The sequence below is a fragment of the Lissotriton helveticus genome, chromosome 5_1, assembly GCF_964261635.1.
Source record: "Lissotriton helveticus chromosome 5_1, aLisHel1.1, whole genome shotgun sequence".
Taxonomy (NCBI): domain Eukaryota; kingdom Metazoa; phylum Chordata; class Amphibia; order Caudata; family Salamandridae; genus Lissotriton; species Lissotriton helveticus.
The window spans coordinates 1,046,618,255-1,046,690,343 of record NC_136065.1 but is presented as its reverse complement, the minus strand read 5'-3'; the positions used below and the strand labels follow the sequence as shown (position 1 = coordinate 1,046,690,343).

The 72,089-nt window shown below is 47.9% G+C and overlaps 1 protein-coding gene across 1 annotated transcript; it reads left to right on the top strand.

The window, feature by feature from the left end:
- The first annotated feature begins 38,135 nt into the window (after positions 1–38,135).
- PGAM1 (phosphoglycerate mutase 1) lies at positions 38,136–59,794 on the top strand. Its single transcript, XM_078643582.1, has 4 exons — positions 38,136–38,390; positions 51,601–51,875; positions 55,510–55,690; positions 58,330–59,794. The coding sequence occupies exons 1-4, from the start codon at positions 38,252–38,254 to the stop codon at positions 58,497–58,499; spliced, it is 765 nt and encodes a 254-aa protein (XP_078499708.1). The 5' UTR covers positions 38,136–38,251; the 3' UTR covers positions 58,500–59,794.
- Positions 59,795–72,089: the final 12,295 nt, after the last annotated feature.

Sequence of the window (72,089 nt, the reverse complement as noted above, 5' to 3'; positions counted from 1 at the left end):
CTAGTTTCCATAGGAAATCTGCAACATTCTATTGGGAATAACTTTAGCGTTGATTGACGGAATTGGCTGAATTTCTCCAAGAGAATGGCCAGCTCCGCTCCGCTCCTTTCCTGAAAAGTTTGGGGGGGATTCGTCAAGCGGGGGCCGAGATAAAAGGGGGGTCCCAAAACGTGTTTTCCCCATGTTAATTTCCATAGGGCGGTTGGACTCACTTTTAGCCCGAACGGCTGAATGGATTCCCACGAAACTTGGCAAAATTGTAGGGACTGGTAGCCCGATGTGCCTTTGCTATGTCTCAAGATATGTGCTCCAGAGGATTTTGAGTAATTTAGGTTAAAAAAAAAGATATATCTATAAGCACGCCCCGGTACAGGCACCGGGGCGCGTACCAGCGCGCTACGCAAGTTCGCTCGTGGAAAGCTGATTGGCTCTCGGGTGTCTGTCAATATTCCAAACAGTCCGGAGCGGCTGCCATCTTGTGTCTCGGTAGGATCGAGACACAAGAGGTGGCAAAAACAAAGGGGGAAATGACCAAAAGTGGGCAGGGTAGACCCCCCTGACCCCATAGGTTTCATGTGGGGGCCATAAAAGGGCTTCGCGGGGCAAAAAAATGAATATTTTTTTTTCGATTTTCGCGGGGGGATAGCCCGGTACGCGCACCGGGGAGCGTACCGGGGAGCATACCATGGGGAAAAAAGAATGACAGATTTTTTTTAAAATGTAGCCTTTTTTTATAAATTGGAGGTAGTTCTAAAAAGAACTTTTTTTTCTTCTTTTTGTTGTTTTATATTTTTTTAAATGTTTATTGAACATCCATTTATTTGCATATACAGCTATACACACACTACCACTTTACTTCTAAGGAAACTTACATATACTTACTCTCTTAAACAATCACTTATAGAAACACATACTAATTTAAACAGGAACTCTTACAATTCCTCACTCTCACATATACTCACTTATATACATCAATCTTCACATATACTAGATTAAAACATATGTAGTTACTGATAAACACACCAGTGAGACAGTCATTCACTCACTAACACACCCATACAGTCCTGCACATATGCTGTCTTCAAAACACATACAAACAGAGAGTCAGTCATTCATGCATCTATGTGCTAAGTAATACCCCCACCAAACCATACAAACACTCATACTGATACTAAGAAAAACATCTAATAACCCATATACATACATATGTAGCAACTCACCAACCCATGCAGGCACTTATACACAAAGTGAAACACTAATACATATATTTGAATATTTAAACATTACTCTCTAATATATGTATTCACTAAGATACACTTAATAAACCAGTTAACCAATCAATTTTTTTTTTTAAAACATCCATGTAAACACTTATTTAAACATTTATTCTTCCATCAACTTTTACATATACATATATAACACATATTTATTTTTTAAAAAGACACACATTCACTGGATGGTGTCATCAGTGATGTCATGAGTGATGTCACTGACCATGTCATGAGTGATGTAATAAGTGACGTCATCAGCAGTGCATTGCACGCGCAAGTTATAGTGAGTCCAACTAACTATAACGTGGGAATTTCAATGGTTTTATGCGAGTAACATTTCCAGCTGACTATAACTGGTGTGAAACCTATAGTTTTTTCAGTGAATTTAATAGGTTTTTTAAATGCTAATTCCTAACTATAACTGGTGTGAAACCTATGGTTTTTTCAGTGAATATATATATGTATATACACCTTTCAAAATGCCAATAAAGATATATATTTATTTTTTTTTTTTTTTTTTTTTTATTTATTTATTTTTTTTTTGTTCCAAAACCTTTATTGCACATTGGCATAGTACACAGCGGAATGCCTACAACCCTGCGGGCCGGCCGCCATCATATAATCGTCACTCACAGCTAAAAGAGAAGCAAAAGGAGCATGTACACAAGCATCAGAATAGTGTTCACCAAAAGCGGCTGTGCAAAGAAGACAAAATGTGCAGTAGTAGCAAATAATACATTCGGAAGATGCGGTTTTGACGACCATTTTCACGTTTTCTTCTGTAAAACAACAAACTAGAAACATTAACCCGTTAGGAACGACAGTACGGTCTGCTATAACACAGTACAGATCAAGCTCTAAGTGTAATATTGGAGGGCCAGAAGTCGGACCACAATTCCCAGTGCCCAAAGTTGTTCATCATGCAATACATTCTCCCTCGATGCCCGGCCCCTCATTACCCCCCCCACCCAATATCCTCACTCGCCCCAAGCCCACCACCCCTCCCATGTTCAACCCCCTTCACTTTCGTCATCAGAATCTATCTGGTCATCCTCGAGCAAAGGCTCACAAATATCTCCCCTGAATACATTCCATTTCAACCAGATCTTGTTCCATTTCCCCGGGCAGGCACGGCTGGAATATATTGCTCTTTCGGTCAGCATTACTCTGTCCATGGTCTGACACCACTGAGACCTAGTCGGCAGGTCTGCCGCCCCCCATCGTTGTGCTATGTCGCGTTTCGCCACCATGACCCCTGCCGTGACCCACAGCCGTTCATACCTGGACAGGTCAGTAGGTTCCCATATGTTCAGTAAACACCTTCTCGGGTCAGGCAGCAGGGAGTGTTCTAGTGTTTGGGAGAGAGTGCGGTGTATTTGTTTCCAATACTCCTGGATTTTGGGACAGTCCCATATGGTGTGAAAGAAAGTGCCTTCCTCTCCGCAGCCGCGCAAGCAATAAGGATGGGGCGCGCGCTGTATGCGGTGCAATACTGTCCTCGTGTAATAAACCCTGTGGAGGATCTTAAATTGAACTAGTCTCATGCGTGCCGAGATGCCCACCTCCCTGGGTGAACCCAGCGCCGCATTCCACTCATGTTCGTCCATATCCTGAACGTCTCCCTCCCATTTCTCCTTCAGGAGGAGCGTCGGGTCAGGGGAATTATTAAGCAGTTTGCGATAGGTAAAGGATGTTGCTTTCTCCAACATGTAATCTGTGAGGAGGCGATCTTCCAGGGGAGAAGACTCCGGCAGCGGTGTGCCGGGCGGTAGGACTGCGAGCAGTGCATGGCGAACTTGAACATACCTGTAAAGTTCCCTGTCACCAAAACCATACAGCTCTTTCAGCCGGGTAAAGGGAATTACGTCCTCCCTCTCCCACAAGTCCCCTATTGTGGAGATGCCAATCGTGTCCCATTGAGCGAACCCCTTGGTGTTCCTAAGATTGCCCAACGCTCGGGAGTCCCACAGTGGAGTCATTTCGGTTATCCTCCCTTTCCAACCCAGGGCCTCCGTCGCTGCGTGCCATATTTGAACTGTAAGTTTCGTGGGGCCCAGTAGCACCCGCATCTTGCGGCGGTCGTACAAAGGCCCCAACAGGCTATTGACACCCAGTTGAGACCTGTCTGAATGAAACGCCGGGTCAGTATGTGGCGCGTGGATCCACTGATTAATCGGCTTGAGGTGTGCAGCCCAGTAATACAATTTTAGATTCGGTAACGCGATACCTCCGCTGTACCAGTCTCTGTGTAGCTTGGACTGCGCCACTCGTGCTGGGAGGTTACCCCACAGAAGATTGGAAACCAGTGCCGCCGCTTTCTGAAAGAACTTAGGGGGCACAGGATATGGTGAGTTTTCAAGGACATACAAAAACCGCGGTAATGCCATCATCTTGTAAAGTGCCGCCCTGCCCAATAGTGTTAACGGCAGGCTCGACCAGAATTCTACATCCCGTTTAAGCCGAACCAGGTGCGGAGTCAGATTCATATCCATGAATTCCGCTGGATCCCTAGTGACATGTATTCCCAGGTATTTAAAGGACGTCCCCGCCAGCTTCAGTGGGCACGCACTGTCGAGAGTCAGGGCTGGACCCTGCAAAACGTAAACTTCAGACTTGGCCCAGTTTAGCGTATAGCCTGAGACACTGCCGTGGGTGTCGCAGATGCGCAGTAACGCTGGTATGCCTACATTGGGGTCGGTTAGGTAAACTAACATATCATCGGCGTACAAGGAAAGCCGGTCCTCCCAACCCCCAGGCCACGTTATGCCTTTAATGAGGGGTGAAGCTCGTATGAGGGTTGCGAGGGGTTCAAGCGAGATAGCAAACAGCAAGGGCGACAGAGGGCACCCCTGCCGCGTGCCTCTTCCCAAGGGGAATGCATGCGAAATATGACCATTAGCCACCACGTGCGCCAGTGGGTCCGTGTAGAGCAGCTTGACCCATGCCAGAAAGCGAGGGCCAAAGCCCATACGCGTCAGTGTCTCGAACAAGTATTCCCACTCCACCATATCAAATGCCATCTTGGCGTCAAGCGCCAGAATCACTGCTGGTGATTTAATGGCGTCAGTTCTAGCCAGCACCCCGTGAAGTCGCCGCAGGTTCAACGCCGTGTTCCGGTGTGGCATAAATCCGGACTGATCCGGATGTATGATCGAAGGCAAATGTGGCAGAATCCTTAGTGCCAGGAGTTTAGCCAGGATTTTCACTTCCGCGTTTAACAGGGATATGGGCCGATAGGAGGAACAATCCTCCGGCGGTTTCCCCGGCTTGGGGATTGTTACGATAGTCGCCACTCGTTGGTCAAGCGGAAGTGAGCCCTTCTCGAGACTATCCCTGAACATCCCCAACAGATGTTTACTGAGTGTCTCCGGCATCGCCTGGTACCATTCTATGGGTATACCATTCGGTCCCATCGCCTTACCTGGGTTAAGTGCATGAATGGCCAGTTGGATTTCCTCCACAGTAATATCTGCCTCCAAGTCGTTGGACGCCTCCGGTGACAAGGATTGTACCTCAATCGGAGCCAGGAGAGCTCTCGCGGTTTCGGATGTGACTATCCGTTCCGGGGTGTACACTTGTTGGAAATAGGCCGCCAGTATCTCTGTGATGCGCCTTGGGTCTGAATGTGGCACTCCATGCATGTCCTTGAGCTTCTGTATCCCCCTGGAACTGGTCTCACGCTTATCAAGCCACGCCAGCATTTTCCCTGCTTTGTCCCCCACCTCATAAATTCTATTCTGAGTATCTGTTATGTAGCCTTTAACAACCACGCGGAGGTGATCGTTGTACAACTGCTGTTGGAGAGTGAGTGCGTGGAGGGTGGAGGGAGAGGGGTGTATCTCATGGGCCGTGGTCCGATCTTTCAGTGCCACCTCCAAAGCGGCCAGCGCCTGGGATTGCTGCCTCCTATATCCAGTGATAGTGTTAATTGCTTGCCCTCTCAGGACCGCCTTGTAGGCTTCCCAGAGTGTCGCTGAGGAGCGCACTGAGTGTACATTTTCCAGAAAGTATTGTTCCGTGGCACGCGTAAGGGTCTTACGGACCTGTGGAATTTTAAAGTAGGATGCATGAATGGGGTAGATGCGCTTACGTGTTCTCGCTCGCATGGTGAGGGTCAGTGTGAGAGGTGAATGGTCTGAAACCCCCCGAGGGTGTATCACTAGGTTGTCAACGTGACGAAGGCCATCGCCCATCGACAAAAAGTAGTCGATGCGGGAGAGGCTACCATGTACTGCGGAGAGAAAGGTGTATTGTTGTGCGCCCGGGTGTAAGTGTCTCCAGACGTCAGTCATTCCCATGGCCATTGCAAACCGCCGCAGGTACGTATCCCCCCCCGCCAGGGCCGGTGCGGGACGCCTGTCCAGCCGTGTGTCCATGACTGCATTGAAGTCTCCCCCCAAGATATTCTCCCCCACCGGTAGAGTCAGCAGGAAGTCCCCTAATCTAGGGAGGTGTACGGAATGCAGTGCCGGTGGAATGTATACAGATATAAGGTTGAAAAGGGAGCCCTCCCATTGCCCATGCACAGCCGCGAAGCAGCCTTGATCATCCGTGTGAGACGATAGAGGCAGGAAGCGTGAATTCTTTTTAATTAAGACTCCGGTCCCTCTAGAACCAGACGTGAAGTCAGAATGAGCCCACATTTTGTAACCCCGTCTATCTAGAGCTCTTCTAGCCCCCCCCATTAGGTGAGTCTCCTGCAGCAAGGCCACGGTAGGTCGCAGACGCTTAATAGCAGTCAACACCAACCCCCGTTTAACCTTGTCACCCAACCCTCGAACATTCCAGGACAGTAAGGACAGAGTAGGGCTTTGTGTATCGATGGAATCTAGTCCCTCTAACGGTGTTACGTCGTCAGCCATCGGGAACCAAGGGATATGAAATGGAGCATCTCGTAACAGTGGGAACAACTTTCATGCCCATACGGGTACAACCTTAGCATAAATATTACAAAGCAATTCCATTTCTCTGATACCGTGCTTAACTGGGTCAGGTGGTTCGATACGCCCCCCGAGTGGTATGGTGTGGTGCTTGGCCGTACACTTGTGGTCCCAACAAACAAATTCGCAACTGTAAAAGAACAACCCGTCCCCCTTTCCCCCCTCCCTGCTTCCCTGCCTAACGGACTTTCAACTGCCCGCCTCCCCAACTGAGCAGAGCGCTTAACCCAACCCATAACCAAAGTACTTGCGTGTAGGGGGGAGAGTGTCTCCCCGAGCAGGCGGCATCCCTGCGTGCCTCAGGTGAGGTCATGCCAGTGTCCACGTGCAGCAACTGAAACATGAAAGTGGTGGTCAGCAGTTGTGGTCAGCGTAGATCCTGGGGGGAGAGGGTCATCCCTCTCCATCCGCCCCTCCTGTTCCACGGGAGGGAGAGTCCTCTGCCCCCTCATCACGACCGGATGCTTGCGAACCATGTCTGCTGTCGTCTCTGCGGTTGTGATCTGGTCCGCGGTTCCTGCGGTGCCGGCCCACCGTGTGCCAACCTTCCAGCCAATCCCGGGCAGCCTCGGGGGAGTCAAAAAACCACACTTTTTTGTCCGCAACAACTCTCAAACGCGCTGGGAAGATCATCGAGTACGGTAAGTCTTTCTCCCTCAATGTTCTCTTAACCTCCAGGAACGTTTTCCTTTTTCTAGCCACCTCAGACGTGTAGTCAGGGAAAAACGCAAGTCTTGAATTTTGAATTTGAATGGCGGGCGCTACCCTGGCGGCCTGCAGAATGGCATCGTGGTCCCTGAAATTAAATAGTCGTGCAAGTATAGGCCGCGGAGGGCCCCCTGTCTTCGGTTTTCCCCCCGGAACGCGGTGGGCCCTTTCCACCGAAAAGAAGTTTGAGAGTCCCTTAGGCTGAAGACGGGTTTTTATCAAGTCCTCCACATAGAGGTCCATCGCCCCTGTGTCCTCGGATTCCGGCACGCCTAGGATTCGGACGTTGTTACGTCTGGAGCGACCTTCCTGGTCATCCAGTTTGTCTCTCAGTAGTTTGTTGTCAGCTTGAAGGCGCTCCACTGATGTTTGCAGTTCAGACACGTCCTCCACCAACGATTTGGTGACGACCTCCACTTGCTTGACCCTCTCGTTTATTTTTTGGAGGTCCGCCCGGATCAGGGTGACTTCAGTGGCGGTCGCCCCGACTGTCGCCTGTACCTGGGCCAACGCCGCCAGGACATCCTCAAGCGTGGCTTTCTTAGCCCCCTCCGCGTCCGCCGCTTTCCCGGTGTTCTTGCGTTGTTCCTGGGGCGGTGAGTGCTTCTCATATGCGAATTTATCCAATTTCGCTTGGGTGGAGGTGTTTTTGGGGCCTCTATTCGACATGGTAGTGCGCGAGGTCAGCAGCGCTCGGACTCACAGCTCACCAGTGTTCGTGCTGACCGCGTCCGCACCAGCAAGGTGCTCCCGCCGCAGACACAGCCCGCAGACCACAGCGAGGGGGTGAAGAGTTCTCCCCACTGACCTACAGCCGTCAGGGGGCCCCCAGGGTATGCCACTCGGAGTACTGGCAAGGGGCGCGCCAATCCGCACAGGGGCACCGCCCGCGGCTCCAGGAGCAAGGCGGTCGCTCGATCTCCGATCCCTATGAAGACTTCGTGGTGGTGTGTTGGAGAGCCTCCTCTCCCTTCCGGTGGCACTCCCACGGATCTCGTGTGGGGGTCGGGCACAGTAACGAAGGGGGCCCCGCAGGGACCCGCCGTCCCCACTTGACAGGTCCGGGAGCTGGAGCCAGTACAGTCCCAACAAGGGAGACTCCGTCAGGTGCCTGGGCGTTGCTCGTGTAAGGCGCAGAGAAAATGGCGGCTGCGCCGCCGCTGCCAACTGTCCAGAATGCGCCCAGGACCAGAGCAACCTGCGACTTACGGCTGTACCAGGCGCCGCGGGGGGCAACGCTCACCTCGGGCCCTCGGAGGCTCAGTCGCGGACTCTCCGGACCGCGCGTCCGGCGACCGACGCTTCCTGCCGCACTCCTGCCGCTCCAAGGCAATTTCCGGCCGGTCACTCCCTCACCGCGACCCCGCTGCTTCCAGGCTGGCAGTAGGCCTTCCGCATCGTCGGCGTCTGCTCTGCTTACCGGAGCTCGTCTGTGCTGCCACCGTTCTTAATTCCGCAGCGCTGGGTGCCGCACGGACTCCGGGTCCGAACCCCTCCCACCAGCACTTAAAAAGTCAGGATTAATGTGTCGGATTTTCGTGGGAAGCCGCCGTACCTCGGGAGCCTCTCTAAGCTGCGGCCGCCATCGTCGGCTGCTAGCCACGCCCCGATATATATTTTTTTTAAAGCCAACATAAAACGTCAAAGGGCCAGACCTTAAATCACATGTGGTGTCCCGAAAAGGACTATAAGAAGGGGAGTCTGAGATTCCATACTTCGTCATCTGTTGAGCAGCCAGCAGGGCTACACAAGGAGGGGGCCAGGCTTGAGGCCCACTCTGCTAGTCTCCCTGCTGGGTGAGGGGACATCACCCAGGGAAACCAAGATCATCTGCCCTGGAATCTGAAACACCAGAACCTGCCTGCTTGCCAAGACCGGTGTGCCCTTGACAGAGAGGAGCGTGTTGGAGGGAGCGAGATCCAGAGATGTGGGACTCCGGAGCGAGGTGTGAAGCACTGCGCCACACTGATCTGGCCGTTGCCCGTGTGCTGCTTTGTGAACTTAGGCGACCCCGTATGCCAGGAGGGGCCACCGTGATTCAAGAACTGTGCAGCACCGATCAGGCCATCGCACAAAGGACAGTGCTGCACTGTTTGGGCCGTCGCTCATGTGCTGTGCTGTTGAAATCGTGATACTGTGTGCCAGGAGGGGCCACAGTGGAGGTAACCTGAGGTCAGCATGACTAGACAGTGAGGTTTGTTGGAGTAACCCTATATGCCAATGGGGGCCACTCAAAATGCTGTGGCTGGAGGTGCGATTTCCATGGCTCCAATTTGCTGCTACAACCAGGACAAACGGAGGCTTTGCTTTCTAGGATGCCTGAGGACTGAGAAGACACTGCTGGATTCCCGCTGGACCAAGGAGGCTACCTCCATCCCCAAGTAAGGAAGAATAAGACTTACTACGTGTGACTGGAGCCAGAGTAACTCTGATCATCAGAATGCTGGTGTGCATGGCTAAGGAGAGAGAGCTGGCGCCTGCCAGGAACTGCGCATGTGAACACGTGCAGCCCAACTTTGCTGATCTGGGCCAGGAATGCACTGTACTTCTGCCAGGGTTCGTATGGCCAGAGCGGGTAAACAAAGAACTGGGCCTGCCAGGCCCCGGGGGATATACCACCTCTGGTTTTGCAACCCCACTTGACTCATCTTATTGATTGAGTCCAAGAGAGGGAAGCCCAGCGAACAGAGCCCAGTAGTGTACATTCCTTGGATGTTCCTGAATGTGAGTGGGACGTAACAGCACACCAATTACATGGGAACTTATTAACCCGGGGGATCGGCTAACAGCTACTAGGGTGCCTACCTCAAGGGGGACTGTTCTATTGCATATTAAATGTAGTTTGAATTGGCATATGTAGAATTAGAATTAAAAAACTTCTTTTATACAAAATAAGTCTTTGACTGGACATTGATTTATTGTTAGTGCTACCTGCAAGTTGGGTTATGTGTCATGTTCACTAAACTGTATCTACACTTCCCTCAATGGGAGCCTTAACTGCTCTCGCTGCGTTACCAATTGAGAGTCAGGTGCAGAGGGAGGCTCTTGACCCAATTGAGCAGGATCCATAGTAGGGTGGGCCCCGGAACATCAGGAGTAAAGGGCACCAACCACGTCAGTTTGGCCCAGTAAACTCTGCTGGCCATATAGCCCTCTGAATGTGGTTCTGCCAGCCATGCTTCATGAAAAAAATAACTGCAGGACAGCAAGCTTGAGGAATAAAAGGACAGAGAGAGGTTGCTACAGTCAAAGCAAAAGTAGCATGTGCGCTTTTGTACGTGTCTGTGCTCGCATGTGTAAGTACATTAAAACCAGACCTAATGCCTGTTCACATTTGCTTTAGAAAATTTATTATTTTAGTAATTTAACTTGTAATAAAACTATTTTTCAGAACTGCTATGTTTGCATTCTGCTGATAATAAATCTGGACACAAACTCTTTTGTCTATAGAGTGTTGTGGAAAAAATGCTAATGGAATGAGGCACCTGGGCACAACAATTTTTTTTAATATGTTTTATTTGATTGAAGTAAGCATATATCTTATTCGTATTCTATCAACAAAAACGGACGCACATATAATTGCATCACCCTTTTGCATGGGACCGGATACATAAAAAGGCGCCCGCTCCTTATTACTGAGAATGTTCAAATTCTAATTACAAGTAACAAAAGCAGAACACATTTGCAGCCCACAACGACTAGTGCAATAGTTATTTAAAGTTGCACACTCACCATTAGCAGTTTACCAAACACATCAAGCATATACATTCACAGTTTACAGATAAAATCAGGTGGTCATTTATTAGCCATGAATGATGGGAAATTAGACTGTATTGGGAGTATCAGAAACATGGATCTTCACTGCACATATGGTGTGGGGTATCACCGGGGTATCCAGTTGTCAGCATCCGTGAAAGCTGTAAAAACATATGTCCACACGACTACAATAGGTTTACGGCGGCCCCCCTCAATTCCTGAGCCCATATTACCTTCGCCGCGGGGCTAATTCCCCCTCGGCGCAGGGCGGCGGGGGGCGCACGCAGCACCACAGTGCTCGTGACGAGCTCGGTGGCGCTGAGCTTGACATGACCACGCCCGTTTAATGGAACACTCAGCACAGCGGGGGAATTAGCCCTGCGTGTGAGCGCCACGCGTGTCATGGCGAGCAGAGCTCGTCATGACCACACCCATTTAATGGAACGCTCAGCACAGCGGGGAGATTAGCCCCGCGTGTGAGCGCCATGCGTGTCATGACGAGCTGAGCTCGTCATCAGCACACAGGCACCGTGCCTCATGACGAGCTCAGCTCGTCATGAGCACGGAAGGGGATATAGTGGTCCCTTCAGCCATAGACCAACTCTCCACTGGCCATTCCATTTTTAGGATGAGGTGGCCCTTCTGGGGATCGCAAATGTGGTGCTATGCCTCTGCGGTCAATAGCTAGGGCCAGGTCAAGGAATCTATTTCCCACTTTCTTATCCTTCTGTTGTGAGTTAAGGGCCAGTATACAAATCTCTAGTGATGTAGGTCCCACCTGTTCAATGAGCGCCCATGTCCACCACCACCTTGGTCGAAAAATTTGCATCATGGAGAACCTAAATATCATGTGTGTAAAGTCAGCATCTACTAGGTTGCCGCATGGTATCTGTCTTCAGTAAGATGTTTAGCCTGTGTGGAGTGAGGTATGTACTATGTAAGTAATTGAATTGAGTATATTTGTATCAGGTATTATTTGAAACCTTATGCACCTCTCTACAGAACCTGCTTCCATTTCTTCCCTCTGTGGTAGCCTCTCATCTGGTCTGTAGTGTGGGTAGTTTGTCCATCAACTAAATTGTTTAGGGTTTGGGCCATTCCCTCTGAGTAGCAGTCTCCCACAGTTTCAAGCCCTGCTGCAGTCCACACTCGCAACCTACGTTCTGTAAAGAATTATCCACCTTGTATGGGCAGGCCCACTAGAGGCAGAGCAGTCATGTACAATGGGCTGTGTAGAATCTTCCCAACCTTCAGCTTCATGCAGTGGAGCGCGATGGAGAGCAAATCAGGTCACTGCACTGCCCTCAACTGCACGTCCAACAGCAGTGTGGCTAAGGAATCCCTGCAGAATGGGTCTCCCACGTCCTCTATATTTGTCATATAAAGTCAGCCAACCACCTAGCTAACCACTGCAGCTGAGCTGATAAAACACAAGAAACATTCCACACCAATTTAGAAAAATAGAGCCATTTAAAAAAAAAGTTTACACCGAAACGACAAAAATCTAATCAATAATACTGGAGTTAAGAATTTTTATAACTTAAAGTGAAAACCAGCATCTAAATGATCAAAGCACCAACCATGGATATATAGTCGCTTGAGATCAGTGCAAAGTTGAAAGTCATGGCCGACCACGATGGAGCGTGGTTCAGATACACAATATTGAGTGGGCCTGGTCTCAACTTACCTTTCGATTTAGAAGAATTTTTGATTAAAAATATTTTCGACGGTATAGTTCAGTGTGGCAAGGCAGCAAGTGTTGACCGAGGAGGAGGCGTCGTTGTCAGAAGGAGGAGAGGGAAGGTCTCTAAACAAAGTTGCAGTGAAGATTTCTATGTTTGGACGTAGTCTCTTTATTGGAAATCGAAAATCTTCAGCGAGACAAAACTGCAGGCTGTAGCCAAGTAGGACTCACGAGGCTGGATTCCCCATCTGCAAGGAGCCACTGATCAGGATTTGCTGCTGCGGAGAAGAACGTAGCTGGAAAAGCCGTGAAGTCAGGTGACTGGTGATGCACATTGGACAGATGGGCAAGCAGGTAGATGCTGGTCTCTTCTCGGTTCTCAGGACACTTTTTGGCAGACATTTTCAAGTTGTAAATTTTGCCTTTGGGCTATCTGTGCACCCTTAGCACCTCTTCCAAGGGTCCATGACTGTACAGGCACCACTTGGAGTGTCAATATTATCTCAGGCTGGTTACAAGTGCAGATTCAAGATGGCTGCAGCCTTTCTGTCCCTGAAGCTCTAGGTTCCAACTAGCCCTTGGAGTCACTCTGGTATTCCTGTGTTCAAGCCAAAAAACAGGTCTCAAGCAGAAGGCAGTCCTCTGTGGGCACAAGGGAGGCTTTAATCAGCAGAACAGTCCTCCTGATGCAGCAGGGTATTCCTTTGAAGTGCAACAGGCCACAGGCAGCAGGGCAGTCCTAGTTTTATACCTGATGTCAGAGTTGAAGTGGAAGGAACTTCTGGAGGTTTCTCTGCACAGACGTGTCTTGAATTTCCGCCTCCCTGCCCTGGTCACAGTGTGTCTGGAGACACAAAAGGCGAGTGTGAAAAGAGGGCGTGAGTGTGCGTGTGTGTGAGTGTGTGTGCATGTGTGTGTGTCTTAATTTGTAGTGCAAGTGGGGCTTTGCACAATCTTGCTAGGATGGTCCATCCTGCTAACACCCAGTCCCCCTATTGTGTGGCTCTCTGGAAGGAATAAATAATGGCCAACTGCCAACTACACCTAGTCATGTGACCCAGGAAAGAGGCTACAGGCACTAAGCGGTTAGGACAAGAAAATGGCAACTTTCTAAAAGGGGCATTTTCAGAACTGTAACTTAAAATCCGACTTTACTTTTAAAGAAGATTTTTAATTAAAATTCCTTAGAAACCAAGCAAGACATTTCTACCTGCTCTCAAACAAACTTTATCACATATTAAATTTAATAAGATAACCCAATGATATCCTATGGGAGCAGTAGGACATATAGCAGTGAAAAACAAAGTTTTTCTCTACCAGGACATGTAAAACTTTAAAGTACATGTCCACATTTTTAAATACAATGCACCCTGCCCTATGGGCTGATTAGGGACTTAAGGGTGACATTATTATTAAAAAATGAGTTTTAGGCCTGGAAGGGGGTTTATTTGAAAGGTCGAATTGGCAGTTTAAAACTGCACACCAGCTGCAATGGCAGGCCTGAGGCATGTTTTAAAGGGCTTCTTACGTGGGTGACATAATAAGTGCTGCAGAGGCCACTAGCAGCATTTAATTTAGCAGGCCTAGGTATATAGTATACCACTCTACTAGGAATTTATTAGAACATTAAATACGCCATTCAGGTGTAAGTCAATTTTTCCATGGTTTAGGGAGTGAGTACAAGCACTTTAGCACTAGTTAAGTAAAGTGCACAAAGTGTTAAGGCTATCAAAAACGAATTCAGTGAAACAAGAATAGAGAAGGCAAAACGTTTCAGGTAAGACCACTCTAAGTCTGACAGGTCTAACAGAACTCAAGACCCTTAGCTCTTACTTCAACCCCTTCTGAACCCCTTTTGCCTGTCCAATAGAAAATACCTGCACCACCAAATAAAATGCTTCCCATTCCGTATTGGTATTTCAGATTGCGCCTTCATTGGTCAAAAATAATCTCTGATGGCGTCCCCCAAAAGAAATCTTAAATGTTGGTTTGTCTAAATCCACAAGGGGATGGTTCCCAACATGCGCCTCATTTCGTCTTCGTAAGCAGGAGGTTGTGATCTGACACAGTGCGGGTTATGTATTCTATATGTGTGACGTTCACTAGTCCATTCATACACATAAACTTGTCCAGCCGGACGTACAGGTCAAGGACCAGAAAATAGAAGGAATATTACTGGTTGTCCCCATTCCATAATCTCCAGACATCCACTAGACTCCAGTTCCCCACCCATTCCTGAGAGTCTAATGCCAGTTTCATCATGGGGACATCAGACTATGGGGTACCGACTGTTGAGATGAATGCCCACCACACGATTATAATCCCACTCTCAGATTGTAAGTAGACCCACCTCAGTTGGCAGAAATGGTGTTAGGGATTCAAGGAACTGCATTTGCCCTACATTTGTGGTTTATACGCTATCAAGTAATATCAAGATGCCACTAAGGAACACCCTGTGCAGGACATATCTCCCCTCTTTATCAATGAATATTGTGATGGGCTCGATCGGGGTGCCCAGCTTGACCCATATTAACCATCCCTTGCGCATACGAGGAGAAGCTGCTAGCATGCCCCTGGTCCTGCCACCTACTGTGCAGTCTGGGTATCTTTCCCCCCACCAAGTGTGTCTCGTAAAAGAAACGCAATGCCTGCTCCCTGGCATTTTAAGTATTGCAATAATTTGTACTACTTACTCATGGAGCCCATTCCACGCAAGTTCCATGTGACAAAGGATTAGTTAATTAGTTAACCGTAGGCAACATCTGCCTCCATCTCCCCACTAACAGGGAGTCCCAAAGCTCTGGAGTATGTGGAAGGTCATTGTGGGTTAGGTTCAGCAATATAGTGAAAGTGGGCATGTGTTCTGCAGTAAACTACAACTCTCTCACCATAGGTTGGCAGTGCAAAGGCATTCTGTCCAAAACAATCAAATAATATAAACATAAGGTCAAGGAAGTCTCAAACCAACCAGTAAAAAATAATCTCAGGGCTAGTAGCCAAGAGAGAGATGCTTGAGGGTGCATGGCCAAAAAGAGCAGCTGGCTCTCCCATCCAAAATCCCCTCGTCCAGCCATATATCTGAGCAACACATGGAGCTGTAAGGCCTCCTGTGGTGTCATCAGGTACATTGCATAGTTGGTTTTTAAAATTCTTATTATTGGCATTTTAGGATATCACAAATACATGATACATTCATCAGATTATGACATATAAAGTGTATTTCTCATTGTCAGCATAGAGCGATAGAACGATAAACAGGTAGAGAAGAACAAGGGAACACGACAGTTATTCAACACAGAGTTTGAGTCAGAAGGTCGACATAGTATAAGTTAACACATGAAACAAGACTCAACATAGCACGGCATCATAAGTGAAGTGCCAACTTGTACGGGCATTGGGGGCAATCCAGGTGTGTCTATGGAATCAGACAGAAGGTCCTCTGTAATATGGGCATAGTTTGTTATTGTCAAGGTGGCAGAGATAGGATGGAATGGTCTGATTTGCGAATGTGCAGGTATGTTACGAATGGGTCCCAGATGTCCTTGGGTCTGAATGAGACTGGCATCAAGTCCCAGAACGCGGACAGTTGCTATTGGCAATAGGTAATGTCATGTATCTAAGTGTCGATTGTGGGGGCATTCTGATTCCCCCAGTGATTTGCCACTTTGCGATTTGCATCATGGCCAGTAGGCATCGGGATGCTATTGGGCTAAGAATTTCTTGGATAGCACTAGAAATCTCCCTCCAAAATTGCGCTATAGGGGGACAGTCCCACCCATGTGTAGGAACGAAGCTAGTGGGGGTGTGGCATCTCCAGCAGTTGGCATCTGGTCTGAGCCCCAGACGGCAGTGTTGCAAAGGGGTTCTGTAGAATCAATGGAGAAATGTAAAATGAATTAGCCTTAGTTTGTAGTTGGGGGAGAGGAGTTCTAATTGGCTGCAGCAATAGCACCATTGCTCGTCGGTCACAGGTGGGCAGCTCTGAGTGCCAACCCTTGAGTGCCTTTGAATGCGCCACCAGGGAGGAGCGTTGCATGGTGTTGTAGAGACATGTAATAAGTATGCATGGGGATGGGTAGGTCAGCATGTGTTCAAGGGCCGAGAACGTAAGGGGACGGCTCGGGAATGTACTGTGTATTTGGCAGCATGTTGCACGAATTTTATAATAGAGTAGCAAATCCGAGAGGGTAGGCAGAGTTCTCCCAGCAAAAGCTAGGGAATCCAGAAATGTGCCCCAGGATATAAATCTGCGAAGGTTTTGAGGCCTGCTGTGGCGCTTTGGTCGCATTGCCGTTATCGACCAATGGAGGTAATTGAGGGTTATTAGCCAGCGGGATTGACACAGCATATAGTTCCATTTAGCCAGCTCTTTTGGGCAATCCCTCCCAGGACCAGTACAATGTTTCAATTATATTAATGTAGTTTCTGAGGCATTTATGAGCCTGGTATATTGCGACTTGCAAGGGGGTAGGGTCAGCTCTGCCTTTGTCAACCGCTACATGAGTTTGAAATGGGGTCGTATATAGCCAGTGATGAAGGAACTGAGCCTGTGCACAGTATGCATGTAAAGGAATATCTGGCGCACCCATATCCCCTTGCTGGAGTGGGAGTGTGAGGAGCTCCCAGAAGACATGAGCTTGTTTGCAAGCCTGGACTAAGGAGATCATGACTGAGCAGAGCCTTCTGAACAGAGCCTGATTCAGCGGGAGGGGATGGTTGACAAAAAAATATAGTAATTTAGGGAGGACAATAATTTTCGCAATCGCTATCCTGCCCGCTACTGATAATGGATGTTTTGACCAGGTGGCTTTCTTCTCCTCAAGTCAGGCTATTGTGGCGTCCGTAGTTCATATTCCACAGTTCTTGCTCATTGCGGCTTAGCCAGATCCCCAGGTATTTAACAGGGCTTTAGGCCCATGCTAGGGGATATTCCAGTGCAAGTGGATGGATGTGATCAGTCAGAGGAAATAATGTTGATTTGGACCAATTAATTTGGATACCAGACAATCCCCCAAATTTAGTGATTTCAGGTAGTACAGGGTTTTAGTTCCACTTAGGGTCATGTGTGTAGAGTGTGATGTTGTCAGCATATGATGAGATATCAGTCCTCTAGAAGTAAATCCTATATCTCTGGCCGCATGGTGTTTTCTTAAGCGTGCCTCTAGCAGATCCATAGCAATAGCAAAGAGAATGGGTGATAAGGGGCATCCCTGTCTCAGGCCACGGGTAATGGGGATGGAGCCAAAAGTAAGCCATTTACATGTAGCCGGGTCGTGGGTATAGAGAAAAGGAGCTGAATCTGTTGTATATATAATGAGATTAAGAGCTTAAGTCAAGTCTAGATAGAATAGTGAAAAGGTAAGACCATTCCAGGGAGTCAAATGCCTTTGTGGCATCCAGTAGGGCAGCAAGAGCAAGCATATGGGGGGGCAGATGGCGTTAAACAGTGAATAGTGTGTTCAGGTTGTGTGCTGTAGACCGACCAGGAATTAAGCCAGACTGGTCAGGCCTGGCAATGAGGGGGAGCAGTGGTTGCAGTCGGGTCGCGAGTAGTTTTGCATACATTTTGTTATCTATATTATTATTTTTTTACTCTTTTTATTGAACTAAGTAACAAAATCACAGCAGTACAGTTAGCCACTTGATAACGTCTAGTCACAATGTGAGTGCATTCCTTATGCAGAACAGCCCTCTTGACCATAGTTTCATTGTCGTATCCCTAACCCTCCTCATGTTCCCAGTACTGCGGCCCCTCCCGCGTAGTTCAAACGTGGGGGACAGACATATCCTGCCTCTGTGTTTATTCCATGCCGCCCACTTTCAATCCCTTTTTTTGGGGCACACTATTCTTGAACACGTCCTTCTCTGCTATTATAGCTCTATCCATATTACTTACCCATCCCAGTAGCAGCTGTGGTTCCCCAATTATCCATTTTTGTGCTTTATTACGTATCGCTAGTGCCCATCCCAGTGAAATCCATAATTGTTCTGTTTGAGTTTTCCGTGGCTTCCCATATATTTAATAGGCTGAGAATCAGGGTAAGCTTCAGCTTTCCCCCCCCCCTGCGTTCTCCATTTGCATTGTGACTGCCATCCAGTATGTTTGAATAATTGTGCATTCCCATATTGTGTGGAAGAAGGTACCCTCCAGGGCGCATTGCCTGAGACAGTGAGTACCCTCCCTCATTACCATCTTTACTAGAACACTCATAGTCAGATAGACTCATTGTAGGTTCTTGAGCTGGAGCAGCCTCAATCTCATGGGGATGGCTATCACCATCTTCTAAATCACCCAAATCTGCCTTCCATAGCTGCCGTAATCGTGTCAATTGATCCGGTTAATTGTTAATCAGTTTTTTATATGTTAGGGAAATGGCTTTCTTGGGCATGGGATCTGCTATCAACCTGTCTTCAAGAGGAGAAGCCTCAGGCAGTGGGCCTCCCTCAGGTATTGCTGGTTTTAAGGCATGGCTGATTTGCAGGTATCTAAAGGTTTTGGACTGTGCAAGCTGATATTCCTTCTGGAGGTCTGTGATATTTCTTCTGGAGGTAATGTAACCAATCCTTTTTTACTCCACATATTTCCTACTGATGAGATGCATATTAAGTCTCATTTATCGAACCCGGAGCAGGTTCTAAATCTGCCCAACTGCTCGGGCTTCCAGAAGGGGGCAGCTAAAGTGATATTTTTTATCCCAGCCGAGTTTTTTATTGACTGTATGCCAAATTTCTACTGTTCGGGGTGTGGGTCACATTAGGCCTAGCCACTGGGATTTGTGTATAATGCTCTTTGGTATCCTCCTAGTCCCATCAGCCACCTATCCGCGCTGAGGCTCGGCTCGTTGTGGGAGCCGTACACTCAACAATTAATAACTTTCAATTGCGATGCCCAGTAATAAAGTTTAAGATCTGGCAATGCAATCCCGCCATCATACCATCCTGTTGTTAGTTTCTGCAATGCAATACGCGATGCTCGTCTGTCCCATAATAATGTACGCACTTCGCTATCAATGTTAGAAAAATAGGACTCTGGGACTCTATAGGGGGTATTCTGCAGTACGTACAGGAAACGTGGCAACTCTAGCATTTTAAAGAGAACTGCCTTACCCAGCAGAGTCAGCAGGAGGCCACACCAGTGCCCAACATCGGTTCATAGGCATTTCAGGGGGCCCAGCAAGTTGGTTTCGTACAATTTTGCTGGGTCCATCGTTATGAATATCCCTAAATAACGAAATCCGCTTGTTGCAACAGGTATGGCGTTGCCTGTTGGCAATCTGGGCCTTGTGCCATGTATTGGAAATAATTGAGACTTAGACAAATTTATTGTGTATCCCGAGTGGTTACTAAAGATGCGGAAAATATGAAGGATATGGTGGATTGAAGATGCAGGGGACTCCATGTATAATAAAATGTCACCTGTGTATAGAGATATCCTGTCTTTGTGCTGCTCAGTCCATTTCAATCCCTGTATCAAGGGGTCACCCCGGACCCATACCGCCAAGGGTTCCTATACTAAGGTAAATATCAACAGCGAGAGTGGGCACCCCTGTCTGGTTCCCCTGCCCAGACGAATTGCTGTGATGTGTGACCATTTACCACGACTTGTGCTATTGGGTCCGTATATAAGAGCTCGATCCATTTTATAAATCTGGGTCCAATACTCATTTGCCCCAACACGGCAAAAAGGTATGGCCATTCGATGATATCAAAGGTCATTTGGCCATCTCAGGACAATAGAGCTACATCCTCTCTTAGTGTGTATTCCCTTCCTAGGACTCCGTGTAGTCGATATAAGTTGAAGGCAGTGTTTCGGCCGGGCATAAAGCCTGATTGATCCGGGTGTATTAATTTACTGATTAGTGGAATGAGTCTGTTCTCAAGTACTTTTGCAGGTATTTTGGCCTCAGCCATGAGGAGGGAAATGGGTCTGTATGCCCCACAATCATTTACTGGTTTGCCCTGCTTATATATTACCACTATCGTGGCTAACCGGATGTCTACTGGAAGAAGACCTATTTCGTAGCTCTCCAGGTACATTTGGTGAAGGTGGGGTGTCAACTTGGTTGCTGCCGAATTGAAAAATTTGATTGGGAGCCCATTGGGCCTCAAAGCCCTACCCAAGTTGATGTCTCAGATCGCCAGTTGTATTTCTTCTATTGTGAGGTCCCTTTCAATGGAAGCCCACTCCTCTGAAGAAGGGCTCGCGACCTGGATGGTAGCCAGGAGATTTTGGTTATCGGCGAATGTTGCTCCCACTGCAGAAGTGTAAATTGTTTCAAAGTGAGCAAATGCCTCAGCTATCTCTTGTGGATGAACTATGTCCTCCCCGTCGAGCCCTCTAGCTGATGAACCCACCTTCTCGTCTGCTCCCTCCTCTCAAGCCATGCCAACAGTTTACCTATTCTTTCGCCTCGTATATCCTATGGTATATGTTCTTTTGTATGGCTCTAGCTGAGTAGTGAGTAGTTGTCTGTGATCTAGTCTCTTGGCCGCTAGCACCTGTTGGGTTATTTCGTCAGTAGCTTGGGCCAGGTTATTCTCACCTAGTAAAATCTCTTCCTCCAATTGTTCAATATGCTTTACTAGTTCTCTCTTTCGAGCAAATTTACAAAGCACCCGCCCACGGAGCACTCAGTACGAGGAGGCTGGATTTCTTGGGTGGAAATAATGCTCGGGTCAGGACTACACAGAGTCCAATGTACAAGCTCGGGCATCGCCAACAAGCATATGCACTTGCAAATGTACGCGGTGCACAGGGGTTCGGGTCACACAGTCCCCACAAGGGATACTGGTCTCAGAATCGCTGAGAGGTCAGATCAACCTCAGGGACCTTCAGAAACCCACATCCTGTGTTGCTGAAACCTTCCGAGTCCTCAGGAGCTCTGGAGAAGCAAGCCGGTCAGATGCGCTTAGGTGCCTGCCACTGCAGAGGAGTAAGTCCTTTACTCCAAGTGAGATTATTCAGTTGTGTAATTGTCGTGCATGCACTCAAAGTACTTGGTTTCTTCTTAGTAGAATCTTGTCCAGGTAAAATCTAAAGTCCTGTAGCCAGGTAACACACTGTATACCCATGGGAAGGGGTTGGAAAGATTCTAGCGACCCTCCTAGGGGAGGGGCAGGACACAGAGGAGTGGCTACACACATGTCCTTTGTCCAGTTTTGCGCCAGAGCAGGAGCCAATGGCTCCCAGAACTGGTTTGAGTTGGACTATGCACAGGGACACCAAATATGCCCCCAGTGCAGACTTTCTGACACTCTCAGAGTGCACCCACCCAACCCCAATACACTACATCCTGTCTGGGAGGTGGTTACACCTCCCTATGACAGGATGCCTATCGTCATGCCTTCCGCTGCGCAAGCTTGGCTCAGCAGCAGAAGAGCAGAATCGTGTCTGTGGCTGGCAGCGTCCATTTTGTGCTGCCTGGGTCGAGAAGCCTGGTACCGGGTAGACAGGTGACCCACAGTAGTGGTTTCAGGAGGGTGGAATCATTCCTCCCACACCAGTTACTGGTGTGGAGGTATGATTGCAAGGTGTTTAACACCAAACACAACATGTTTCTAACCAGCCATTTTAAAGTTAGCATTTACCGCAAGGTTATAATGCACTTAGACCTATATGTCTGGCTGCATCACAGACAACCCAAGAGAATGGTCTCCGAAGGCTGCAGAGGGGCCCTACTCATGCAGGGGCACCCTCTCACCTAAAAACCCAGCACACTTCAGGATTGATAAGGCCAGCTATAGGGGTGACTGGTAGGTTTTTAAGTGTAGTGATATAGATAGATATAGTGAACCTATACCTAAGTAAGTGGTGCAAGCACCAGCTTACACAGGTTCCTGTAGCAGACCTGGTGTGCCATTTTGAATGGCCTCTCATGGGTGGCATAATACATGCTTCAGCCCATGGGAGGCCTCTGGGGTACTTATGCCCTGGGTACATGGTGTACCATATACTAGGGACTTATAAGGGTACCCACGTATCCAATCTGGAGTGTACCTAAAGTACATACATAGCAATTTAAGAGAGAAAGCAGATAGGCTGATGTCCTGGATAGCAGGATCCCAGTCAGACTAGTCCAAAAACAGTGGGACATCAGCAAAAAGAGGGGGTAACCATAAGAAGCAGATCCTACTTTCCTACAGTGCGTTTGGGCTGAAGACCCACAGTCATTCTGGTCAGTACTAGGGAGTGGTCCAGGATGCCCCTTGCCAAACACCGGGCTCTGTAAAATTGGGAATATCGACCACGTGAGTGAGCATATAATTGATGCAGGATTTACTATTGTGGGCTCCCGAGTAGAAGGTAAACTGGCTGGACGCCGGGTTGAGTTGTCGCCATACATCAACCAGGCCAAGCGCTGAGAGATAGTCTGCCAACTTAGACCCGGTGACTGGGTCTCTGCGGGGGTTGCCGGTCATATAGTCCATTAAGAGCCAGGTTACCCCCAATAACCAAGGTGCCCACTGGCAGTCCTAATATGAACTTGCTTAGGTCCTGCAGTGTTGAGTGTTGCAGTGTTGGGGGAACATATACTGATAGTACAGTTAAAGGTCTCCCTTCCTGTAGGAAGGTGGATACCTGACTATGGTTACCCCAGATGTTTTGCCTTGTGTTTAACTGGTTTTCGACTTAGTTGGCCTGGGATCCTGCTAATCAGGGCCCCATGCTATCTGATCTCCCTATAATATGGACTCCATGTACCTTAGGTACATACCTAATTGGATATTGGGTCATTCTTGTGAGTCCCTGTATAGTGTACCATAAGTACCAAGGGCATAGGTGCACCCAAGGCCTATCAGGGGCTGCAGCATATTTTATGCCACCCCTGGCTGGCCATCCAAACTGACACAACTGGCTGATCACTCAGCTGGGGCAAGGTCGTGTAATCACCCCTTGCTTAGGTATAGTATTCCTATACCTACCATTATATATAGACACATATGCACCTATAAGTCACTCCTATGGCAGGCCTTAACAATCCTGAAGGCAGAGTGCTTGGTTTTATGTGAGATGAGGCTCTAGCATGAGCTGAGCCTGTCTGCAGCTTTCGGAACCATGTCCTTATAGCTGTTCTATGATATAGCCATACCATATACTCTTAAGTGCATTATAATTCTCGCGGTTGAATACTAACTTTGGGTTGGCTTTATCAAAACATGTCGTGTAAGGTGTCATACATTTTGGAATACTACCCCCTCGCCAGTTCTGGTGACGGGGGTAGAATTCCACCCTTCTAGAGGGAGAAGACATGTTGTTCCTACTAATCCCGGTTAAAGTTAATCAGAGCCTCAGCATCACAAAATGGATGCTGCTGCCACAGACACAAGTCTGACCTCCTGCTGCTGGGAGTCCTTCCAGAGAGAGAGGCTTGGACAATAGGTTTCCTGTCTGGGGAGGTGCTAGCACCCCCCCAGACAGGCCATAGTGTGTTCGGGCAGAGAGGGTTGAATGAAATGAGACACTGCCTGGGGCACACAAGATGTCCCATGCATAGTCCGGTTCAAACCGGTGCTGGGGCACTCCAGCCCCAGCTCTGGCACGAAACTGGAAAAAGGGAAAGGGGTGTAACCACCCCCTTCCCTGGTCCCACCCATAGGAGGGACCTAGCAGGTAATCCAGCCCCTAAATTTGGTATATAGGTAGGAGCTGAGTCCCAAGACTTTAGATTTATCCTGACTGAAACTTGAAACGAAACTCTGGACCTTCGACATTCTACTGCAACTAGAAGACTGAAGAATCTCCCTTGTGGTCAAGGAGTGACCACCCTGTGCAAGCAGGCACCATCAAGCGATTAACGGTTTGCTTTGTCGACGCTCCCACCGGAGCCTGAGCACAGAGCCTGACAAGACCCGGACTTCCAGACTTCCAACAGCCCGATCCACAGTCACAGCAGAGCTGAGACCCGTGAAGGCGACGAGAGACGTGGGACCGGCCATCTTGGAAAGCCAGCGAATTGCTTTCCATGCAACTTCTGAGGCACCCTCGAAGTTGTGCATTGGGGATTGAGAAGCCCCAGCCCCGAGCACCAACTGCACCAAAGATCAGCCCTCCACACTCCACAAGTTCTGCGTGGGGCCCTTCTGCATTTTCCTGCTCGGCGCGTCTGTCCGGTCACTTGCCCGTTGGCTAGTGGCCTCTGTGACGACGAACCTTATGATTTACACCGCTGGTCTGGTTGCTCCAGACTGGCCCTTGCTTCCCTGAAAAGGAGAAGTCCATTGGACCTTGCTGGTCTTATCCGTAGCCATCTTCGATTCCTGCGTGGGTTGCCTTTGCCAAGGCTTGTTGACTCCAATCCGGAAGCCGACACCACCGACAGCGAGAGCCTTCGTGCGACAGTCCGTATCCAGCTCCTGGTCATCGTCAACACCTCCTGGTCCACGTGGCAGCAGAGACAAGCTTCGCGACATCACCTGATTGCTTCGCGACATCGCCTGGTTCCTTCCTGGTCACTGGCTAGTGACCCAGACTCTGTCCCCTCTGCTTTCCGGTACTCTTCATCCTCGATCCGCCCTTGGATCCACCCGGACACTTCCCTCCTGGTCCCCTGCAGCATCTTTCTTCAAGGCTCCATAGGATTCAGCGACGAAACCCGACACACTTTGACACCTATGCACCCGCTTCCTGTGGGTGAGGTAACGCGAGTACTTCGGTGCTCCTGTGGGTATTTACTATCCTAGTGTCTAAATTTCAAGTAGCTTTCTCCTTGTCCATCCGGAAGTGACCTAAAAGAACTAGTTTCCAATTCTTTCGTTCCCATTCTAACTCTATGGTAACTTGCGTGTGTGTAAAGACACTGCACGCGCATCCCGTGGGTCTCCTGCTCCCTATCCTTTGGTAGTACAGCGTAGCCCCAGTGATTCTCCAGGCCCTAGGCCTATCCTTTGTTTGTGACTTGGCCCCTAGGGCATTACTGTATTTTGTGCAACTTATTGAATTATAATTGAGTATCTTGTTAAGTGCTTGTGCCTCTGACCTCATAAAGAGTTCAAGGGATTGTGTTAGAAATAAATACATATATATTTGATATACAACCTGTGTGGTGTCCTTTCACTTGGTATTAAAGGGGTTACATATGGTAAATCAGCTGGCTTCACATGCCCTCTTGAGTTTAGCCTAAGACTGCTTTGTCCATGCTACCACTAGGATAGCTGGTCTATAAGGTTGACTTTACAACCATCACCATAACAGTTGTTTGGACTGGTGCAAGGTGCTCACTAGAATAGTGAACATCATATACCAGGCCAACTTCTCACATTGGTGTGAAGCGGTTGGGATTTGAGCTTCCTGTTGTTTTACCAATTGTAATCTTTGAGATATCATTTGAAAGATCACATTAGGTACCGTAGGTACATATAACAAGACTTATAATACTTAAGTTCTACTGAACTTAGTTGTTGTAGACCAAAGGGCCTAGCACACCCTGACTACAACTCCTAGAGAGGTTTAGTAGGAAACATTTAGTGTAGGTAGGTGCACACACCACACCTCACTAGATCATGTCAACCACAGGTGAACCTAGTGTGTCTCTACCCGTGGGAGGTGACCCACCAAAAGCACCCTCCAAATTTGACATTCTCAGCTTCAGACACTTGTGTACCACAAGGAAGTTGAAACAGGGTTCCAACCCTACCCTTCAGCACCTGATAGAACTCCTAGAAGAATCGGAGGTTCTTAAGGCCTCTAACACATGCCCTACAGGTAATGCAGAGGAGGTACTACCCTCAACAGAAGATGCCCCTGACCCTACTGTCATAGATGATGATGAGATAGTGGAGGAGGAAGATTCTGAGGAAGAGGTAGGCAGCCAGGTTGAAGTTAGGAGACTTAGCCAGGCTAATCTAAGCCTACATGGGGCTGGAGAGGGGCTAGCCCCATACAGACCTATCAGTAGACTTAACCAGAGGTATGGGAGGGAAAGGTCCCACTCAGGGGAATCTCTCCACTCCAATGCCTCAAGTGGTTCTCAGAGGGGAATGACTTCCCCTCAGAGGAGAGAACACCAGGCTAGGATGAGGGAAGTCCAAATCAGAATAGAGAGGGAAGAACTTGCCCTAGCCCAAGCAAAACTTGCTCTGGCAAGGGAACAAAAGCTAAGTGGACTAGAGTCCACTGGTGGCAGCAATATCCCTAATGATAAAGATAGGTCTTATGATCATAAAAACCTAAGTAAGATTGTGCCCCCTATATAGATGGGGATGACATCCACAAATGGATAACTGATTTGGAGAGGGCTTGCAAAGTACAGCAGGTACCCCAAAGTCAGTGGGCAGCAATCTTGTAGCTCCCCTTTTCAGAAAAAGGTAGAGATAAGCTCCTCACGGTTAGTGATGAGGATGCTAAAAAATACTCAGCCCTGAAGAGTGCTCTGATTGATGGGTTTGGCTTAACCACTGAGCAATATAGATTGTTGTTCAGGGATACCCAGAAGACACAGACTCAGAACTGGACTGATTTTGTAGATTGTGCTGCTAAGGCTATGGAGGGCTGGTTATTGGGGAGCAAAGTACAGGACTTTACAGGATTGTATAATTTGATTATGAGGGAGCAGATCCTTAGTAATTGTCAAAACCAGCTTCTACACCAGCACCTAGTGGGCTCTGAAAGCCAGCGAATTGCTTTCCATGCAACTTCTGAGGCACCCTCGAAGTTGTGCATTGGGGATTGAGAAGCCCCAGCCCCGAGCACCAACTGCACCGAAGATCAGCCCTCCACACTCCACGAGTTCTGCATGGGGCCCTTCTGCATTTTCCTGCTCGACGCGTCTGTCCGGTCACTTGCCCGTTGGCTAGTGGCCTCTGTGACGACGAACCTCTTGATTTACACCACTGGTCTGGTTGCTCCAGACTGGCCCTTGCTTCCCTGAAAAGGAGAAGTCCATCAGACCTTGCTGGTCTGATCCGTAAGCCATCTTCGATTCCTGCGTGGGTTGCCTTTGCCAAGGCTTGTTGACTCCAATCCGGAAGTCGACACCGCCGACTGCGAGAGCCTTTGTAGAACAGTCCGTATCCAGCTCCTGGTCGTCATCAACACCTCCTGGTCCACGTGGCAGCAGAGACAAGCTTCACGACATCACCTGATTGCTTCGAGACATCGCCTGGTTCCTTCCTGGTCACTGGCTAGTGACCCAGACTCTGTCCCCTCTGCTTTCAGGTACTCTTCATCCTCGATCCGCCCTTGGATCCACCCAGACACTTCCCTCCTGGTCGCCTGCAGCATCTTCAAGGCTCCATAGGATTCAGCGACGAAATCCGACACACTTTGACACCTATGCACCCGCTTCCTGTGGGGAGGTAACGCGAGTACTTCGGTGCTCCTGTGGGTATTTACTATCCTAGTGTCTAACTTTCAAGTAGCTTTCTCCTTGTGAATCCGGAAGTGACCTAAAAGAACTAGTTTCCAATTCTTTCGTTCACATTCTAACACTATGGTAACTTGCGTGTGTGTAAAGACATTGCACGCGCATCCCGTGGGCCTCCTGCTCCCTATCCTTTGGTAGTACAGCTTAGCCCCAGCGATTCTCCAGGCCCTAGGCCTATCCTTTGTTCATGACGTGGTTCTTATACCACTATTTTAGTTTATGGTTTGAAGTGCCCCTAGGGCATTACTGTATTTTGTGCAACTTATTGTATTATAATTGCGTATCTTGTTATGTGCTTGTGCCTCTGACCTCATAAAGAGTTCAGAGGATTGTGTTAGAAATAAATACATATATATATTGATATACAACCTGAGTGGTGTCCTTTCGCTTGGTATTAAAGGGGTTACATATGGTAAAACAGCTGGCTTCACATGCCCTCTTGAGTTTAGCCTAAGACTACTTTTCCATGCTACCACTAGGATAGCTGGTCTATAAGGTTGACTTTACAACCATCACCATAAGGGTTGTTTGGACTGGTGCAAGGTGCTCACTAGAATAGTGAACATCATATACCAGGCCAACTTCTCACACTTCCCATCTACCAGTGGCTGCAGCGAACCGGCCCAGGTCATTCCCCCCTTTTTGTACTGATCAGATCATAGATGGGTAATTTTTAGGGCAAAGTGCACCGTTCCCCCAGGAGCTGCGAGTGATGCCCGCGTGTGTGACCAGTCGGTAGCTCACCTGTTTAATGCTGTACATGTATTACCTATTAGATGCATTTCTTGCACTGGAGCTTGTCAATTTATATATTACAGAACCATTCCTCTCTTCAATTTATCCCGAGTCTATTCACGTTCCATGTGAGGATCTTCAGGTCCCTACCCAAGTTTCCTGCCATAGCTGCGGGTGTGTACTCTTCATGGGTGCGTAGTGTGGTATTTGTCTGCTCCTTGGCCCCGGTCCGACGCGGCTTGTGCCGTTTGCTCGAAGGCCCCCCCCTGGAGTCAGAAGCGCGGTTAGCGCTCTAGCGTCCTGGCACTTCACGCTATTTAGGGCAAGGCTATGTGTACGCGCAGCGGACGCACACAGCGGGCGCGCCGGCGGCACGCCAAAGGCAAACCCTTCTGCGCCCGTCCGCGCCTGTCGCGGGCTGAGGGCCAGAATCCCTGCCTCTTTAACTTCAGGACCTATTTCCTACTCCCGTGAAGAGCTATGGGGGTGGAAACCTGATTCTGAGCATCCGTGCTGTCCTAGGATCGATCCTTTGATAGAGCCCAGTAAGTGTCCATACTGTGATCTTGGTTTCGCTTTCTCGCAGTCGTCTTCCTTGATTTTACAAACACAGCAAGAGTCTAGCAAACCGTTCAGGGCCATGTTACTTAACACCCGCTCCTTAGTTAAACATAACTTGGAGATGGCTGAGCTGATTGACAGTCTCAAACTAGACTTAGCTTTTGTCACAGAAACGTGGGCCAATGAATCCTCAGACCCGGACTTAATAGCAGCTCTTCCCCCAAATTTTCAAATTACTAGAGCTGACAGGACACATAAACGAGGGGGGGACTGGCAATTATTGCAAAAAATGATATCTCAGTGAAAGCTTCCTCACTGGGTACCTCATCGGATTGTGAATTGCTTGAGTTTCAGTTTCTATTGCACCATAATGATTCTCTCAATAGCCTCCTAATCTATCGCCCTCCTAAAGCTCAGCGCCCGCTGCTTGACATCCTCACCCCTTTTTTAGAATCCAGCATAAATTATGCCAGTTATACTTTTTGGGGGGATTTTAATCACCATCTCGAGAGCCCCTATGTACTAGTAGTGGTGACCTTGTTGAGGCACTGGCTGGGTTGAGCTTGGAACTGTTGGTTAAAGAATATACCCACGATGCGGGACACATCTTGGATGGTATTTTCACGTCCAATCCTTTGATTAGTATCGACAAAATTCTTCCGGTGGTATGGTCTGACCACAGAGCAATCATATTTTCAATTAAAACCTCTGCCCAATCACATAGTGAATCTGTGTTGTCTCCATCTTTTTCTTATCGGAACTGGGATAAAATGGATCAGGAACTCTTCTACACTGCCCTCCAAAAGAATGCACCTAATCCGGGGCTAGACATTGACCTTGCGGTCAACAAACTTAGCGACTGGATTACCCAGGCGGCTAACAAAGCTGCACCTCTTCTCACCTCTTCGACAAAAAGGAAAATACCATCTGAACCTTGGTTTTCAGAGACTCCAAAAACAATTGGGTCGAAGGACAGAAAAACAACGGAGATCGAACCATAGTATAGAATCAAAAAAGAAATATGCACAGTCTTTGTCTTCTAATAAAAGATTAATCAAGGAGTAAAAAAGTAGATACTACTCGGACAAGATCGCAGTAGCCAACAACTCGAGTAAAGAACTCTTTAAGACGGTCAAAAAATTAGCTAAAATCCCCGAGAAAGGGATTCCAAGTAATAATGCTGATTTCTGTAATATTTTAGGCCAGCTTTTGTTGATAAAGTGCAAGTAATTTATGACACTTTCTGCAACACTCCTATTGAGCTCAATGCTAACGCCTCCCCCATAATGGAAACTCAGAATTTCTCTTTCACCCCACCCAGTAGGGACCAAATCTTTCAAACCATTAAAGAAATTAAATCAGGAGCTCCCTCGATCCTTGTCCCCCCAAGATCTATCAACTGTGTCCCGAAGAGCTTAGTACTCATCTAATAGATATATTTTGGGGAATTATACAGCTCGGAAAGTTTCCAATGGCATGGAAAGGAGCATCGGTGCTTCCTCTGTTAAAAAACCTAACTTGAGCACTGACGATGCTAACAACTATCGTCCAATCTCTAAAATTCCATTCTGTGCAAAGGTCCTGGAGAAAATACTTAATATCCAACTTTCCACCTTCATCTCCTCAAACAATCTGCTGGACCATTCTCAGAATGGATTCAGAGAAGGGCACGGGACTGAATTGGCCCTGGTGACTGCTAGTGAGGAGCTCAGGCAGTCTTTGGATGGAGGTAGGAAGGCCACCTTGACATTGTTAGACCTATCGGCGGCCTTCAATACGTTCAATCACAATATCCTTATCTCTAGACTGTCTGAGTTGGGTGTGCACAGCTTGTCACTAGAGCTACTTCTATCCTATTTGACTGAACGATCGTTCAGAGTAGAAGTAGGAGGTACCAGCTCACAAATTTTTTATTTACATTGTGGTGTCCCTCAGGGATCTTCCTTGAGCCCTACGCTCTTCAATGTATATGTGGCCCCTCTAGCGGCCTTAATCAGACAGTATGGTTTTTCAGTAATCAGCTATGCCGACGACACAAATTGTGGTGTCAATCACTGACAACGAAAACGAGGTGGCAGACCGTTTTAACACTTGTATGTCAAAGGTGAATAGCTGGATGCAAGCCAACTGTCTGAAATTAAATGGTAGCAAGACAGAGGTCTTACTTTGGGAACTAATCCTCCGGGTTGGTCGCCTACATGGTGGCCCTCTGAGCTGGGTGAATGTCCCCAACCAGTCTCCAAAGTTAGAAATCTTGGGGTGATTTTTGACGATCGGCTAACATTTAATAGTCATATCAATGCTCTTACAGCCAGGTTCTGGGCCACTCTTAAGTTGATCAGAAAGATCCGAGCTTTTATTCCCCCAGAGTCATTGAAAACAGTGGTAATTGCCCTCGCAATATCCAAATTGGACTATGGCAATGCACTGTATCTTGGAATCCAAAAGCAATATCTAAGCAAGCTTCAACGACTGCAGAATGCAGCAGCCAGACTAATCTTAAATATTCCCAGGCATGAACCAGTGGCTCAGCGACTGGTGGCACTCCACTGGCGGCCTGTTCGGAAAAGAATAGCTTTCAAGGCATTATGCATCACATTTAATGCACTTCACGCTAGAGGTCCACTCTATTTGACCTCCAGAATAAAATACTATGCTCCTGCTAGGAATCTTAGATCGGTCAGTCACAAGTTGCTGCAAGCACCCAGATTCAAACAAGTTTGTTGGGATGGCAGATGTTTCTTGGTAAGACTGACTAAACTCTGGAACAGCCTACCCATCACGATCAAAAGTAGTCCGAACCTCATTATGTTCAGAAAATCTTTAAAAACCTGTTTTTTTCAAACAGATATTTAACACACATGCATCTGCTCTGACGCCGATTTTTTTTAGTGTCAGCGCCAAGACGCCCCTGGGCATTCGTTGCGCTTTACACATTTTTAAATCAAATCAAATCAAATCTTGTCAGCCGTGGTTTATCCACCCTCTCAAGGCCTCTTGACTGTGTAGTGTGCCTATGTAATTATGTTTCTGTTCTAGGTTGTCACTCCCTAAGGGAATGTGGTTATATGCTTGGTCTTTACATTACTTTATGTGGCGTACCTCGGTGCTGTGTGACCATAGGACAATTAACTGTTCTATTCCACCTCCCGAAACTCCCTCTACCACCCCTGCCTCCCTGCATAACGGTATCAAAATGCCCGCTTCCCCTACTGCGCAGAGTGCCTGCCGCCCTCCCCACCCTGTATGGAGGAAACGTGGCTCAACATTGCACCCCCCCACCTCACCCAGCAATCGGACTTTCTGCTACCTAAGTCATTATATACAGTTAGTTTTATACTAATTTCTTTCCTTGATAATCGTTACAGTGTGGTTTCCTCGAGTGTTCATATCTTTTATTTCTATTAGTTCTTCGAGGTCTATGAAGTTGCGGTTGGCTTTCTAGTTGCATTCTTAGTCCCTGATGTCTTTCCCTAGTTGTGATTATCTTTATCTTTTCCAGCAGGTAGATGCATCACCATAATTTTAAATCAGAGCCCTTCAAATGAGTTCAGGATCTCCCCTGCAGCATATTGGTCCCCATTCTCTTGTGTAGGTTCTTGCCTTTTATGCTGCTGCCCAACTCGTCGCTCATGTCAGTCTGGGTTCCCTTCGACTCCCACTCTCCACCATCCCTCCAGCCAATCCGTGCCTCTTCTGGCTCCACAAAGCACCAGGCTTTGCCATCCGCTTCCACTCGCAGCCTCGCTGGGAACAGAATGGCATATTTGATGTCTTGTGCCCTGAGAGCTTTTCTGACTTCCAGAAGGGAGCATCTTTGCTTCTGCACGGTGGCCATGAAGTCAGGGAAAAATTATATTGTGCTATTCTCCTATTTGAGTGGGGGAGCGCTACGAGCCATTTGGAGGATGACATCTTGATCTCTAAAATTAAACACCCTAGCCAGGATAGGTCGGGGTGCCATAGACTTAGGCCTACCCCCCGGTATGCGGTGGGCCTGTTCAATAGAGAGGTAGTTCTTGGGCCGCAAGTATTTGGTCACTAGTTCCTCAACAAATAGATCTGTTGCTGACCCCTTTGCCATTTCCAGTACTCCCAGAATGCGGACGTTGTTACTTCTGGATCTTCCTTCATAATCCTCGAGCTGCGTGGCTAGCGATTTGGTATGACTTTGCAACTCAGCAAATTGCCTCATTTAACATTGACGTGTTTGTGATGAGTCCTTGGATGCTGTCCTCCACTTCCTTGACTCTAGTGTCCATTTTCATTAGATCTGCTCTCAGCAGAGATATATCGGTGGAGACAGAGTCTATACGCGCTTCTAATGATGTGCGAACACCGTGAATCGCCTTCATGATGTCCGGGGTGTAGGGGAATCCTGATCGGCTGGCTTTTGTTGGTTTTCTTGGCCCACCCCGGAGCACGCGGGCGACCTCTTGTGACTTCTGCCAGGCATATTTATCAATTTTCGGCTGTTGCGAGCCACAACCACCTTTAGTGTCGCCATTTCTTGATTAAAGCCAGTGATTCAATGCGGATGGGTACTCACCGCCGCCTACCATGTTAACTCTCACATGGCCTGTCAGTTTTACCCCCACTGCCAAGCTACGGTCTCAGGGTAGGGGTTTATCTGTGCCGACCACAGTCGCACCGGGCCCACCCTCCTTGGAAGCTGTGGTTGGTTTATAGGATCCTGTTCCAGGGGTGCAGTACGCCAGCGATATGGGTCAGGTCCTTAGCTTTTCCCATGGTTAAGATCTGGTACAACTTCTTCTGCTTGATGTTAGTACCTTGTTGTTGTGGCCACCCCCCTCTACTCCAATTCCTGCCGAGTGTGTGGCGCTGTTTGAACTTTGGTGCTCCGTGGAGCAGTTCTTAAATTCAGGTCCTTTATGCTGTATGCACTGTCAGATTAAGGTAAGGTACCTATGCATCCGGCCGCTCCAATGGTTTACTGGGTTGGCTTTCGGCCTTAGAGATATGCTCACCGCGTGGCAGCTGTGAAAGTTGATCCCTGTGAGGACGCTGTGAAGCGGCTCCGGCCGTGAATCTGCAACTGTCCCACACCGCCTGTCACTAATTGAGTACAGGTGACAACGGAATCGAGGCTCACCTCAGCGGCGGAGAAGTCCAGTAATAAACTTCACCCCGGGCCGCGGATGTTTCTCTGGCCAGCCAACTATGTTGTAGCGACGAGCCGGCTTCGGTTCCTAATGTCTGACCCTTCACTTGTGATAGCTAATGCTGGATTGCATTAAAGATGAGGCGGGCGGTCCCGATATTCACTTTAAGATTGTCAAGCGTGCCCTACCTCAAGTGGTTAAGTGCGTCACGGCGCCAGCCTGTTTCTGCATCTTGCACTCCTCGCCGAAGAGTCGCTGTTTTTTTAAGCATCAGGCAGGTATGTTCTTCGCCGGAACTCCGTCCGCTGCCACGTCGAACCTCCACTGCCACCCAAACCCCCAGGCAGTCACAGAGGAGAGTTCTATTAAAGTCGTTGTGAGAGCGGGCTCGCCTACTTTGCTTGGTGGGTGTTGTCTCCATTCACCAGACTCCGTGGCGGCTCACTGGTGGCAGGCCGCCACCTTCCTGTCTCTCTTTCTCTGCACGGCGCCCCTTCACTGCTACCGGAACTGGTCTCCGGACTCTGTGTCCCTTCTCCGTTAGATATGTGCCTTAGACAGCTGGATTATTGACAGGATAGACACTGGAAAAGGACGAACGAGGCCGGAGCCACGCTTGTGTGCAGCACTCATTCACGGCTGCTGGCCACGCCCCCCCCTTTATCTATATTTATAAGCAATAGTGGACGGTAAGAATCACAAAGGTTCAGGGACTTCCCCGGTTTGAGCAATGTTAATATTACTGCTTCTGGCATAGTTCGTGGGAGGGTCCTGGTCGTAATGGATTTCTTATAGACCGCAAGAAGTCATGGCATTAAAATTGGTGCATAGAATGTATAAAAGGAAGCGGTCAGTCCATCTAGTCCGGGGGCCTTATCGCTCGGTAGACTGTTAATGACACGAAGGATATCTTCTGTAGTGAAGGGTTCATCTAGGTACGCACGATGTGCTCTGCCTAGCCATAGTAGCTCAATAGAGTCTAGATAGATAGTAAATTCCTCTGACATGTCTGGGGAGGTGGAGGTATATAATGCGGAATAGAAGTTTGTTAGGTGCCTTAGTATCTCCTGTGGTCCTCTCATCAAATTAGAATCCTCGTCCATTATCTCAGTAATATAGGATGCATTGTGACCTAAGGATAGTGGCTAGGGTTTTGCCCGGGCAATCCCCTTCTCCGTATCGTCTAGCAGTAGCATATTTCCCCAGGAACTGCGATTCACGCCCAGGTTCATCCTTGAATTCAGAGATTTTTTCTGGTAGGGCCGCCAGTGTGTCTGTTTATTGGTGCTGTAAAATAATAATTCAGTGTCGCAGATAGAATTTTCAAGCTTCCCAAGAGTCTGCCTAATAGCTTTCAATACGCCCACCTGTCTAGCAATACATGCTCCGCAAATTACCACCTTGAAGGCCTACTAGAGCGTGTAGGGGGAAGAAACTGATCCCTCATTAAGTGTGAAGTATTCGACCATATGCTTGCGAATTTCTTCTCTGAAGGCAGAGTCCGATGTAGCATGAGGAGGGAGCCGCCAACTAAATTTGCGACGTGGAGACATGGGGATTGTGAGATGGAGAGCACTGGGGGCATGGGCAGATAGTGTGTGTGGTAAGTGTCTAATGTTGGTCGTCCAGGTCACTATGTCTTTAAAGACCAGCCAAAAATCGAGTCTAGACCAGGCATTATGTTGGGCGGATATGCATGTGACCTCCCTCCCCCTGGGGTGCCAATGACGCCAAATATCTATCAGGTCATTCTCACATATAATTGAATTTAGGGTCAGCCTTGCCTTGGGGTGAAGCATGCAAGTGGAGCCCTTCCTAAGGTAAGCTGTATAGTTACCAATACAGCTTTATGCAAACCAGTTAAAGCCATAGGCACGACAATAGGCACTAGACAAATTTGTCCTGATGTAGGAAGAATGCCTCACAGTTTGTCTGCAATCTGTGGCGTTACACATGCAGGCGCTCGTGTATCTCCCAGTTTCTCCTCTGAGTCTGAGCTATAGCGTGCATCTCTGAATCCCGACCACTGAAAGTCATCCATGATACAGCTCGGAACGAGTTTGATGTATCTAGCGCCTCCTCTCCCTGCTTACAATCTGGTCCCTGGGCAGCCTTTGTGGGCCGGCTCTGCCTCGGTGGTGTCGCTGTTGGGATTATCAAAAAACAAGGCCTGGCTCACCACAATGATTTTGAGCCAGCAGCAAACAACAACGCATATCGCAGGTATGCTTCCCTTAGTACATTGTTTTAACCTCTAAGAAAGAGGCTTGTCTACTCTGCACCTCCAGGGTATAGTCCGGGAAGATCACCATGTTCATGTTTCCTACTTGGAAGCAGCCCACCATGAGGGAACATTGCAGTATAAAGTCTCTTTCCCTATAGTACAGCAAACATGCCACCACAAGCCAGGGCAGTACCCCCAGGATTTCAGGGTCTAGCGGGCACTCTGTGAGCTCTCTCTAGAGCAAACAAAAATTGGGACCTTGTGGTGTCACTTCCTTCATCAGCCAGACTTTGAGAAAAGCCACCATATAAGTACCTTTTATCTTTTTGGGCAATCCCATGACTCTGAAGTTGTTCCTGCGACTGCGTCCATCTGCAACCTCGGCAAGGAACTTTTAACGATTCAGGTAAGGCTCTATTAGGCTTCTCAGCCCCTGGGGGGCGTGGTGGGCCAATGTAACTGCGGCATTCCAGTTCGCCATGATCCCCAGCATCCCACAAGTCTTAGTGAGGCTCTGTGTGGGAGAGGGGGGCACACCAAGACAGTTTTCCACTGTGATCATCACGCAGCAAAAAACACAATGCAGGGCAGCTACTGCTGCAATCCCCTATTGCATATGTGGGGTTCCGCCACTGTCCCAGCTTCAAGACCAGCTCAGGAAACTTGGCCCAAGAACGTGACGCCAGTGCTTAACTTAAAAGATAGTAAGTGCTGGGGCTCATATTTTTGCTAAGAAGCTTGTTCGGGTGCCGAATTTCAATCCTAGTATACCCGATAATGCCTCACGCTTTTTAATCTTCCGCTGCACACTCCCTGCTTCTTAGTCTCATTCTTGTGCGTTCTGTTTCATTCGTGTTTTCTTCTTCACTGTTTTTCCGTCTACTTCTTTCTCCTTTTCCTCGTTTGAGTTTTTCTCTCTCTTGTGCTGGATCAGAGGACAAATAAGCGACGGTGGGCCCCATCATCAAGCACCATCTCAAATTAAACACCGCTTTTAGGGTAAAAGGTTAAAAATAACATTTGCTTGCATTTAAATATAACATTTGCTTGCATTTAAATCTACCACCATGACTGCTAGCTTGAATATTAGTTTGAATAATATGAGTTTGTCACTGGAAATGAACTCAAAACACGCACACACAAACGAGTTTATCACTGGAAATGAACTCAAAACGTGTGTGTGTGTTAGTTAAACCCAGTCGGCATTCAAGCTCAAAACTGCCTAAAAACGACCTGCGGAACTCAAGGTCAGCTTGCCCTTACTACGTGCATGATCGTCTCGTCCGCTATGGCGCCTCTAACATAACTGTGTGTCATCCTTGGAGTGCGCGTGCGCAGTACGTTGTCCGGTCGATACAGAGATAGATGCTTAAGTTAAGTGAGGAAAGGACAAGAAGAGCATTCGTATTGGTTTATGCGCTTACACTACAGCAAATACGTGAGCCATTTTGAAATGATCGCGTTTCTTCTCCATCATAAACGGACAATCTCCGGCGATTTCACATTAAGTGTTAAGGGCAAGAAATTATAACTTAAATGAAAAAAATACAAATATTGGTAAATATTAACTAACTGTATGGTTGTTAATGCACTATAAAACTTATTTTAGAGTTAGAGCCATACTACCCAGCATTGAGAATAATCTGTGTACATAAAACAGCTGTTTGTATGAATTAGCCTTTTCCTTCGTCCTGTAACGTTTCCTGGTGTCGCATTGTAGATATCGTATTCGCATACCAATTATTCAGGGCGTGACTACCTGAGCGCGCGTGCGCTCTCTCACTATAGGCGTGGGTGCCAGTCTGCCCATGCGCGTGCTGAATCGAAGGGTACCCTGGAAGCAAGTGACAGCCGCAGTCCTCCAGGCAACAGCAGCAGCGAGTAGCTATGGCCGCTTACAAGCTAGTACTGGTTCGACATGGAGAGAGTTCTTGGAATCAAGAGAACCGTTTCTGCGGCTGGTTCGATGCCGACCTGAGCCCTTGTGGGCAGCAGGAGGCGGAGAGAGGAGCGCAGGCATTGAAAGGTATCGAGAGATACGTGTATGTTGGGGCTGTGGAGGGGGCGGATAGGTTAGTGCGGGTTTTGAGGCTGAAATATGGGTTTATCAGCTAGCAGAGTGTGTTGGACTCTTTAGGGTGATCTCTGAGGGACAGTGCCCAGGTAAGGTGTTTCGGGGCCCTGAGGGGGTAGGAAGATACGGAGCATTGGGGAGGAGGGCGGGCGTTGGTCTATATGGTGCAGCTGAGAAGGTTGAGGTCGGCGTGCATCGAGGAGTGGTTCATTGAGGAGGCTGTTGGGTTACAGATGAACACACAGGGGTTCTTTGGGATGAAAATGTGCCACGGGTAGTCTTTGTTCTGAGTGCTCACCCTAGCAACAAAGAAGATACACAAAGTTCCCCGGAAGGACAAGGTGTGGAAGGGGCGAGTGTGTAGTGTAGAAGGGAGATAACCAAGAGGGGAGGGGGGAATTCCCTCTTGGGAACTAGAACCCTCACACACCCAGCAAGCTAGGTGTCATGCTTCATCATATGGGTCCTGCTCCTCGTCAGACTGGCGCTGCAATGTCTGACGGGCACCCGCGAAGGGGCTCTTTAGCGGAGATCTTTTGTTCCAGCCATTTGGTGCATGCGTGTGTGAGGGTGGGTGAATGTGTAGTCGTGGATAAGTGGTGAATAATTTAAAAAGGTGGGTTAGTCCGTGAAGACACTTTATTGATGTGGCTAACTCCCTTGATTAAAATTGGTGGGAGGGGAGATAGACGCCACAAGTGTATGCGGCGAGGATATCTACAACCCCCGTTTTTCGGTCGACATGTTTCTTGCTAATATAGCAATTCCTCAGGGCCTTAATATAAGTACTACACAGTGAATGAAAAAACCTTTAGTTATACAACCTTTAGTTTCAAGGTCTGTAGTGAGACAGGCCAACTGGTCCTGTCAGGTGTGATGCAACCCTAGGTGTTACCCTAAGATGCCTCGCAGTCTGCTCCGTGGGACCTGCACTGAAGAGTCAGGGACCCATGCGGTGTGCGGTCTCGCCTGCAAACCTACCCCCACGCGTAATCCGATAGGGATCTGGAGCGACTGAGTGCTCACCCTGTCAAAAATATAACTGAAAGAGTCCACTCTGATATATTTTAATATTTAGACTATGGTTGGAGCATAACAATAATTTACACGCCTTCATGCAAAGGTGATCTTGTCTATACCTAAACACTCGTCGTCTCGTATGTAAGAAAGCTGGTGATAGATCCTGTGTGCTGGCTGGAGAAGGCTGCTTTGCAACAGCTCCCTACCTCACTATTTCCCCTTCTTCCTCCATCTTGCGCAAGTAAATACTTCACAAAAAAACAGTAGGAGTTGAATCATTCAGTCTCCTAGTGTCTCTTGGAGTACTGTGTATTTCCTCAACCATGAGAGTGATGGAGGATGGCTAAGTATTATTTAGAGGTATTCATCAATGTGTGGGAGGCAGCGAGGCATGCAGGTAAGCATCACGAGGAGAGGATTTCCAAATAAAGGCTAGCATTAGAGAACTGGGGTAGTTAAGTAAGTTAGAAGAGGATAACCGACAACGCTCGCAACCTTGGCATCATCCTTGACAGCCAACTGACCATGATATTCCAAATCAACGCAGTTGCCTCCTCCTGCGTCGCAGACTCTTCAGATGGATCCCAATCTACACCAAAAAAATCATCATACAAGCCCTCGTCACAAGCCGCCTGGACTACGGCAATGCCCTTTACGCTGGAATCTCCACGCAACTCATCAGAAGACTCTCGGCCATACGGAATACTGCAGCCAGATTCATCCTCAACCTCCCGAAACAGACCCACTCCCCCACCTCAGGAACCTCCACAGGCTCCCCAGTCTAAAGAGATACCAGTTCAAGATCCTCACACTCACCTACAAAGCTCTACAGAATCAAGGACTGTCCTGCATCAACCATCGACTCAACTTCCATCTTCATGTAAGATACGATCCTTTGCCCCTCCTCACTCTCCTTCTCATACACACCCTGCATCTGCCGCAGGGGCCACGCCTTCTCCTACCTCGCCGGCAAAACTTGGAATGTCCTGCTCCTCCATCTCTGAATAGCACCCTCCCTGGCAGACTTCAGAAAAAATCTCAAGACCTGCCTTTTTGACGTGCAAGATACGGCACCCTCAGCACCCAGATACCCCTAGGGCTGATAGTGCTGCGCTATATAAATGTTGATCGATTGATTGATTGATAGATATTAGAGGAGAATAAGAGCCTAATGGGGACAGAATGTTAAGTGTCTGGGGAAGGCTTATTTTTGTGTGCCATTTAATTTACTTTTGTGATGCCCTGGAACTGATATGTTTTTTGTTTTTAGTACTAGGGTTGTCATGCGATCTAGCAGTTTGTTTGGTGTGCTAGTGTCTGCCTCCATGTCGGACACCTTGCTCATCATCTGGTCTGAAAAATTCCCATATGCATTGTCTTTCTTCATCTGATTCTCATTCTTTCGGAAATTGGTTGCTATGGACACTGCACCCCCCCCCCCCCTCCTCCTAGCATGGGTACAGGAGATATGTTTATCTGCATTATTACAGCCATGGTTGCCTTTCAAAAACTCAGTCTTTCTGGGAGCATCTGCTTAGTTCTCTAATGGTGGGTGGCACATCATTTAGCCTTCCAAAAGAAAGGCAAGCCATTTTAACTCCATTATCAAAAATGTGGACGGTTTGACCTTAAAATAAAGGCTTTTTTTATGCTTATAATAACTCATTGCACCATAGAAGCTCTCTAGATGTATTCGGATATAGACTAACATGCGTCTAATAATAATGAAACAATAGTGGTTTGGCGCATTTCAGACAGACTTTATTGTTGGGAGTGACGATTATTGTTTGTGGCCCAGACAAAGAGAAGGGAACATGCAACAGCAAAATGCTGTAAGGAAGCCCATAAGAGCTCCAGAAAGAAACTTTGTAGGTAATCTAAGTCCTTCCATCACCTGTCTTGATCGGCTGCACTAGTATTAATTGCTTAGGAAAGGCCGGCTGCACTAGTATTCATTGCCTAGGAAAGGCCAACCAGTTGAAGCTTGGAGAACATTGGTGCTAGAAGGAACACGCATTGGTAAAGCCAATGGGTCTGCATTAGCTGCCAACCCTTTTGGCTTTGCAAATGCTTTTCTTTGTTTTTGTAATGGTTTTTCTATAACTTTATTAGGCAACCTTTATTGTGTGTGAGTAAACTCAAGCGCAAGGATAGTGAGCCATCAGGAAATCATTTTTATAGTAAAGTAATACAAAAAAACGCTCTTACATGGCTGCCTATGCATGCTCGTGTGTTTACACTTAAGGCTGCCATATTTGAATGTCTTTTACTTTTGTAACACAATTTAAAGAGGTCTGCCCGTGTACACGCATGTGAACATGTAATAGGCCATCTTTGAATTGGTTTCATTCGAGTTAAAAATTTGAAAAGATAGGCGCCCTTGGATTCACATGCATGGACAGCCATCTCGGAAGTTTTGTGTGGGGAAAAAATCATAATAATAATAAATGATTAGCTCTGATGAAAAGATACAAGCAGCCCATTTGTAGTGTAAAAAAAATCGTAAATAGGTTTTGAGTCAGAACCTAGTGAAGTATGCCACCTTAGCCTTTTGTTAACTCAATAAAAAATATATAATTCATTTGAGCTCCTTTTTATTTAAAGTGCTAATATACAAAGCAGGTGTAGTATTCTATGGATATGTTCAGAGCAAGTAATTCTCAGGGAGTTGCTATCATTTATGACTGGCAAAGGCTATCAATATGTCTAAGAAGCAAAACTGCCAATTGCATAATTGAGGAGAAGCAAGCTGGGTAATATATTGGAAAGTGCCATTTGCCTGTCTTAGTTTGCATGATCTTGGGAGGAGTGACAAATGATGTCTTCACAATTGTTGAAAAGGCGAATGTCTAAATGCATTAATAATTAGAATCCATGGGGCTGTGATCATGTTTGAGAGGAAACAACCATTCAAAGCATGTTGTGAGACATGCAGGTGTAGTAAAGGTACACAAAACGGAATGCAGCGTACATATGCCAGTGGCTTACTACTTTCATCCACCTGCCCACTCGTCTCATTCACCCTCCTGCATTAAATATTTACCCTCATTAACTAAACACTTTTCAACCACCCACATCCACTGACCCATCTACTCGTACAACCATGCACATTCAAGCTCGTTTATCAGTCACTAAGCACATTCACTTATAAAAAGCTAAACCCATGGGCTTTGCCAGTGCCTGTTTTGTTTTTGCTGATTCTGTGCGAAATTGACAAAAAAAAATTGGGAACGTCAAAATTTGTATGTTTTGATTTTTCCAATGCTTTTTTAAATAATTAATTGATTAATGTTAGATTAACAAACATATTTTTTCTTGAAGATTAACGTATTTTAACACGTGGGATTTTGAACTAGAGACCATATGAGCCTCCACCTTTTATGAGTAGATTACACTGCCCTGTGTCTCTGAAATTTTAATGCGCTGGAAATCTGCTGTGAAGCCTAAGGCTCCTCAAGAGGGCCCAGTCACCCACAGGAAGTTGTGAGTCACCCCATATGTTTCCAGCACTGTTCTTGAAGAAACGATTGTTCGTCTTTACTCATTCACCCAATCACGTCTAGCATCATTAATACTGTGCTCAGCTTGCAACCCTTTTCTTTGGAAATACAAATACATGGTATTTGCGCACTATATGAAAGTTAATTTTCTTGATATTAAGCAGATTGCTGAGATTTGGTTGGATCTGTAGTGCATGCTTAAAAATAGCTTTTTCTGCATTTGAATTAATCATTCACTCTTATTGGGTTTTTAGCTCTGCAACTAAACTGACCATTTGAGGACTATTTGAAGATAAACACGTGGCATTGTATGCCATTAAAAAAGGCGTGTTGACACCTACTGGAAAACCTTTAGGACTTCTACACACTTTTAAGGAATTTAGTGCATGATTTCCTATGCAATATAGTAGTTCAATTAAGTTTTCTGATAATTTTATGTATGCTGCCCTATGGCAGATCAAATACTGTGTGCAAAATATATTCAAATTTTAGTTCAAAACGCCCTCCTTATGTAAATTCTTCAACCATACTTATTTGGGGGAAGTCCCACCTGCATTTTTTGCTTCTAGTTGTTTATTGTGAAAGACCTATTGTGGCCATTACACTGTACTTTAGGTCATCCTGTAACTAACTGAGCATTGGATGGCTTCCTTGTCGTCATTTCATTGAATCGTCATTTCATTGAATCTTCTTTGATGGCTTTCTTTCCTCAATTCATATTTGTCCCTTTCCTGGAGTATAGCTTCTTTACGATCTTTTTGGTTGGATGGGCTGCATCGTTCCAGTACTCACATTCACAGTCTCGTGTTTCGGCTTTAGCATTCCATTGCAGTGCAGGTATTTTATTGCTCTCTCCCCTGTGTTGCTTACCCTTTTACATTCTTGCCCCCCTGGATCTCTGTGATGATCTCCCAGCTCATCATTTGCTTCCACCCCTCCTACTTTTTTGGTTATTTTTCAAATGTAAATCGACCTACAGAAGACAGTGTTCACTTCTCTGGCACTATCAAAATTGGATTATTGTAATGCCCTGTATGTTGGAGCCCAGCAGTATGTTTTGGGAAGAATCCAGAGACTGAAAAATGCAGTAGTTCGGGTTCTGAAAAAGATTAAAAAGTTTGAACCGATTTTTAAATCTAGGAAAGAATTAAATTGGCTTCCTATTAAAAAGAGAGATGCCTTTAAGGCACTCTGTATCGCGCATAGATCACTATCTTCATGGCCCTTATTTCCTTAAAAACAAATTTTCATGATCTACTACATATAGATCTCTGCGCTCACCCTCATCCAAGAAAGTGTCTGTACCATGCATTCATAAAGCCTCTTGGGGAGGCAGAAGCTTCTCCTACGTCACCTCTCGCCTCTGGAACCAAATGCCAGAGCACATAAGGAATATTTCTAACTTCCTGCCTTTTAGAAAGTCATTAAAAACACGTTTTACCTCTATGGACCATTAAATGCTGGCTTCCTCCCTCACACTAAAGGTAGCTCCAAGACGCCCTAGGGCAGACGCTGCTCTTTACAAAATTCAAATCAAATCAATGAGACGATGGGTAAATGAATGTCGAATAGTTTAATTGCGTGACTAAGTAAATTGAATAACACAGAGTTGAAACGGTAACTGCAAAGTTGTTTCTTTGTGAAAGAAGGTATTGGTAATTCGTGATATTGTAGGTTGTTAGGTGGTATTGTTTGTGTGAACGCATGATTGACTTTGGTTTCAGTGTATGACCTGTGAGCGATTTGAAGCAATGTTAATACTGCATAACTGGGCAATAAGATTGAGGTAGTACCTTAACTTGTGAATTGCCGTGGGGCGTGGCCAAGCAACATGGCCGACAGGACGTAAGCTTCACCAGCTCCGTTCCGAGGACCCGATTATCCTGGCCAAAAATTCTTGCTGGGCTCTCCAAACGGCAGCAGATGGGCCGGAAACTTCCCTGAAACTAACGAGACCCTCACATTGCCGGGGCAACTTCCGGAACCCCAGAAATCAACGCCGGTGATCCTGTCGGCGGGCTGAGGGCCCCGACCTGAACTACGTGAGGCTGTGGTCTGGGCCTGCACGGGACTGTGGCGGTGGGAGTGGCCCGTTTGGGAGAGGAGCTACACTACTCTGAGGCTGCCCGAGTCCTCGACGGGCCTCCGCTCCTTGGGTGAGGCGGCTGGCGAGCACAGCGGAGCAACTGGCGGCTGACCTGGGACCTTGGCGAATCCCGCCGGCCCGCACGGTGAGATTGCAGCCCCCTCCCCCCCGCTGCACTGAGCTGCCGATCGAGGTGCTTTTCCCCGAGGAAGTGCCCGACTACTCCCTGGGGCCCTAGGGGACTAGCGGACGGAGGCGGTGCAGCGGCGCGGAGATCGCTCCTGGGGGCGGCCGCTTCAGCATTGCGTGGCCGGGCTGCCCGGTTGGACTGGTCTGCCTTGACTCTGTGCGGGGAGCTTGCGACCCCCGCTCTTCACCTGGGCAATAGGTGAAGGGGGGTCCGTGGTGGCTGTGGGGCCTGGGGCAGCCCGAGGTGCTGTGCCCCGGAGGACGTGCGCGGCTTGGCGCCCCTCCCTCGCTTGCGCGCCATCTTGCCCGGATACAGGGGCGCTCGCTTACATACTTTGCAACGGCGAACCGCCTGGATTAACCCTGGCTCCCATTACGCTGTAGCTGTGTGCTCTCCTCGGGGGGGGGGGGGTCTTTGGAGGATTGGAGGTCGGTCTGCTGCCCTTGACGGTCAGAGGAACTGCTCCGGGTGCCCTGGTCAGCGGGGGAACCAGTTAGCTCATATCGGCCGGGTTGCCAGAGATCCCGCCGCTTGATCCAGTGGGGGCACTGTGAACTGCTGGTAGCCCATCTCTTCATTAACGTGGGGGGTGTCGGACTCCTGCCCCCAAAGGTGTGGATACGCCGAGACCGCATTGGCTGCCCCGCCTGCTCCCCTGCCAGGGTTGGATGCCACTCGGGTCACAGCTGCCTAAAGCCACCAACTACGCTGCCGTTTCACCCGACAATCCACTCTTTGGACCGCCGCTGCACTCTGTAACTAACCGGTGGGGCCTGGCGAGAATACTCTGGTACACGATCTGCCCCTCCTGATGTCGTCCCGCAAGGATAGGTCCACGAAGTCCTCCCAACCCCATAGTGCAGTACACTACTCCACGTCTGCCCTCGCAGAGGATTACGCGACAGACGGGTCCGGAGGATGGTGGGGATGGCCCACCGGAGCCTTCCCGAGCAGAAATACTGAAGGCTATTCAGGGATCCCATTCTGCCTTGGAGAGACAGATCGAGACTGTATCCGTAGATGTTAATCTACTCCGGACAGATCTCCGTAAAGTAGCGGACAAGGTTTCAGATGCGGAGGGTAATATTACCCAATTACAAACTGAAGTGGCCTCATTGCAAAAATCAGTCGCACAACTGACGTCCATTACCCGTGCCTTGGAGAGAAGAGCGGAGGATGCGGAAGGCAGGGCCCGCCGAAGTAACATCAGGGTCCTGGGGGTACCGGAGCGCCTGGAGGCGGGAAATGCTGAACGCTTCTTGGAGACCTGGATCCGCACTCAGCTGTGCCCAACCGGACTGTCCAGTGTCTTAGTCATTGAACGGGCGCATAGGGCCCTTGTCTCTCCCCCCCCCCCCCCCCCCCCCCCCGCGACCGGGTGAGCCTCCTAGAGCTCTAATCGCTAAGATCCTGAACTATAAGGATTGTGATTGTATCCTGAGGGCCGCAAGGGAAATGGAGTCCCTCACAATTGAAAACAGCCGAGTATCCATCTATCCTGATTATACCCAACAGGTACAGGAGCAAAGGAAGTCCTACTTAGGAGTTAAGCAAAAACTCCGGGAAATGAAACTTCAATACATGCTCCTATATCCGGCCAAACTCCAGGTGCTCTCCCAGGGTTGTGCTCACTTCTTAGAGTCCCCGGCGGAGGTGTGGGAGTGGCTCGAAATAAGGGGAGACGACCTGCCCCCTGGTGAGCGCGGTGGCCCCGCGAAACCTGGGGGACATGACCCCAGCGGCGCCGTCGAGGCAGAGGGAGACGCCGGTCCAGATCCCGAGGTTCTGCTGAGCCTCGGGTAACTGTGGGAGAAGATGGGGCACTCCGCATGAGAACATCGCCGACGGGGGCCGCCTCGGAATCCCCTGGGGCACCTGCCCCTGGGGAGGTCCTGGTCCCAGATACCTTGCAGGAAACTTTGCCCGATACAGACTCCACGGCTCCAGTGGTCCCGGAAACTGGCCTTCCTGAACCGCAGCTCGAGTGAGCTCTGATCTAAGGTACTGCTGTGTTAATGTTTTCTTGTCCTCCGAGTTGGGGGGCCTATTCCTGGATCTTTCTTGAACTGTTGTTGTCTCTGTCTGGTGTTGGGGACTCCGGATGGTTGGCTGAAGCGGAAGACTTGCATCCTGCTAGACGGAAATACGAGATGTGGGGTCCACACTTTTAGGGCGCTCCGTCGCCCAGAATAGAACTGTACTCAATGGACATGCCCAGGGTCTGTCCTGAAACATTGGGTCCTCGATGGGCTGGGGGGGAGGGTGGGTGGGTTTGGTTGGTTCTGTGTGAGTGTGGGTTGTATGGGGTGGCTGTGTACGTCCTGGCACTGGCAAGGGAAGGGCAGGGTAGCGCTTTTGGTTGTTGCTGTCCTTTTGCTCGTGGGTGTGGGGAGGGAGTTCCGGAGTTTTTGTAGAACGAAGGGGGGTTCGTGCGAAAAATGTTGTTGGCATTAATTGTGTGATGAATCGGATTTATGTGTGTCTCACTGGCTGGGCTGGCCCGTCCGGTCTGCCTGGAGCGTGGCTCCGGAGGTGGCAGATCGCAATGTATGCATGCTATGGCCCGGCTGGGCGCAGTCACTGACCATGGGTTTTAAATTCTTAACTTGGAATGTGTGCGGTTTGGGTACTTGCACCAAGAGACACAGGGTCCTTTCCTTCCTTAAAAGACATTGGGTCTCTGTTGCATGTCTACAGGAGACCCATTTAGATGAAGATGAAGAAGGCGCCCAGCGACTTTCCAGGAAATGGAGAGGTCAGCTCTTCCACTCCACCTTTTCCACCTACGCCAGGGGGGTCCTCATTTGGGTGGCACCGGGAATTCCTTGCGCTGTCCAGTATGTTGAGGCAGATGTTGGAGGTAGATATCTACTGGTGCGAGTCAAACTAGACGGCAGGGAGTTCTTACTTCTGAACTCCTATGCGCCAAATGTAGATGACCTGACCTTTTTCTCTCATCTCCAAGACCTTGTTGCTCTGGATCTGGATGCCCCTTTCCTCTGGTTTGGGGATTTCAATTGCGTCTTGAACCCTGACTTGGACCGACATCCCCCTAGGTCAGGCGCGAAGCCCCGTATGACGGCGCGTCTTCAGGAGGTAATGCACAACTTGGGTGCGCTGGATGTCTGGCGAACTTGTCATCCCACTCCGAAACTCTAAACCTGCTATACCCCGACTCATGGCACCCATAGTAGGTTGGACCGCGTACTTGCGGCTAACCTTGCCCCAACTCTCACCTTGACGGTTACACATCAGGCCCGATACTTGTCAGATCATACCCCAGTAACATGCCTGGCGCAATGGGCTGCTCAAGCTACTCATCCCCGCACCTGGCGGGTGCCGACGGACATCCTTCAAGACCAGGTGGGTAGGGACCATGTGGCGACTGCCCTATCGGATTACATAGATCTGAACTGGGGAAACTGTGATCTACCCTACTCCATTAAGTGGGAGGCCCTGAAGGCGGTAGTACGCGGAGCCTGTATGGGCCTCACATACGGGGTCCGGAAACAGTTACTATCTGAGTTGCGAGATGCGGAGGTTGTGCTTCAGCGCACCCAGGCTCGACCAGACACTGACGCTTCGTACCAAGAAGCGGAGAGGGAGGCGCAGGTGTCGATACATGACATCCTTACCCGCCTAGATAAATACTCGTTAGGCCAATACCGACAGCGTCTTCACCGCGAGGGCGACAAATCTGGCCGATTACTGGCATGGATCCTTTGGCGTGAATTTTCCCCTGAAAGGATAGTCGCCCTGCGAAACTCGGATGGTGATATGGTGCATTCCGAGTCTGCTGTTCTCGAGGTCCTCCAATTCCACCTGCAGACCGTATACGCGGCTGACCATTCGGTCACGGAGGAGTCCTATCGGTCCTATCTTCGGGACTTGAACCTCCAGACCCTCTCGGAGACGGGGGCCAAGAATCTGGACGCGAAGTTGGCACTGGGCGAGATCGGCGCTGCACTGGCCGCCCTGCCACGAGCTAAGACCCCAGGTGAGGACGGTTTCCCACCTGAATTTTACCACTCATTTGGGGACGTTCTGGCCCCCCTATTACTGGAGGTTTATAATGAAGTCCTGGAACTGGGCGAGCTCCCGCCCACCATGAACCAGGGGGAAGTCTGCATGATCTTGAAACCGGGAGGGGACGGCTCGGACCCCACGGCCTTCAGGCCTATCACCCTGATCAATACGGACGCAAAGATTCTTACTAAACTACTGGCCACTCGCCTGGCCCCACTCTTGACCCGCTTGGTCCACCAGGACCAGTGTGGGTTTATCCCTGGCCGTAACACGGCGATGAATTTGCGGCGCCTGAATCCATATTCTCCACGAGGTGCGGGGGAGAGAGGATCCTCATGTGCTTGTGTCGATCGACTTAGCCAAGGCGTTTGACACGGTGAGCTGGGGGTATCTATTGGAGGTACTACAGAGGACGGGATTCGGACCGGTGTTTTGCAATTGGATCCGTGTGCTCTACGGAGCACCCCGAGCTAGAGTTCGACTGGGGTCGGCCCGCTCGGAGGAGTGGTGCTTGGGGAGGGGCACTCGTCAGGGTTGCCCTCTCTCCCCTCTCCTGTTTGCGTTAGCCATAGAACCCCTGGTGGTCTCTGTTCGAGCCGAGCTGGAGCAATGGGGTATCAGGGTAGGGGACACAGTAAACGTGATCTCCCTCTATGCTGACGATGCCCTATTTTATCTGACGTCCCCAGATGTATCCCTCCCCGCGCTGATGCGAATGCTGGACCGCTTCGGCGTAGCCTCTGGATTACGCACTAACCTTAATAAATCCTTAATTTTCCCACTGACAAGCTGTGCTCCTGACCCGAATGCAGATCTCCCGTACTTGGGCCTCAGGTGGGAGCGGGACGCGTTCTGCTACCTCGGCATACAGGTGGCCCCAACCGACGAGGCCCTACTGACTTACAACGTCGACCGAGTGCTCCAGGCACTTCATAAGTCTGTCACTTTTTGGAACACCCTCCCTTATGGGGCGTTTGGCAGTCCCCAGGATTTTATACCTCGCCAGGACTAGCAATAATGGTGCACATAAAGCGCCAGCACTATCTTCAGGGGGCATTTCCTCATTTGCATGGGAGCGTGCCCCACGTAAATAAGGAAATCCCTTTGCCTCTGCACCCGTGCCGTATTACAGATGTGGACGCAGAGGCAAAGAAGCTCTCAGGAGGCGCTCTATGGGTGCGCCCACTGAGAGCAGCCCTCTGGAGTCACTAACTGCACTCTCCTGCAAGGGGATCTCTGATCCACTTTAAGTGCAGGTGGGTTGCTGCCTACACTGTGAAAATACAGAGCAGCTTCAAACCAGCCGCTCTGTTTTTCACATGAATGCACTGCCCCCAGGGCAGCGTGAGTTCGCGGCTGTTCTGAGGGCAGTGCATTCTCCATAATGCAGCAAATTGTCCTTCATTGCGCTTGGCGCACCTTTTGTCTGGCCCAATGAAGGAAAATGTGCTGCATGTATAATGTGGCCATTGGTGCAGGAGCTTACTGTGGGAGCATGTTTCTTGCATTTTCTTTTCTTTTTGTTGAATACTCATTAAACTTTGACAGTTCAGTTACAAAATCAAAGCTTATACATCCATGCTTAACACTACAAACTACCTCTTCGGCAGGCATATACAATTATTACAGCAAATTGTGGTCATTTAAATAAGTTGTTCCTCACTCTTTATCAACTAGTGTCTGATGCTGAATCATTAGGAGGTGGAGAGCAGATATGCCCTCTGTATTTGTTCCACTTTCCCCATACCCTCTCCCACTTCTTAGGGCATCCTCTGTGTGTATATACTGCCTTTTCCGACACAATAGCTCTGTCCATATCGTTACACCACGCTCAATGCGTCGGAGTAACTTGTGATTCCCCAGTGTTTTGCGATGTTGCGTTTGGCTAGCATACCTAGTGTTGCCCAGTCTTGCATCGCATGGTTGAGATCTGTCGGTTCCCAGATGTTTAAAATACATCTCTTGGGTTCTGGTGATACTGTGTGAGTGTATGCATAATTGCTCCTTAATATGTGTTTGTTGCATTTTCAATGCTGGTTCTGTGATGACAAACAGCAGAAAATGTGCATGTGTTTTTTGGTTTTTTTTGTAATTCTTTTTTGTGTTTAATACAGCCCCTTTCTAATGTACCTAGCAATAGAAAACACAGGGACAAAGTTGTGGGTTGATAAAATGTAACTTGCATAATTCTTCTGTCCTCCCTGCCTATCATTGTCCTGCCATTCTGATCTCTCTCTTATTGGAAAATGGTTATTTTCTGACAATGTTGCTTGGAGTAATTACCGGTTTTGGTTGCTGGTAAACTGCATGTTTTTGTTTTGTTTCTTGCTTGTTTTCTAGATGCAGGTTATGAATTTGATATCTGCTACACTTCTGTGCTGAAGCGGGCTATCCGTACCCTATGGATTGTTCTTGATGGCATTGACCAGATGTGGCTACCTGTAGTAAGGACCTGGCGCCTGAACGAGCGGCACTATGGGGGGCTAACTGGCCTGAATAAGGCAGAGACTGCAGCCAAACATGGCGAAGAGCAGGTGAAGATATGGAGGCGCTCATTTGACATTCCACCACCACCCATGGACCCAGATCATGCCTACTACCAAACCATCAGCAAGGTGAGACAGAGTATAATGACATCTGTCCTCGGATATGTGCTTAATTATATGCAGCTTGTAATGTGGGCCATTTGAACTGTTTTTTGGTTTGCTATTCTTTGTGGCAACATATTTCTTCAAGATTTGCTTTTATCATGATATGTGTTGCTTTGTAGCTTGCAGTTCTTCGTACCACATTTTTATTGTTTGGTAATTTCCTAATCTGTAAGGCCAAACAGTGTTGCTTTATGTTCTCGTTTATAGGTCCCCTGCTTATCACTTTGTGCCTTGCTTTCTACCCATATTTACTGATTTAACGTTTTCGGTTACGTGGGACCGGTCCATCTGTGTAATTCTAGGGATTGTGTATATTAAGGACCCATGCTCCTTAATATGGTTTTTTTCTGACAACTGTGCATTCAAGTCTTAAGGTCTTTTGATCCTTTTTAGAACTGTTGTTCCACATAGTGTATTTTTCCCTTAAGCGGAATTAATTACTTGTTTAACAAGAGGCTCAAAAACCAGAAAAGCTGTAATTTTCCTACGATTAAAAAAAGTCCCTCTCTCCAGTAAAACCTGGCCAAGATTTAAACATGTATGTAAAGAGGCATTCTGCCCAAAAGTGAAAACATAGTTTCCACCCTCCCTGACCAGGCAGTAAAATGGAACATCTGCAAGTGTTCAACACGTTACAAAAAGGTAGAACTTTACCAGATTGGAGACTAAGAACTTCAACACTGAAACTATGGAAACCGGTCTTCTTTCTTTATGCGCACGGTGTTGGAACAGGAATGTCTCCTGCATGGTAAATGAGCATGTGACCTGAAAAACAGATATTGTGACTTTCTTTGTTAGCCCACTCTCCATCCAAATCTAGCATGTGCGGCAAGGCCTAGGCTCATTGTGTTTCCAAGGTCCATAATCTGTTCTGAGACCTGGAAGCACTCTCCAGTCCTGCCCTTTTTATCGACATAGGAATGAGTATTAAAAACACTGAACATATCCTTTTCCCTGAATCAGCAGTGTGATGCCTACTGGTTCACTCATGTAGTTCGGTTTGAATGTGACGTCCAGATGATGCGCTTCATTCCTGGAGTAGTCCCACACACTGAAGTGTGGTAGGTTGGGAGACAGTGTTCCCTTTAGATGATCTGTTGAGCAGAGGATTGCTGATCAGTTCTTCGAACTATTGCTATTTGGTTGATGGTGGGGGTTGAGGATGAGTCTGCAGATTCCTTTAAGAGTAAAGACGTTTCCATGCAGGTCCTGCCCTTTGGTCTTTCCTCGATTGCTACTTTAGGAAGGCTGATCACAAGCAGGTGCAGTCTCATCACATTTCATTATGTCCATGATTTGGAAACTCCTGCCTGGAGCCAGCATCGTCTCTGCCTGCTGTAAGAGCCATCACTTTGCACCAAGGATGCATCTGCACTGATGCCAGAAAACTACATTTGAAAACTAACCACCCTAAACTGCTTCCTAGTCTGAGGATCAACTCTCCCTCTCCGGAAAAAAGATTGGAATCAAACAATCCCTTGTTGGTTCCAAGTTCCTCCTAACCTGGGAAGGGAGTGCTCTGCCGAGTACTGTACAGTTGAACTGCTATGACCCAGAGCAGGCGTCTGCAATACAGCAAGTCTCTCAGAAGCAACTTACTGGAGAGGGTGTTGGACTACTGAACACACTAAAGCTTGTATTTTTGTACAGAAATGAATGGAGAGTGCTTAGCCCTGCAGGAGAAGAGACTGTCCAGGAGAAGCCCACTCATTTTCCCTACTTGTGGAGTACAGAGAATAGCTGACTTGTGGTAGGATTGTAACCAGCACCATACCGAGCTGAGGGCTTCCCCTATCTGAATGTGTTTGTAGCGAACTGCGTGAAGCATGGATCAGCAGCAAGTGATAGCATGCCACCTGGCATCCTTTACAGCAAGCCAAGGAACCAGTTTGGCTGCTTCCCTGATGTGCTGTGTGACCTACAATGCTCACAACACCATTGTAGCAGAAGGCTCCCGCCCCCCGACAGCAAGTACACTACAACTGCGAAAGGCTTTTCATGCTGCTTGTTTTCAGCAGGAAGATCCCTCAGGCAAGGCGCCCGACTCTGCCTCCTGACCATTCTTCTGCTTTCCACTTATAGGTAAAACTAGGCCATATTGAAAGACTGTGTGTTGCACTAAAAATATGGGTGCACACTTCAGAAGAATAGCAATTGTCAGTGTGAATTCTTTTACAAGTTATGAACTGAACTAACTAATGGATTTTCCCAACTTAGTGATTGCTCACATAAGCAAAATATTGAACTCGCACCTGTGCTGATTTTCTTTATAGAGTACTGTGGTGATGTGGGAGCTGTAAAACTACTAGAAGACTGTAGTTGCTGCGGAAACATTTGCATTGCCTATAGCCCGTTAGATATGTTTGTGGAACCCTGTAGCTGAATCCCTATTAATGAGTGTAGGATTTCGTTTTGATTCTCTTTTTATTAAGATAAGCACCCGGCTGGACAATTAGTTTTTGTGTCTTTTTGACTTCCTGAATTATGAGTACATTCCCAACTATTATCATCCACCTACCCCCATGCTTCTTCCTCGAGTCTTCTCTCCAACGCTACCCCAAGTGCGGAAAAGGTTACTTTTCCAAGTTGGTATTGCTGTTGTAGAGTGGACTCCAGGACACCTGAAGGAAGAAGCCTTTACCACCATAGGTGTGGCCCAGTAGCATCTGCTTGCACTGCAGCCCCCTGAATGGGTCCTGGCACGCATTATAGAATATCCCAACACACATACATACACACACCTACATAGACACACTTTGTTAAAAGGTAGTCTGAATGTAAGATCTACAAAGTAAAAAAGGAAATTCATTTTTTGCCGGTTTCACAGAACTTGTACAGGCGTATGTGTTAATTAGACATCCACAACCCATTGTTCTATGCCCCCACCTTAAAATCTACTCTTGATGTGTAACAGTTGCCATTCTCATCTCAAGAAGACATCTTTGGTTTAAATGCACCTTTAATAGCCTTCACAAAGGTGCTGGTTCCAGAGTCTGCTTTCATGACCCAGTGCCAAAAAACACATGCCTACCCAATCTTGTATGACAGACTGCTGAGAGTGCCCTTCCTCATTGGTTTGCCCAGTCAAACTTAAAGGTAGTGTTTCAGCTTTTGGTTGTCTGCAAACATATGCCGTACTGCATTCCTAACAAGAGGCTGTAGTTCTAGACATCAGTCACTTAAGGGGATGTCCGCTCCTGTAGAAAGGGTTACGTTTTAAAATCCTGTGTAGTCTTACTGCAGACCCTTGTTCCTGATTTCTCTGCTCCCTTGGCAATTATGCAATTACTCCATTATTACTGATAAGCTTCCTACATATTTACTCACTAGACCATAATATATACTATTTTGTAATATAAACCTTGTTTGAATATTGTTCATAGAGCCAAATTAATAAATTAGTCATTCAACACGTATATAAATCTTTAGTAAGATACATAACCAGGACGATCAGTTTTGAAGGTGAGTAACTTTTTCATCTTTGCATTGTGCTATTACAAATCTCTGTTTCGTGTTCATTAAAACATTGTCTATTCATCACACATTTGTTTGATTTAGTCATAGCTTAAATTTCGTAAATTTTTATTTATTTTCCAAGGATCGTCGTTATGGTGATCTAACCGAAGATCAGCTACCAAGCTGCGAGAGCCTGAAAGACACCATCGCTCGAGCTCTCCCTTTCTGGAATGAGGAGATAGTTCCACAGATTAAGGAGGGCAAGAGAGTTCTGATTGCAGCTCATGGCAACAGTTTGCGAGGGATTGTCAAGCACCTGGAAGGTTTGTAGAGTTAATGTTACCATGCAAGGAAAATAACACCATCAGATTGCATTTGTTGACTATCGGTCACGTGAGTCTCTTTTCTTCTGCTCGGTCCCTGATGCAAAAATGCCCGAGATGAAATGCATGTCGCCTTTAACCAAGGCATAATCTGGAGCTTCAGCCTGTGCAAGCAACTCCACTTTTCAAACAAAAAGCAACTGTTTAATGATTTTAAAAACAGTGATGTGACGAATTTAATGCAAGTCACTTACGTCAATGTTTGGCTGCTCCACTTCCGGGTACCATCAGCCAGTGGCGACAAGTATCAGGGCAGAGTAGCGGGGCGGGGACAACGACGAGGAGAAAAAAGAAAAGAAAACCCCTTAATTTGCACTCACCGTATCGCCAACCTGGTGCTCTTCTGCTGCACTGCACAGGCTTCCAGACTCCCCCGCGACCAATCCTCATGCATGAGAACAGCATCAGGATTGGCATGAGGGTCCTCAGTTTGTGCTCCCAGAGAGACTGGGCGCCTAGGCCTGCAAGTCTCCAGCAATGCAGCTCAGCCAAACCGACATGCACACTGACAGCAGTGCTGGAACACGCCACCTCCAGCATGTCATAGTCTGCCACGCCCCAAGACTCGTAAAAAGAAAACAATAATAAACCTGTGTTATTATCGTTTTATTTTTTTAGTTTTGCTGCTGGTGGCAATGCAACTCCGCCATAAGGGAGGAGCCACTGCTGCCATCAGCTTGCATTTATATACACCCATGAGAATTGATGGTAATACTGAGATTGCTGTGCAGCAGATATTAACGGCCCCTACAGGGCTGCTGATGTTTTGGTGTCACATGTGTCTCAATTGGTGTTTTAAAGCACAATTATTTTTTAGGTCGAGCCTAGCGCAGCACACATGATCTGCTCTAGGAGAGAGCCTCTTGAAATCACTACAGACTTTCGCTAAACTTGTGCGTGTGGCTTTTTATTTTCCACACATTCTATTGTCCTTTGCCTGTGGCTTTCAAAAGTGAAAACACGCAATAGGCCAAAGGCGGGCGCATGTTCCACCTTCTCTGTAAATGTTCACTCCCACGGCATCCAGCTGCCGGGAGCAAGCACCGGCACGTTGTGAATCATGTTACTTTCGCTCACACATGTCACTTTCGCGGCCCCCGCATGTCTTTTCTGTGTGTTCGCATGTGTATATCTTTAATTCAATGTTACTGTTTCCAGGCGTGCTCGTGTTTTGGTGTCTGACATAAACTGGCAGACGCATGCAACTACTTCCTTTAGTTGTAACAGTATCGGTTAACTCTACTCTGGGTCGTGCTGACCGACCGTGAGCTGTTTTGCAGGGAGCACATCGGCTACTTTCGCCTCCACAACTTTTTCTCCTCCCTCCGCGCACCCCCGAATCCTATTCTTGGGAGATTCTTCCATAGCAGGGACGGGATTGGTGTAGAGAGCCCGAGCATTCCCCTTCAAGTAGAACCATTATTGTTGTTTTTATTTACACAAATAGCACTTTGAGAAAATAAGGAGGGCACCTTTGATGTGCTACTGCTCAGCCTCTGACACGGCAGTAGCGCGGTCATAAACGTTACGCGGCAGACCGATGCGTCACATGTTAGGCTCGCTGGAAGAGGACATACCTTTCAGAACTTAAAAAAAAAAATTTATTAACGCACTCAGGTGCTGCTCTTCCTACCACGGCGCCCGGTTTCATGGTTTTAACATTTTTTTTAAATTTAAATTTATGCAATGTGCTTTCGCGTCGTGCTTGTTTAAATGTATTTCCTTCTTCTCTATTACTGCTGTGCACACTCCCCATTGCTTCGGTCTCCGGTGCCAAAAGCGAGACCTATTGGCTATGCCAATGCTTGTTTTTTAATGGTCCCTACTGAGAACTCTTCAAAGAACTATCCTTGGCCAAACTGAGCGATGGAAAGAAACTATTGAGTATGAGTCCTCTCAAAACACACTTTCCCACAAGTGCATTCTTACAATCAAGACGATGCAGTTTAGGAACATGAAAACCATACAAATATCTACCAGTGCCCAATTGTCTTGTAACCTAGTTAATCTGGCATGGTTTAAGAAGATATTAGTCAAATTATGAAATCTGATATGTGTTTAAGATAGTGTGGTCAAAACCCCTGTAAATCCAATGAGTGAACATTGGCTGAAGGAATGAACTTCACCACTCTACTACATTATTCCCTCCTTGTTCTTTTTGTGGGGTTTTACGTAAATATTTTCTAATTTCTTTGTAGTTGGTTTAGAAAATAGCAGGAAAGGTGGAGGAAAAAATATCATATTGTAAGGAATTGATATTATGAGGATAGGACTAATACACTGACCATCAACTAGTCTCAAACAAGAATACTTTGAGGATTACCTAAAAAAGTTGCACTAGCTATATGTTATCTCACAAAGGTTTGTGTGCAGTTTCAGCATCTTAACCGTATTGTGCGAGACTGTGTATCACTGTACTATGAATAGAGTACATTAAAATGTTCTTTAAACCGTAAAAATGTTAAAAATTAAACTTTGAGGCATCCGAGTAAGAGTGACGAATGACACCGGAGATGTTTGTCAGAATGAAAACCGTGTATTTATAATTGCTCTTCTTTAATTGTGCTCTCCGTTCCTAGGTATGTCGGAAGAGGCGATCATGGAGCTGAACCTGCCCACAGGTATCCCCATTGTTTATGAACTGGACAAGAATTTGAAGCCAATTAAGCCCATGCAGTTTTTGGGCGATGAGGAGACTGTCCGCAAGGCCATGGAGGCTGTTGCTGCCCAAGGGAAAGCTAAAAAGTGAATGTGGCTCATGACGGATACTTCTAACCTTTGCATCCACCAAGCGCCACAAGCTTAGGAACTCTAAGATACAGATGTTTGCGTTACCCTCCTTTAAAAAGAAAAGTTACTTGGCTAGAACAAAAATGCTTGCACACATTACACCTCATGAGACTTGAGAAACAGCACCTTCATTCCTGCTAGAATGTTTGTTCCAGACACATGCATAACAGTTCTAGTTTGCATCGCCAGTAATGCGTAGATCTTTGGCCAGTATTTACACTTCCATACAAATTGGGTGATCTTTTCATATCACATATTGACACAATCAGTGGGGCGTTGAACTTCACCATCTATTTTAAATACTTACACATCGTAAGATTAGTATCGACTTACTAAACCAGTAACACTCAGAACGTGTTCCATACAGTTGCATTCAGGGGCTAGACCAGACAATTTGCATTCTGGGTGATACAGCTGCTTAGATTGGTATATTGAACTATTTAAATTACTGGTATTTTCGAACTTGCAGGGGTACATTTAGGTTCCAGTCTTGTAACTAAAGACACTGCTGCGAGAGAGGCTGTACATTTTAAATGGTTTTCAGCAGGAAGTTTGCCATTTATTTAGCTTCTTTGTACAAGAAAGACTAAATCATTCCTTTTTTGTTGACACAATAAGCAGTATCTTTTTAAATATTTATATTTGAAATGTTTGCATGTCAGATCATTAGCCACTTCTAATTTATATGTTCTTTCTACTGTTCACCTGGAGTGAATACTGTTTTTTAATTTTGGTTGCAAACCAGATACATAACTTTTTGAAACCATGTTCTTATTTACAGCACTTATTTCAAATGGAATGTTTGCTTTTCGTCTGAAAAGAAAATGCACTGAAGTGACTTTTATACATGCACATAGTACACTTTTCTCAACGGTTTATTCCTTTCAAGTCGCACATTTAAACTAATAACCTTAATGTCATTTGGCCAATGTAGTAAAATGAAGCGCAAGAGGAACCAACACGTTAGACCTGTATTTTGGAATTCTTATGCATTGTTGTAACCACATTTCATTCCCTTACTGCTGTGTTGAGTGGAGCACATCAAGATACTGTATAAATGTGTAGGTAGGTGCATTGTTCCTCCGGGTGCTAGGTTTTCTCTCACTGAGCCTACACCATTGGTCTTTGCCTGTTTATTAGACCACTTAGTGAGCAGAGGACTTTGCGCTCAGTTTACTGTACTTGAGTTATTCCGATGCAGGTTTATTTCTTCCTTGTTCTTAATCAGTCCAATAAAAGAGTGATGTGCAATAATATTTGTGCAGTGGTACTATGTTGTCCTCTAGTTTAACGTTGTTAAATGGTGACACGATTGCAAAACTGGCCGGTATACTTGATACATATCATAAAAATTGCCTGCTTTTTCTTTGTTGGATATGTTACATTTGCATTAAAAAACTCCAAAGCCCCTTATCAGATTACAGCATTTCAAATGAAATGAGCTTTGCTTGTATTTTAGATCATCACGAAAAATTATTACTCCTAAAACTGTTAGCATTTGTTACATTTTAAATGACAATTGGCCCAGCAAAAAAAAAAGGCGTGGTGGAATGCTAAAATTGGGTATACAAAATTACCTTTACATCCCTCGTCCAAGTTCGTACATACTAATGTGAAATCCCACCTCCAAACAAGGAAACCAGGAACAGGAATGCACAATAAACCCCTTCCACCTCAGCCCAAGCATTTTTCATGCCATAGCTGCTTCTTGTTAAATTCAGTGCTTAAAGAGTCATGTAGCGCGTTGTGTACCACCCTCCCCTTGCTCGAAGCTAGGTTTTATAATAATAGAAGGTCTCTAGGTTTCAAGGGGGAACCCCATACCTCAAAGATCAGCTTAGGTGAATCACATCAAAGCAAGCTCTCTGTAGATGGAAAGGTTTTTCTCCCAAGTGCCTGCAAACATGCATACAGTGTAATATTAATGGCACTCGAATTTCAGCTTCTTGCAGCTGGGTGCATGTAATGTCTATAGCGTGGGCCGAACACCCTGAATCAACAGCATACATTGTTATTTGACCTTGACGCTGGGAGCACAAACTGTACAGACTGAGATTACCTTGTAAGGCTAGGGATGTGGAAAGCAGACCGTTCTCATGTGAAGAAAATCAAGCAGGTTAACTTACAACAACAGATACATGTAGTGTTGTGTGCAAAATGGTGTTTAAACTTCGAATGCGCTTATGCTAACAGCAATGTGTGCAGGCAGATCTCTGTCTTCACTACACTTTGCTTAGACTATTCAAGAAGTACACAAAAAAGTGATGGATGGAATGTTTGAATCAATCTTAGCCCCTGGTAATAATTTGGAGCTGTGTCCCAATCCATCGTTATTTTGCTTACTATGCCACCTCACTTTGGACCCAAACCCATGCAAATTAGTCCTGACCTTGCTCCTATAGGAACAGTCTAGCCTGAACTGCCATGCAGGTCTTTCCTGAACCAGAGCAACCCAAGACGAGTTTGGCCTTTATTATTAAGAAATTACTGTCTTCAGAATATCTGTGACCCGGATGGTTTGTAAGTTGGCTCTGGTGTTTTGGCGTTCTGTAGCACTACAGTGTTTTGAGGATTGAACAAATTCATTTTTCAGTTTTGGTGAAAGTTTGTTAACTAAAACGCATTCAAAACTGGGGTGTTCGACTCATTTTGATATCAAAGACCTGATGGCGTTGGTATACTTCGTTGTAAGGACTGCGATGTGGGACCAAGAGATAATGTCCCGGTTACTTACCTGTAATCTTCATGACTCTTAGCTATATTTGTCCTGGTCCCAGTCATTAAGCCCCTCTCACAACTTCAGGCCTTTGATAAGTGCTTGGGGATAACAAGAAGAGGCTGTGTAAACTTACCATGTATAGTGCCCGGTGGAGGCTGTTCACTGTCTTGGGGAGGGGATTCACCTCGTGTTGAAATGACTGGAACAAGTAGGACTAAAAGTTCCTAAGTTTACCTGTAAGTAATGGCGCCATGCTCCAGATGGGATAGTCCAGTTTTATACTATTGTATACTTCAAATTCTGATATCTGAGAGAGACACGTCAGTGATAGATTCCTTACCTTAGAATATTCCCCAGGCGTCAGACTGGATCCGGAAAGTTTTTCTGCTTAGCAGTACCCCTGCACGTCGGTAGGTGGCGTTGTGCGGCTCCGTGCCCTTCACTGGCGTCGTAAGCGCTGGAATGACGTCACTGAGACTACTTAGGCACCACCCATGCGTGCTGACCTCAGTTCTTTCTTTTTCCGCGCAGACCCGGATTTAGCACGTACTGCTGTCATTTTTTGACCACTTTTTATACCATGTTTTTGATACTTTGTCTCCTTCTCTTGTCTCCTCGTGCACGTAGGGATGCCCGGCTTTAAGTCTTGTGGGTCGTGCCGCCGTAATATGTCGGTGGCAGATCCCAATGATGTCTGCCTCTACTGCCTGGAGACCGACCATGACTCCTGGGACTGTCGGGCCATGGCCCCGAAGGCTTTGTGGGAGCGTCGACGTAAGTTGCTGGAGGGCCGGCACTCCTCTCACCCCAGCTCTGGGTCTAGGGGCCGTTCGCGGGACCTGAGCCGTCGCTCCTCAGGCTCTAAGTCTTCACCTTCTGATTCCGGTAAGCGACGCCATAAGAAGAATTTGAAGAAGCGTGTTTGCTCTCTGACGCTCCTCTGAGGCAGACGAGGGGGACAGAGCCTCGGGAGCTTGGGAGACCCGCGGCCTACCCGCTATACCTGGGTACGTTGGCGACTCCCGAACAGATGCAAGAGTTTCTTGCTCCCATGGATCGCCTGTTTTTGGCTTCGGGCCTCGGGCTGCCACCAGCGCGCCTGCGGGCCCTGCGTTCCCGTGTCCAGATCCTGTTGGCCCGGCTGCACCGCCTCTGGTGCCGGCCCCGGAGCCACTGGATCCAGCACCCTCTGTTCCGGCCCCAGCGCCACAAGGTGTAGCATCACTGGCTCTGACCCCGGCGCTGCCCTTGGCTCTGGCCCCAGCGCCACCACAGGTGCTGCACTGGGTGGCGTTTATCCCGCCCCTGCCCCGTTTCTCGGACCATTTTTGTTCCGACCTGGGATCCACATTGGGATGCAGCTCCGGTTCGGCCCCGGCCAGCGCTGTTCCCGGTGAATCTCCCGGAGCCGCTGGCCCCCTCTCCGGCTCTTGCCCTGCCGCCGCTGCCGGCTCCTTCTACTCCGGAGCCGGATGAGGACTGGGACGACTCCGAGGACTCCCTTGCGCGGCAGTGTTACTCCCAGCAGGATTGGGTGGATGACCTTCAAGATGCGGGTGAACTTGATGGGTCTTCTGACTCTGGGTTTGCCACCCCTCTGCTTACTACGGAGGAGGGCGCTTCCTACACTATGGTGCTGCGGAGGCTCTCCATCTCGACCTCCCTACGGTGACCCTTAAGACCAACCTCCTTACGGGTGTGCTCCAGATGGCATCTACGTCATCGGAACCGCTGCTCCCTTTCAATGAGGCCCTTACCGGAGTCCTCTTGGGCTGGGCACTTAGTTGTGGCCGGCCTCGGGGGCACCGGTGGATAAGAACGTTGCTAGGCGTCAACGCCCGGCGCCTGGTGACCCTGCCTTATTGACCACTCACCCCACCCCTGAGAGCCCGGTCATTCAGGCCTCAACGTCGCAGAGTGCCTTTCCCATGTCTCTGCCGGATAAGGACTCTAAGAAGCTGGACCAATATGGCAAGAGGTTTTTCTTCTCGGCCAGCTTGGCGTTGCAGTTGGTTAATACCGCCTGCTTATTGGGCCGTTACTCCCAGTTGCAGTGGGGGCTCACGAACCACGATTGGGTCGGTGGCAGATCCCTCTACCTTCCCCAACCGGAGCACACAGTGACGACGGATGCGTCCCACCTGGGATGGGGAGGCCACATGGGAGAGGCGGAGTTCAGAAGCCTCTGTTCTCCGGCAGAGTCCTGGCGTCACGTCAAATCAACCTTCTGGAGCTGCGGGCGATCGGGCTTGCACTGAAGGCATTCCTTCCTCTGTCCGGGAAAGTGTAGTGCAGGTGTTCACGGACAACACCACCACCATGTGAATGAATGACTACTCATTTGTATAGCGCATGGTTACCCGGAGGCATCCCAGCGCTTCAGTGGTCCAATTCATCCCCGATGATTTAGGGAAATAATAGGGTTTTCAGCATATTCCTAAACCTAGGATGGTTCTCCTCCATCCGAATAGAGTTGGGCAGGCTGTTCCAAAGTCTTGCTGACTGAACAGCAAAACGCCTGCCACCCATATGGCTTCTCCTTATTCTAGGAACTGCCAGTAAGTACTTATTGCTGGATCTAAGGGTCCTATTAGTTTGGTAAGGATGAAACAAGGGTTGAATGAGATCAGGTCCAGTCTTGGTTAGGGATTTGTGGACAATGGTCATAGCCTTAAATTCAATCCTTTGTTGTACCGGCAGCCAGTGTAATTGCCGGAACGCTGGTTTGGCTGAGGTTCTTAGTGAGATCTGTAGAAGCATCCGGGCTGCACAGTTCTGTACAGTCTGTAGGACCCTAAGTGTCCCCTGTGGGGCCCCTAGGTAGACTGCGTTGGAGTAGTCGAGGCGAGTTAAAATCAGGGCTTGGACTAATATCCGCCTTGCTTCAAACGGGAGCAGCCCAATGATTTTCCTAAGAGATCTCATCAAGGCGTAGCAAATAGCTGCTACCTTCTGGGCTTGCACCAAAAAATTAAGCGCTGGGTCCAGCCAAACTCTTAATTTTCTCTTTTGGGGTGGGGGCCTGGCCCAGAGTATTCGGCCACCAATCGTCCACCGAGGAGGGTGCATTATGCCCTAGCATCATCATCTCCGTCTTTGCTCCGTTAAGTTTCAGGAACGAGTCATCCATCCACTCACGGACTCTACTAAGGCAGGAGGAAAGTTTGTCATAGGTCGACATCTGCCCAGAAAGAGTGATGATAAGCTGAGTATCATCAGCGTAGGTCACTAGTTGCACCCCCCAAGGTAGCACCACCTCAGCCAATGGTCTCATATATATATTAAATAAGGTTGGGCTGAGGGATGAACCCTGGGGAACGCCAGAGTGTAGATGCATAGGAGGGGAAGAGATGTCATCCTCAAATACCGAGAAAGTCTGCTCAGAGAGGAAGGATTGTAGCCACCTCAGTGCGGTCCCAGTGATACCTACATCATTCATCCTTTGGATCAGAATAGAATGATTAACGGTATCAAAGGCCGCACTGAGATCTAATAACAGTATGGCCGCGCAACTACCTCCATCAACAGTCTTCCTTGCTTCCTCAACTACTGCAATAAGGGCAGTTTCAGTGCCTTGTTTGCACCTGAACCCGGTCTGGGTTGGATGTAATAAATTGTTGTTTTCTATATGGCTGTATATCGGGGAGTTTACATTTTTTCGATAAGCTTACTGATCGTGGGCAGCAAAGAGATAGGGCGACAGTTGGCCCAATCATCAGGATTGAGATTGGGCTTCTTCAGTAACGCCTTTACTCTTGCCTGTTTCCAGGGGAGAGGGGCTATCCCAGCTGCCAGGGAGGTATTAATCACCTCCCGAATCACTGGCGCCACAGTGTCTGAGACCAGATTAAGGACAGTTGGTGGTGCTACATCAACCGGTGAACCTGATTTCAAGTTGTCCAAAAGCGACTGACCCTGCAGACAGTCGAGAGGGGGAAATGTCTCAAAGAGGGTCAAATCTGGAGGGGACAGAGGTAATGCCACGGGGACCCCCGGAATGTTGAATAGATATCTATCTTCATAGAAAAGAAGTTTGCTAACTCCCTGCAGCGTGTGTGAGCAAGAAGAGGGTCAATAGTGGGGATAGGAGGGGTAACTAAGGACTTAATATTTTGTAGATTTCCCTAGAAGAGCTAGAGGCAGAAGTAATTTTTTCTTGATAGTAATTGGACTGAGTAACTTTAATAGCCTGTTTATAATTACGTAGCGCAGTCCTTTAACTATGTTTACTGACTTCAAGGTAATCTTTCCTCCACATCCTCTCTTTCTGCTTGCAAAGCTGTTTAAGGGTTCTGAGCTCTGGAGTATACCAGGCTTTTTTATTCGCCCCACTACGATGGGAGAGTTCAACCTTAGGTAGGACCAAGTCCAATGATACCTCTAGCCAATGATTATAGCGATCATTTGCTTCTGAGGGGTCATTACTGGGTTCAGGTAGAGTTTCTAAAAGGTTGATGATCCATTTATCCTTTGTTAGTTTGGACCAAGCTCGACTAGTCATTTTTGTGATATTGCAAAAAACGGGGTGGGGTCCTAGACCCTATGTCAGGAGGCTCTGCGCCTCTGGACATGACTGGAACATCACGGCATTACCTTGGTGGTTCAACACCTGGCAGGTTCTCTGAACGCCAGGATGGACGAACTCAGCCGCCGGTGCATGATGGATCACGAATGGCGTCTGAACTCAGACGTGGCGCAAGGTCTCTTTCAGCAGTGGGGAGAGCCTTGGTTAGATCTATTCGTCACCAAAGAGAACACGCAATGTCCTCAGTTTTGCGCGTTGGAAGACGCTTTTTGTCGCGAGTGGAGTTGAGGTCTGTTGTACGCCTTTCCACCTATACCTCTTCTGCCCAGAGTGCTGAAGAAGATTAGGCGTGACCGGGCCCAAGTCATTCTTGTGGCTCTGGACTGGGCTCGAAGAGTATGGTATCCCGAGCTACTCAGTATGAGCATCGCTCCCCTGATCCGTCTGCCTCTTCGGGAGGATCTTCTGTCGCAGAAGCAGGGGAAGGTCCTCCACCCAAACCTGTCCAGCCTCCACCTCCATGCATGGGGATTGAGCGGCGACAGTTGACACCTTTCGATCTTCCTCCCGTAGTCTGCGATGACATTCTGGCAGCCAGGTGTCCCTCCACCAAAACGGTGTACGCCTGCAGGTGGAATAGATTTGTGGCACCACAGGCTGTGGATCCCCTTTCAGCCCCTCTTTCTAAGGTTCTTCTGTTCCTTCTGTCTTTGGCCCAGCAGGGCTCTGCTCTGGGCACTGTCAAAGGTTATCTTTCTTCCAAACCTGTTTTCCTTTCTGTTCATCTGGACATGGTGGTTTTAAGGACCCATCCTTCTTTCTTGCCAAAGGTTGTTACGCCCTTCTACATCGGGCAGACCATCACTCTGCCCAACTTCTTTCCCCCTCCGCATCATTCCAGGGAAGAGGAGAGGCTCCACCTTGTGGACCCAAAACGTGTGCTTGCTTTCTATCTGCAGCGTACACAACAGTTCCGGGTGGATGATAAACTCTTTGTTGGCTACGTGGGCGCCAAAAAAGGTTGGGCTGTGCACAAACGGACCATCTCCCGGTGGGTAGTTCTGAGCATCAAAGCATGTTACTCCTTGGCCAGGAAGGAGCCTCCTGTGGGGCTGTGTCCCCATTCCACCAGGGCAACTGCAGCCACTACTGCCTTGGGACGCGGTGTTCCCTTGTAGGACATTTTTCAGGTAGCTACGTGGGCCTCGCTGCACACGTTTACGATGCACTACTGCCTTGACCGTCCGGTCCGGAGAGACCACTTCTTTGGCCGTTCTGTGCTCCATGACTTTCTGGTGTAATCCTGTTCGCAGACCCTCCACCGGGGTTGGTATTGCAGGGGTACCAATTCTAAGGTAAGGAATCTATCATTAATGTGTCTCTTTCAGATATATATGTAAGAGACATTAGTTAGTGATAGATTCCTTACCGCCCCACCCATCCTCCCCGTTCTGCGAACTGATTGCTAGGGTTAAGGTCATCCACTTTTAGGGCCCTAGTTTATGCACCAATGGTCCGTATCTTGCATGGCTCTGCGTTTCGGCGTGGAAAGTTGTGTACAGAACTGACGTCAGTGCGCATGAGTGGCGCCTAAGTAGTCTCCGTGACGTCATTCCGGCGCTTATGATGCCAGTGAAGGGTGCAGAACCGCACGATGCCACCTACTGACGCACAGGGGTACTGCTAAGCAGAAAAACTTGCTGGATACAGCCTGTCGCCTGGGGAATATTCAAAGGTAAGGAATCTATCACTAACTAATGTCTCTTACAGATATTTGGTTACACAAGTAGTAACTTGTACATTACACAGAGAGGATGAAAAGCAGTGGGCCTGTGAAGATGTGCGTTGATAGCTTTTAAAGTCTGTCTTTTGATGTAGCAGTCCAACTGCCATCTGTGAGCACTATTGCATGAGGCTTTTTAGATGAGGTCACACATTTTGATGCTTTGCCAAGTACACTTTCGGAAGTTTATTGTATTCTTGTAGTCTGCAGACTATTGCGTGCATTAATCTTTACGAGTACTGGAATTAACAAGCATTTGCAATGCAATAGGTCTCGCATTAGGAAAGTTTGATCTATTGGTATTGTAAATGACAAATATTCTATTTGTGTTGGTTTTGAAAATAGCGTAATTAATAGCTTTGTCATTTACAATGCCAATATTTTTAACTTTCGCAAACGTGACACCCATAGCATTTGTAATGCAATATGTGTTGTATTTACATGACTTAGATGTATTAATGTTACAAATAACATTGGCTTTTATTTTTTTAATAATTATTACTTAAATAAAAGTTATTGTAATTTATAATGGCAATAGCTTACATTTTTGTAAATAACTTTTGGGAAGATTATGTTCATTGTAATTTTATTGTGATGAAAATCCAAGAACAGCAGTGAAATAACATCTTTTTGTGACATTTGCAACAAGCATTTGCAATGCAATGGTCTCGGCATTATTAAAGGTAGAGCTATTGGTGTTGCTCATGACATTTTAAAAAATGTTTTTTTTAAAATCATAAATAAATGTCATTTACATTGCCAATAGCTTAATCGTTAAATAAATGTCATTGTCATTTACAATGCCAATAGCTTAATTGCTCGCAAATGCATGACCTATTGCATTTACACCCACACAGAGCCACTCACAAAGCCACCCACACAGACACATACAGAGCCCCACACATACAGAGCCCCACACACACAGAGCCCCCCACACACAGAGCCCCCCACACACAGAGCCCCCCCACACACAGAGCCCCCCCACACACAGAGCCCCCCCACACACAGAGCCCCCCCACACACAGAGCCCCCTCACACACAGAGCCCCCCTCACACACACAGAGCCCCCCCACACACACAGAGCCCCCCCACACACACAGAGCCCCCCCCCACACACAGAGGCCCCCCCCACACAGAGGCCCCCCCCACACAGGAGCCCCCCCCACACACAGAGCCCCCCCCACACACAGAGCCCCCCCCACACACAGAGCCCCCCCACACACACAGAGCCCCCCCCACACACACAGAGCCCCCCCACATACACAGAGCCCCCCACACACAGAGCCCCCCCCCACACACACAGAGCCCCCCCACACACACAGAGCCCCCCCCCACATACACAGAGCCCCCCACACACAGAGCCCCCCACACACACAGAGCCCCCCCCCACACACACACACAGAGCCCCCCCACACACACACACAGAGCCCCCCCCACACACACACACAGAGCCCCCCCCACACACACACACAGAGCCCCACACACACAGAGCCACACACACACACACACACACACACACACACACACACACACACACACACACACACACACACACACACACACACACCCCCCCCCCCCCCCCCCCCCCCCCCCACCCACCCAGGAGAGGGGGCAGGGGAGCAAGCACAGCCAGGGGGCAGGGAAGCAAGCACAGCCAGGGGAGCAAGCACAGCCACGGGTCTCCCCACTGTTCCTGGGGTGTTTACCACGATGATGGCGGTGGTTACAGCTCCCCTGTTGTAGTCAGGTACCAGTCTTCCCCTTCCTTGATGACTGGATGCAGAAAGCGGGCTTGCACCAGGGAGCGGTCACCCACCACCAGATTACGGTGAACCTCCTACATTCTCTGGGTTTTACTGTCAACATGCTGAAGTCACCCCTGACTCCTTCACAGATGCTCTCTTTTGTCTTAGCCATTCTGAACACAGTACGATTCTACAACTACCCTCCAGAGCGGAGAGTCCAGGCCATTCGAGCTATGATCCCAATGTTTTCAATTCAGTCCTGAATTTCAGTGAGGCTGACCCTGAGACTGCTGGCCTCCTGAATTCTTCTGTTGAAGTATGCTCGGTAGCATATGTGGGCTCTCTGGTAGGACCTGACGTCCCAGTGGGCGCAGTATCAGTGATGTCTCTCTGACCTGCTCCAGATTTCTAGGGAGACTGCAAAAGATCTGTAGTGGTGGTTCCAGGACTGTGAGTGGGTCTGCGACAGGCCCCTCTGCCTTCCCTACAACGTGCTGACAGTGGTGACCGATGCATTGCTTCTGGACAGGGGTGCCACGTTGCACATCGTTTGCATACTGTCCACACTTTGAAAGGTACTCCAAGGGCCGCTCAGTAGGCAGAAGCTGCTTTTCCTTGTCCCTCAGAGTTTGGATGAGAACGTACCGTCCAGTCTGGCCTGGTGGAAGAAAAAGAAAATGTAACAGAATGAGATTCGTTTTTTTTAACTCACGCGCTTAGCAGCATTGCATGGAAGACCAGGAGAAAATGGCCATTAAGAGAAAACTTCAATCCCGGTCATTTCCTACTTCAGGGTTGTGCTTACTTAGAAAAGTATTCCTTCTAGAAAACGGTTCCAGCATCATCCCCAGGATTGCATGTACTAACATCCACATGTATTTACTAGTGTACTTGTGAGGTACAAGTGCAACAGAAATATCAACTTTATTTTGGGTGTGAATTTTTCATTGCTTTGCATCATCTCGTGTGGCATCTAGGTATGAAGATGACCGACTGTTTCATATACTGCAATATGACGGACCCCATACATGGTCTTCAGCAACAACTGCACTAACCCATCATCTAGGGCCCTCAACGAAGCTCTATTATGAAAAACGTGTAACCACCACCATGTAGCCAACTCTGGCCTTTGAGTAAATAAATGGATGCATTCTTGTATGTGTAGTCTAGATTTTAACAGAAGTAACAACATGGATTGTGCCCGGTCCTGCCTACATGGATACAGGTCAACCGTAGTTTCCTGCACCCAATAGCACTGATGCAAGTCAGAGCACCCCCCCCCCCACACGTTTTCTATAAATGCATAATTTTGCTGGATTATTCCCAAGTAACCATCGTGTCTCTCTAGAGGTCTCCATTTCAATATGGTCTTCAGATCCTTCGTAGAATCCTCAATACTCTACCGCTTAGTACTAGAGTGGCCTCTGTAAGGTAAAATGAGCCACATTTTGTCCACTGCCCATGCCTTCTTAAAGCTGCCCCGGTAATGTTCTGGACAGAGCCTGGTTAATAGGGTACATGCTCACCAACTTTTTTTCTATCCCTATTTTCTCCTGTTAGTTGGTCCTCCAGTGCACACTGGCACACATCCATGGCTTTCCCTACAGCTCTCGGTACAGCGGCCAGGACTGCCTGGATGAGGTAAACCCTGTGTGGATTTCACAACATGCAATGGAACGTGCCAAACTCTCCCTGACCCTTGGTTAGGTTGCACACTAGGAGACAGACGCCTGGGATGCAGGGAAGGGCGGAGGCTGACGCTACCTATCCTTACTTCCTCCTCTGTAACATTAATTTGCATTATTTTCTTTCCATCTTTGGCACCTTCCCCATAGTAAGACCACACCATTTTTAGTGGGTTGCTTCACTCCTTCCCCAGGTTTGGTTCATTTCCTCTTATTTCTGGATACCCAAAGTGCCTCCTATCATACAATATCTGAAATAAGTCAGAGGAAGTCTGGACATTTAGGATAATTTCCAATAGCAGTTGGGCTGGCATATAATCCCTCACATGAGGCTGTGCTCTACCTAGAGTACTCTCTTCCAGTTGGTCTACTAACCCCTTGATACCTTAGCCGGGAATTCCAGTGGCACGCTGTGTGTGTGTCGGAGGGGGGGTTTGGGGGAGGAGAGAAGGGTTAGGAAACCTCATAAATTCAGCTCTTCTACTCCAAGGGACCTGCCAAGCAATGTGTCTTAACTTCACACGTCGTTCCCAGGAAGCATGCACATCTACTTTTTATTACAAATCCAAGTTTTTGGCTAGGTAATAGTTTAAAAGGGCTTACCTTGTCCAAAAGGTACTTAAGTCATCAGTGTAGTACATTGTAAGTTATCTTTCTAGTCTTTGTAGAACTCCTTTACTTGATGTTCCATATTCTGTATTCTTTGTATGTTTGTACTGTGGATTCTATACTGTGGCAGTTGACTAGTTGCTGCTGCAGTGGATAGTCTGCTCTTACTCTACTGCTTAACCTGTATTAAAGAATCTTACCAACTACCTCTACCTGGCCACTGGACTTATTTACCACAACTCTTGGGCGACTTGAAATCGAACCCATCGTCTTGCTGCCGATCCAAGAGCCAAGAGCAGACCAATTTGAGGTGAACCTGTTCCAACATCGCATTGATATGCGCAACCCTCCCACACATCCAAAGACGTCTACGGAGAACTCTCACAGAAGCTTTCCGACTGCTCCACTAACTGGCAAGTAAAAAGCTCAAGTCAGACGTTTGTTCTCCTCCTCCGTTCACCTACCTCACTCCGCCGTTTCTGT

What these genes read in the sequence shown, in the direction of transcription:
- PGAM1 (XM_078643582.1), top strand. Translation starts at nt 38,252, where the DNA reads ATGGCCGCTTACAAGCTAGTACTGGTTCGACATGGAGAGAGTTCTTGG. An exon ending in AGGAGCGCAGGCATTGAAAG is followed by an intron (nt 38,391 to 51,600) that starts GTATCGAGAGAT and finishes CTTGTTTTCTAG; the next exon opens with ATGCAGGTTATGAATTTGAT. An exon ending in GATTGTCAAGCACCTGGAAG is followed by an intron (nt 55,691 to 58,329) that starts GTTTGTAGAGTT and finishes CTCCGTTCCTAG; the next exon opens with GTATGTCGGAAGAGGCGATC.